At 43.4% G+C, this 52007-nt stretch overlaps 1 protein-coding gene and 1 long non-coding RNA gene across 4 annotated transcripts; one reads left to right on the top strand and one right to left on the bottom strand.

The window, feature by feature from the left end:
* Window positions 1-18916: 18916 nt before the first annotated feature.
* Window positions 18917-37277, top strand: Tp53inp1 (tumor protein p53 inducible nuclear protein 1). 2 transcript variants are annotated; one of them, XM_055603206.1, is made up of 5 exons: window positions 18917-19006; window positions 27016-27274; window positions 27925-28279; window positions 30915-30952; window positions 32693-32772. In XM_055603206.1, the coding sequence occupies exons 2-4, from the start codon at window positions 27163-27165 to the stop codon at window positions 30934-30936; spliced, it is 489 nt and encodes a 162-aa protein (XP_055459181.1). In that variant the 5' UTR covers window positions 18917-19006; window positions 27016-27162; the 3' UTR covers window positions 30937-30952; window positions 32693-32772. The 2 variants fall into 2 exon arrangements, with proteins under 2 accessions (XP_055459181.1, XP_055459180.1); XM_055603205.1 differs by lacking the exon at window positions 30915-30952 and having other exon boundaries at window positions 32693-37277.
* On the bottom strand, window positions 34233-42426 carry LOC129673442 (uncharacterized). 2 transcript variants are annotated; one of them, XR_008719662.1, is made up of 3 exons: window positions 42359-42426; window positions 41343-41401; window positions 34233-34297 (listed from the first exon to the last, which is right to left on the bottom strand). It is a non-coding gene; the product is annotated as an uncharacterized LOC129673442 (long non-coding RNA). The 2 variants fall into 2 exon arrangements; XR_008719663.1 differs by lacking the exon at window positions 34233-34297 and adding an exon at window positions 40890-41178.
* Between the last annotated feature and the right edge of the window lie 9581 nt (window positions 42427-52007).

The raw sequence follows: 52007 nt of genomic DNA on the forward strand, positions 1-52007 counted from the left end.
TAGCCTTGGCTGTCCTGGACTTTGTAGACCAGGCTGGTCTTGAACTCACAGCAACTCTCCTGCCTCTGCTTCCCAGAGTGCTGGGACTAAAGGTATACACCACTACAGGCTTTGTTTTGCTTCTTGAGACAGAGTCTCCCTAGCTGGCCTAGAACTTGCTATGTAGATCAGGCTGGCCTCAAACCACAGAGATTCTCTTGCTTCTCCCTCCTAGGCATGCATGCTAGGCTCAAAAGCATGCACTACCATATATGTTTTGTTGTTTGTTTTTAATTAAGTTCATAAGTGCTTTAAAAGTTATATTCATTTGTTCTGTGTCTGTCTGTCTGTCTGTCTGTATGTATGTATGTGTGCATGTGCCTGGCATGTGCCTCCTCCTGTCAAACTGCTGTTCAGACACTAGATCTGAAAAGGAATAGTTCTGATCATGCTAGGGAGAACACTTTCCTGAAAAGCTGCTTTCTGCATGTGGGGTGAGAGGGCAGCTCACTGAAGTCTGTTCTCCTCCCGCCATGTAGGATTTGGGAGCAGAACATGGGTCTTTACCCACCGAGACATATCACCAGCCCTGTTTTTGTTAAGGCCAGGTGTCACTGTGGAGTTGTCTGGGAACTTAATGTATAGACCTTGCTGGCCTTGAACATGTAGCATTTCTCCTGCCTCCACTTCCTGAGCTCCGGCTGTGTGGACTACCACGCCCAGCTGTGCAAGGTAAACTTTTCTTTTTAGTCAGGCGTGTGCTCTAAGATAATGGTGAAGAGTGTACTATCGTAAATTCATAAACCTACAGCATGGTTGTTCGTTATCAAGCATTATGTACTGTAAAACTGTGTCACTCTTAGGGGTGGGGAGCATCCAGAGAAGTCTAATGGAGGTCCATGGGGAACGGGGCTTCGGCACTGTTGATCCACTAGGGACTCCTGGTGCACTAGTGAAGTCTCAAAATGGGTCCGAGGCTAGGACAGTGAGTGCTTTTCTGTTGACCAATGTCTCCTAAGGTGACCTTGCCCCCGCCACCACCACCGTTTCCTGTTGCACCAGCCTGACTGACTGGTATTGGTTCGGAGGCTAGCATGGGATGGGCCACCTGGCCCTTCAATTGTACAAAGGCTTATGCACGATGAAGTTAGATCTGCGCCTTGAGTCTAGTCTCTAGAGTCTGACTCCCAAGATTCTGTGTGGGCTCCATCGCCACTCACCCCCCTTCCCCACCCGGTTCCTGACCCCCACACTGGGGGATTGGATCCAGGGCCTTGCCCCTGTTAAGTGACTGCCCTACCACTGAGCCACACAGCAGGCTGCTAGACCTCTACATGACAGGCAGCAAAGTGTGTCTGCTTACTTTGGGATCATTGCAAACCTGAGTAATCCCTTACGCTACGAAATTGCATGGCAATAAAATTCTTCACCTTCTTTATATTTGCAGTCCATAGACGACCAAAACATATGTATTGGGCATGTTGTTAGGTCTCAGGAACCTGGGACAAACAGCTAACTGAAGTGCCTGTGACGTGACATCTGGAAATAGGAGGTGGAGCTTCTGTTCATCTCAGAGTGGCCTGCATGCCCATCAGGCCAACCGTAACACAGAAGCAGATACTTCTAAGCTGGTCTTTTTCACAGAGGTGGGCAGGATGACTTCCTCCAGGCTAGTGGACAGCGTGGCTGTGGTGGCTCTGACCGAAGGCTAAGCAGGGGTGTGGTGCCACCAAAATTCTCTTGGGAGGAAGTCAGAGGATAAATATCATGAGGGAATATAGGCCTTGCCTTACGTGTCCATTAGCTTCACTCTCTACTTTCTTTCTCTTCCTCTCTCTCTATCCACCTTACTTTCACCCTCCTCTGTCCTCTCTTCCTTCTTCCTTTCCTTTCTCCCCCATCTCTCGGATACTAGGTATTGACTAGAGCCTTTGCGGTGGTTCCAATGAGAACAACCACCATAGGACTACTTATTTGCAAGCTTAGTTCCCCAGGAACTGTTTGGGAAGGATTAGGGGCTGTACCCTTGTGGAGTAGGTGTGTTGCTGGGGTTAATTTTTCGGGTTTTGAAAGCCCATACCAGGCCCAGTCTTTCTATATCTCTCACTACCTACAGATCAGGATGTAAAGCTCTTAGCTGCTGCTTCCCACCATGATGAAACTGTAAGCAAGCCCCCAATCAAGTGCTTCCTTTTTCGAGAGTTGCCTTGGTCATGGTGTCTGTTAACAGCAAAAGAACATAACTAAGAGCCTTACTCGAACCTGTCCAGGTAAGTACTATCCCATGGACCTACATTCCTAACCTTGACTTTCTCTCTGCCTTTTAGGGCCAGGGTCACCTTCCCTTTAGCACAGGGTTTCTAATGACTCAGCCAGCAGCTACATCCATTCTCCAGGCCCCTGTCAGCTTGCAGACACAGGCCGGGACACGGGAGGCCCAGCTGTGCCGTCAGGTACCACCTTTAACTGGGCTTGTTTTTAGATCCGGTTATAGTTGCATCTTTTAGACGATATTATCTACTCTTGAAGATTAGTTTTTTCAGATGAGATCAGCGTGTTCAGGTTTTGAAGGCTAGACATAAGCAGACCAGTTTTCAAATTTCAGTTAGACACAAACCAGAACTTTCTGCGTTATCTTTGTACTCCCAACACTTAGCACAGAACTCTCCCAAAGGGACCCCTGCTAGAAAGAATGTCTTCTTGCGTGACTATGGATGAACCTGGAGCTGGTTTCCCTTACCACAGTCTTCCCATAAGTGACATACATGATAGTGCGTGCAAACTGTGTACGCATATGCCCATGAGAGTGGAGGTCAGAGGTCCAGAGACAGGTGTCCTCCTCCCCACTGCATTTCTGGGGACAGAGTTTCTCACTGAACCCAGAGATCCTCAGCCCCGCTAGACTGACTAGCCAGCAAGTCCCAGAGATCCTCCTGGCTCTTTTGTTCTGTGCGGGCTCTAGTGAACAAACTAGGGTGGCTCATGTTTACCTGGCAGGTACATACTTTAAGGTATATGAATGTAAGTTATAATGGTATAAGAAAATAATTTAAGGCATATGGAAAATGGGAAATATTTAAGATTTCTTCCCCCAAGCTATGGTTGTGCTTATATTATAAGATTTAAGAAGTTCAGAGTTTTGACATTGATCAGTAGAATTTTGGTAAGTTGATGGAGCACTGACTGCTTATTATCCAATCATAAGCTTGAGCCACCCACCCAGCCCCAAGTCTTTCTTACCAATTAACACAATCTATACATTTTCCTGTTACCATAAATTCTTCCTAGATATTTTATACATATCTGTGATTTAATATTGATAAGTTAGTAATGACTTAAGTCACTCCTCTGTGGAGAGACGTTGTCTTAGTTTGGGTTTCATTGCTATGAGGAGACACCATGACCACAGCAACTCTTATAAAGGAAAACATTTAATTGGAGGTGGCTTACAGTTTCAGAGGTTTAGTCCTGAAAGGACCAAGGTTGACTTCTCCCCCTCCCCCAAGGCCATCAGTCCCAGAGACAAGGCCATAAAACTCCCTACCCAAGGAACAGCCTGAGGATAACCACAAGATGGGAAGGTATCTTATCTCAGAGTTGGGCATCTGTGCTGGGCAGCCCACAGACCTAACATTCCTGAGGTCTATAGCAGCTCCTTCAATGTTAGTTATGTTGGTTAGCCAATCACTCTGTAACAACCTTGCCCTTGCTGAATATCATCCAATCATGTAACTGCTAAGCTGGGAATTCCGGTTCTTGCTCAAACCCCAAATAAAAACCGTGCCATGCAGCTGCTCAGGCTCCTCTCCGATCCACTGTGTTGGTAGAGAAATGGAGCTTAAGCCTGAATAAAGCTCTTTGCTCTTGCATATGTGGTCTGGCTCCTGGTGGCCTTTGGGGACCATAAGGTCTGGACATAACAGTGCATTGTCATCATGGCAGGAAGTATGGCAGCACACAGGCAAACATAGCGCTTGAGACGGAGCCGAGAGTTCTACATCTCGATCCACAGGCAGCAGAAGGAGACTGTGTGCCACACTGGGTGTAGTTTGAGCCTAGGAGACATCAAGGCCCACCCCCACAGTGACATACTTCCTCCAACAAGGCCACACCTCCTGATGGTGCCACTGGCTGTGGCCAAGCATTCAAACACATGAATCTCTGGGGGCCATATCTATTCAAACTGCCACAGACACTATGGCTGAGGCAACTTTCGCAAAAGAAAGCATTTAATTGGGGCTGGCTTACAGTTTCAGTGGCTAAGTCCATTATCATCATGGTGGGCAGCATGGTAGTGTGCATGGCTCTGGAGAAGTAGTTGAGAGGTTACATCTTGATCTGAAGGCAAGCAGGTGGGCACAGAGAGAGAAAAGCTGGGCCTGGTATGGGCTTTTTGAAACCTCAAAGCCTACTCCCAGTGACAAAACCCCAAAGGCACAGCTACTCCAGAAAGGCCACATCTCCCAATCTTTTTAACCCTTCTCAAATAATGCCATTCCCTGGCAAAGCATTCAAATATCTGAGCCTATGAGGGTCATTCTTATTTAAACCACCACAAGTAATAGTATGACCATGTCACTATTTTCTAAGCCAGTCTTTTGGTGTTAAGCGTTTGAATTATTTTCTATTATTGTAAATAAAACTGTGGCCATTTTTTTTCATTCACATGATAGCTTAGTTTCTTAGATTTCCCCAAACTGGAATTACTGGGTAAAATGGCATGAATAGCTTTTTGTTCATTTGATAGTTGAAAACATATCCTCTTGTAGTTTTAATCTGTATTTCTTTCCTTGCCGATGATGTCAAACATTTTTCTTAATCTTTGTTTACTCGTTGTATTTCTGTCTTTGTGAAGTCTCTGTTCATATCCTTTGTTTCCTAGCAGTCTTAGTATTTTTCATATTAATTTGTATGTTTTTTTCCACCACAAAATTCCTAGCTTTTGTCTTATCCTAACCTCTTCCTTGGTCTGAATTTCAATGCTAGAATGTTTGTTTGTTAGTATAAATGTTTTTTATGATTTGAGTTTTCCCCTCCTGCCTTTCCTCCTCTTCTTTCTCCTCTTTTTCTTCTTGAGAACTGACCCTATAAAAGCAGGTGAATTCATCATCTCTCCTTCCTTGTCCAATGTTCCCTACCACAGATTCGCTCCCATCTCACCATTTCCAAAGTTTGTAAGCTCAGTCCAAACACGTCTTCTCAACTCCATTCCCTAGGCAACAGCTTATCTCCCCAAGGGCTTTCTGAGTATTAACTCGACCTCACCCCAGTTCCTATTGCTAACCTGGACCCCTGTTCCTGCCCCTCCAGACTCCAGCTTCAGATGTAGCTTCATCTTGGCTGTCCAACAGGGATCCCAAATGGTTCCTTTTCTCACTGCGGGGGCAAAATATCCCACAAAAGCAACTGACAGAAGAAAGGGTTTGCCCTGGCTCAGAGAGGGGTAAGAGAGGTGTGGTCATAGAGTGGCTCTACTGGGTGGTGGGGAGACTCTAGGAGACCAAGGAGGCAGCTGTTCTTGCTGGGTCTAGAATTAGGGAGGTGAACTCTCACGCTCAGTTCACCTTCTGCCTTTTATTCAAGCTGATCTGAGTCCACAGGATGGACTGGTCACATTCAGAGTGGGTCTTTGCTGCTCAGTTGGACTTTCTGCAAATACCCTCCTGTGTGTCTCCCAGGTGATTCTAAAATTCATCTACGTTGACAATGAAAATTAAGCATCAGTTATGGTCTTCAACCAAAGTTAGTCTTTTTTGTTTGTTTTGAAACAGGGTCTCATGTGGCTCAGCCTAACCTTGAACTCATAATCCTCCTTCCTCTACCTTCCAATTCCTAATTTAAATTTCAGGCATGCATCCCCATGACCAGCTTCAAATTCTTTTAATTATTTTATTTTTTGAGGTGGGGGATTTCTCTGTGGAGCCCTAGGTGTCCTGGTACCTTTGAGGCGGTTCACTCACATGTTTTACCATTGCTCCTAACAGATCTGCTCCACCATTTCTCTTTGAATAAAATTCCCTTCCTACTTTTCTGTGTGAACCTTTGAATAAGAGGCCAAGAATGTGAAAAGACCCAGGCTAGACCAATGTTAATCCTGCCTTTCTTCCCTTCTTGTTTCAGTGTTCAGGATCAGACCCGGGCCCTGGGCATGCTCAACCACTGGGCTACATTTCCCGCACAATCCAGCGCAGGGTTTCCCTGGAAACTTCCAACATCTTATTGACCAGAGCTGGTTAAATAGCCAACCTCAGCTCTGAGGGTAGCTGTGAAGAGGTGGGCAAGGGAGAAGGCAAAAGATGTAAATGAGAACATTTTTAGACCCTACCCTAAAGCTACTGAATCAGAAATGCTGGGGCCTATGGCATGGATACCAGCAATCTATGTGATAACGAACCTTCCAGAAGATTCTGATTTATCTGAAGGTAGTGAATCACAAGCATAATGATGGGAGAGTTGTTTGTTTGTCCCTGTTTTGAGAAAGGGTCTAGTGTACTCCAAGCTGGCTTGGAACTTGCTATGTAGCCAAGAGAAACCTTGATTTTTTTTTTTAATTTTGTTTTTTTCCACCTCTTGAATGCTAGTATCAAAGATGTGAGCTACCACACCCCCTTTACAGACTGCTTAAGATAAAACTCAGGACCTCCTCCATGCTGGGCAAACATTATGTCTACTAAGCTATGCCCCCAGCTGCACTGTAGCAAGTCTCAGGGTATGAAAAAAAAATGCTGGACCAGAACACATATCACCTGTTTTCCTTGTAGCAGTTCTGTTACTTGTTCATGAGAGACATTAGTTTTCTGACCTATAAAACGGGAGTGATAATGGCTAAACTGATTACAATTCAATAAATTGTGACCAAGTGAAATAATGGAGATGAAAACATTGAAACCTGTCAATTATTAGACAGATGTTTTGATTTTTGAATGGATCGAAGGAGAAGTTCTGAATGAATTAGGTCTGAAGTTCAGAGACAAAAAAGAAAATGGAAAGAATATGATGATGACTGTCATCTGTCATCAAAGAGCCAGGAGTGACACAAAGAGGTCCCCACTGGGGTTCAGGGAAAGAAGGGCAGAGATTGTCATTGTGCTCATCTGTACTGCATTAGAGGTCAACATTTCAGAAGAGGGAAACTCTCTTGACGAAGCTTCAAATGTTTGAAGAGAGCTGCAGGTGATCAATGAATACAAGGCTAAACTTCCTATCAGCTCTTAGAGGTGTGGCATTTTATTATACTTTCTCTCTCTTTCTTTTTTGAGACAGGGTTTCACTGTGTAGCCTTGGCTGTCCTGGACTTACTTTGTACACCGGGCTGGTCTCACACTCAGAGATCCTCCTGCCTCTGCCCCCCGCGCTGGGATTACAGGCGTGTGCTGCCAGGCCCGGCTCCTTATCATAATCTTTATTCTGAGTCAGAGCCTCATGTCTTACTATGTAGCTCAGTCTGGCCTGGAACTTGCTATATAAAAACTCAAGCTTGAGATTCTCTTGCTCCAGCTCCCCAAGTGCCAGCATGCCCAGCTTGTGTTTGGGTCTTTCACAGGACATTTTCCTGGGATTCTGATGATGGAGGGATTTTGCCATAGCTTTGTCAACAGTTTACGTAGCTGACATGATGGGCCAAGTACAAATGTCTGGGAAATGCAAAACTACCCATAAAAGGTACGAAGAGACAGAGAAGTTACAACAGTCAGCAACAGAAATAGAAACCGAAACCACAGAAATTAAAAAACTTACCATTACCAAAAAAAAAAAAAAAAAAAAAAACCAAAACAAAACAAAACAAAAAAAACAGCAGTCCCAGGGGTGGCTGCTCCAGGTGGTTTCCAGAAGAGCGGAGAGGCATGGGTGGCTTCAAAACAACACTTTTGAGGGTTGCGCTCACAGGAAGATTGGTGAGGAGATAGGAAACAGAGGAGAGGGATTTAACGTCCTGGTTTTGGAGCAAAAAGACTGAGATGCCACTGTCAGAGCGCTGAGCATGGCACCCATCCCTCATGTGTGGGAACCAGCTTACTCTGCTCCTTGTTTATTTTTTCCACTACCGCAGCCCATGGAGCACAGTGGGAGCTGTTCTCCCTGGGTGAGCATGCATCTGTCACCAGCTTCCAGGAGCCACCAGTCACATCTAGGCTTGCCTTCAGGTAACTTAGACAAGGCCTGAAAATGGCCCTGGCTGAAACAGCAGGGCCCTTCTTGGGCTAGGGGTTTGGCTTGTCTCTTCAGGTGAGCCTGTGTCAGGGAAGAAGTGTTGGAAGCCTGTCACCTGGCAACTTGGAGGTTGTGGGCTAGCCAGGAGACTGTCTGTGTGTCTTTCCAATTGGTCTGTACAAAATGTGAAGCCAAGGTCTATTTGCTGATCGATTCCTTGGACATTTGGGCTGCAGCGCACAAGTGCTGTGATAAGAGAGTTTGTAGAAGAAAGGTTGCAAAGCCACTTATCCCTTGGCGCTGAGAGGAAATGATCTGCATATGGAAACCCCATGATGTAACCCTCTGAAACGCTGAGGGAGACCGGCCAAGTTCACCACCAAGTTGACCAAGCTTGCTTCAGACAAACAGGCCAAGGCTGGGTCACAGTTTCAAAATAGCCAATCTTTGGACCTGGTTTCTAAGTTGTTTTAGTTTGTCAGATAGGCACTAGGCCTAGCTTTTCCTCCCTGATCCCTGCCATGAACCCACTGACCTACTTCACCTCAGGAGCGTTGAGTATCTAATACAGAGGTCGCCAGGGCAGCTGTCACTTGATATGTGAACCGTTTCCTCCTCCTGAGGATCCTGAAGGAGAATTCTCATCACTGCCTCTCAAAGGACCAAGATGGAGTCTGGTGGCTCTCAACAGTTGCAGAATGGTAATTCCTGGGGTCAAATGGAGGCCCCAGCGACTCACAGGTCATGTGACCCAAGGAAGTCATTTAACACCTCTTGCTCCCTCCCTTCTCAGGTAGGCCTTGCTACTGCAATTACCCCCATCTGTTCTCCAGCCAGTTTCACCTTCCCTGTGACACCATTCTCATCAGTAATACCTGGGTGTCATTTCTCCCCTAATAGAAATCTGAGAAGAGACCAAAATTTCCCAGCCTCCCACTCCCCTCTAGTTGCCCTGTGCTCTCCTCTCTAGCATTTTTTTTTCTTCACTTTTGTTTTGTTTTGAGACAGAGTCTCAGATAGCCAAGACAGGCCTCTAACTTACTACGCAGCTGAGACTGGCCTCCAGCCTTAGGTCCTCCTGCCTCTGTTTCCCAAGGGCACAGGTATATATCACCACACTTGGCTCAATTTTCCTTTAAAGGGACTTCTTGGGGCTGGGAAATGGCTCAGTGGTTAAGAGCACTGGCTGCTCTTGCAGAGGTCCTGGGTTCCGTTCCCACCACACACACAATATCTCACAACTGTCTGTAGGTCCAGTTCCGGGAATATGGCGAACTCCTCTGGACATCATGGCACCAGGCACACACATGGTGCTCACACATACATGCAGGCAAACATGAACACACCTAAGCTAAAACTAAATCTTCAAAGGATCGCACAGTTGTGTGAACTGAATTGCTCCCCCACCACCTTGTAATTCGTGTTAGAGGCCTGGCCCCTGGTACTTCAGAGTGTGGCTAGATTTGGAAAGGTGGTGAGTAAGAAACAGACCCTGAGGGTAGGTACTGATCTGGTCACTTGACCCCAGATTTCCACCCTCCAAAGGGCAAGACATTATCAACTGTTCTGTGACCTGCCTGTTTCTGGAAATCTGGTTAAGGCTGCTAAGCAGACAAATAGAGATTTTTAAAATTTTGTCTTTAATATTTATTTATTTTATGTGTGTGAGAGTTTTGCTCATATGTATGCTTGTGTGTGCCTGGTGTCCACAGAGAAGGGCATCAGATTCTGTGGTACTAAGGTTAGGGACAGTTGTGCACTACCTTATGGATGCCGGCAATCAAACCCAGGTCCTCTTCAAGAACAAATGCTCTTAACCACTGAACCATCCCTCCAGCCCTATGGTTAGACTTCCTATTTCCATTGCTCTTTTTAACCTTTCCCAGCCAGATTCCACAAACTGCTGTCAGGGTTACCACTGACCACTATCTAACAGATCCAAAGTCACTGGGCTGTCGCTGTGAAATCTGGTGTCTCCAGCTATCACTGGGGATTCTTTGCAGCTGCTCAGACTTTCTGGAGGAAGCTATTTTTAGGGACTCTAGCATGACATTCTCATTTTTCCACTCTCTGGTAGGTTGTTTCTTTCCAGGCTCCAGTCTTCTTCTAAATTTATAATTTTCCTTAGTGTGTTCCATGGCTCCATACATGACAGGAACACTGGGAAGTCACACCCTTACCTCAGCCTTTCCACCTCTCCTCAGAGCTGCAGACTAAACTGTCCAATGGCCCGGGAAATTTCCAGTTGAAAGACCTACAGAGCATTTCCAGTCCAACAGCCACCCCATCGCTTCCCTATTCCCCCCCACTTCTCTTTCATGGTGTTACCATTCACCAGCGAAGCTAGAACCTTGCCATACATACCTCAGCCTGCTCCTACAGCCTCACCTCAACTTTAAAATAAACCATGATTTCAACAGTTCCACCTGCTTCTGCGGCTGCCATCTTGCTCTGAACTAACAGCACCACCCAGAATGCCACGTCCCTGCTCACCTCTGGGCTCTTCTTCTGACTGAAGGCCTGAAGATCATTGAGCTTACTCATCTCATCAGCTTTTTTTCCTTCTTTTTCAGTACTGGGTATTGAATCAAGAGCCCTGGGCAGAGCAGACAAGCGGTCGGCCACCGACTCTATCTCTTAGCCTTAATCTTTAAAACCCCTTTATTTTGAAGCTAGGCCTTGGTAAGCTGCCCAGGCACAGCTTGCCATCTTCCTGCCTACCCTTGTGAGAGCCTGGGATGACAGAGACCCATACCCCAGAGTCTGGCGTTTTGTCGCATCTTGAATACAATGCAGATGTGCTCTAGTTTGCAAGTTCTCTTCTGACAGTGGCCCTGTCTGGCTAAATGACTACACTGCCTTCCCTCACAACCCTCTGGCTCCATAGCCAGTCTTCTGTAGTGACCCGGGGTGGTGGAAGGGCCTAAGGACCCACCGTTCCTTCTACTTTTATTTATTAGTCACTTTTTAGAGCCTCAGGGAGCCTGCTTGCTTCTTGGGTCATTTCAGGTTTGGCTCAAAGCCCACCTCCTGAGGGGCCTTTCTTAAACCTCCCCTCTCACTTAGCAATTGCCAGAAGGTCAGAGAAGCCAGCGTGCTCAGGTAACAACCAAACCATGTGTGCCAAACATTGTATCGGATACTTCATATTTATTACTCCGGCTAGCCCTCAGATCAACCTTTAGAAGGGCCTTATTTTAGGAATCAAACAATTAAGGTGAAGAGAGCTTAAATGCAAGGTCCAAAACTAGTCCTCTAAACCATTGATTACTTCCGAGACTCACTTTCAACTCTGTCCTGGGTTACGGGTAATACAGCTCTGAGGAGCTGGCTCCCCAGGACTGATGGTTTCCATCACACTTGTGTTTGGGCAAATAAAGTCAATCAGGTGCCTCAGTGTGTGCTAGAGCAGGACAATCGGACAATACGAGGTGTGGGTCCAAGCCCAGCATGCCTTTATGCCCACACTTGGAGTCTAAAGCAGGAGAATTACCAAAAGTTCAGGTTAGCCTAAGCTATGTAAGGAGACTCTGTTTCAAACAAATAAACAACACAAAACAGAAACCCAACCAAACAAAAAACAATGACAAAGATTTGATATTGGCAAACATAAATTCACTCATGGGTCTAGACACCTTAATGGGTTCTTATTTTAATAGACTAAGAAAAAAAATTTAAGCCTGGCAGGGTGGTACACACCTCTAATCCCAGCACTCAGGGAGGCAGAGACAGGAGAATCACTGTTAAGTTCAAGGCAGCCTGGTTTACATAGTGAGTCCAGGATAGCCAAGGCTACACAGAGAAACCCTGTCTAGAAAACAAAAGAAGCAGGGGCTGGAGAGATGGTTAAGAGCACTGTCGGTTCTTCCAAATGGACTCCGGTTCAACTCCCAGAACCTACATGGCAGCTCACAACTGTCTGTACCTCCAGTTCCAGGTGGTGTGACACTCTCACACCAATGCACATAAAATAAAGTTAAATAAATTACATATTAAAACAAATGAACAAACAAGATGATCTTTGTTTCCTCACTCTGGTGGGTTTGGGACTGAAGTCCCCAGAAGCCATTAAAACTTTTAAGCTTTCTTTCACACCACCCTGGACATACATGGTCACTCACTTGCTGTTCTGCCTCCACTGGATGGAAGGTTCCTGAGAATCAAGGCTGTTTTGTTTGATGCTGTCTCTGGTAGGTGGCACAGTGTAAGTGCTCATTTAAAAATGTTGAATGTATGAATGAATGAATGCAGAGGCACTTTTTGACCTGACTAGATGAATGGCCTTTATAGGATTGTACTACTGATCTAAGCTATAGAGGGAAAGACATACTGTTCCTGTCAAGTGGGAGTAAAGAAGAGAATCCTTACAGGAATAAGACAAGGATCCCGTTGGAACAAAAACAAGACAAAACAAACAAACCCAGCTCTGTGTGGAGCTCTTACGCACTGTGTAGGGATGGCCTTGCTTTCCCCACTTCCTTCAGCTGCAAGAGTGTATTTTAGTATACTTGTATGAAAGTAGACTCTTTCTGTGCAGCTGTCCAGAAACCAAGCAGCTTAAAGGTAAAGTCAGGGCCTGACTGAAGCTGCAGAGCTGTCACAGGTGTGAGAGTCCATCGGGCTCCCTAAGTTTTTCTGAGACGAGTCAAAACTCCCACCAGTCTGGAATTTAATGTACAGCTCAGGATGGGTTTGTTTTATTGTTTTTGTTTGAGACAGGGCTTCTCTGTGTAGTCTTGGCTGTCCTGGACTCACTTTAGGACCAGGCTGGCCTGGAACTCACAAAAATCCACCTGCCTTTGCCTCCTGGAGTGCTGGGATTAAAGGTGTGTGCCATCATACCTGACTCTAGGGCTGTTCTTAAGCTCATGGTAACTCTCCTGCTTCAGCCTCCTGAGTGCTGGGACTATGAGCTTATGTCAACATACCCAGCATGAGGTTCCTGAGGGTGCTTCTCCCCAGCACCATATCTCTTAAATTTCTAGTGCTTCTTCCAGCACATAATATATATATATATATATATATTTTTTTTTTTTTTTTTTTATTTTAGAATTTTATTTTGTTTGAGACATAGTCTTAACATATAGTCCAGGCTGGCTTCAAATTCAGTATTCTCCTGCCTCAACCTCCAACTGTGACTCTTTTATTTACTATGTTTATTTCACTTTTTTATTACAGTGTGTGTGTGTGTGTGTGTGTGTGTGTGTGTGTGTGTGTATGTGTGTGAAGTTTCCATGCACACACATGAAGAGTTTAGGGTCAGAGGACAACTTGTGAGAGTCAGGTCTCTCACTATGAGGGTCTCCAGGGTCATCATGCTCAGTGCCTTTACCCACTGAGCCATCATGCCAGCCCAAAGAGTTTATTCATAACCATCATATGGAAACTGGGTTTAAAAAGAAATAGGTGTAACTCAATGGTAGAGCCCATGCTTAGAAGGTGTAAAATCCTCGGTTCTATCCCCAGCACCAAAACACAAAACAAAACAAAAACTGAGACGACTGTAGAAGTTACAAAAGCTGCAGAGCCCCCACACTGGGCTGTCTTTTCTGGGCGCAAAGGCTGAAACCTAAAGCCGTGGGCATGTTAGGCACAAACTCTACCAGTGAGCTACACCCCTGCCCAGAAGCCACAGGGTCTTGAGAAGCTGTGTTTATAACCCTGGAGTAGTCCCTCACTATGTTTTCCTAAGGAGGTAGCTGGCAGCCCTGCTCTGTTCTGTTTTCAGTCTTTCATTCGGACAGTCGGGTTCCACCTGTGATCCCAGCACTTGGGAGGCAGGAGTAAGTCTGCCACAGGTGTAGACCACAGTGGTCTACACAGCAGGGACAGCCTGCCAGGGCTTCATAGTGAGACCCTGTCTTAAAAACAACAGGGCCTGGAGACGTCTCTGAGGTTAAGAGCACTAGCCGCTCTTCCAGAGGACTTGGGTTCAGCTCCCAGGGCAACTGTCTAGACTTCTAGTCTTAGGGTCTGACAGCCTTTTCCGGCTGTTGTGAGCACTAGGCCCGGATGTGGGGCACAGATACCTATGCAGGCAAAACATCCACACAGATAAAGTAAATTAAAACTTTAAAAAACTTTGTTTTTTAATATAAAAAACAAAGAAGTTAAGTCCAGGGGATTTCTTCCTTTCTTTGTCCCTATTCTGTTGATGTGATGAGACACCATGACCCCAGCAACTCTTACAAAAGAAAGCATTTAACTGAAGCTTGCTTACAGTTTCAGAGTTTAGTCCATTGTGATCAAGGCAGGGAGCATGGAGGCAGGCAGACACGACACTAGAGGGTAGCTGGGAGTCCTACATCAGAGCAGCAGGCAGCAGGAAGAAGGAAAGACACTGAGCCTGGCAGGAGCTTTTGAAAGCCCACTTCCAGTGACACACTTCCTCCAACAAGGCCACACCTCCTAATCCCTCTCAAGCGTGCCACTCCGAGTGACCAAATATTCAAATCTATGAGCCTATGGGGGCCGTTCTTATTCAAACCACCACCCTTCTGTTTCTGGCTTTCTGGTTCAGTTTGACTCATTCTCTTCTGCATTTGAAATGATGGATTTCATTGGAGTTTTAAGTGCTTGATCACTTTAAATGAAATCTAGAACAACTTTGCATTTTTCCTAGATGGTTGGCATCAGTCTGGTCCATAGTCAAAGCCCAGCTGACCCCCTCTGTTGGTACACAGATTGAAGGTGAAGGGGAAGACTCCACTTTGGGATTATCTACAGCTCTACAGTAGAGCTGAACAGCTTGGTGCTTTAGGTTGGGAGAAGGCAGGGTCCTCCATTGCAGCTGGCAGGGTGACAGCCACAACCTAATTTTGTGAGCAGGAGGCAGGAGCATTACTTGTATCTGGATGCTGGCATAAATGTGGTCCAGGCCTGTGGGCCTTCAAACAAAACTGGAGGTTGAATACCTTTTGTTCCGGTAGATCAGGGAGTGTATTGAGCACCAGGGGAAACAGACAAGGATAGTCTGACAGACGGGGAGAGCCAGTCACTCTGCAGCAGGGGGGGGCAGCCTGAGACTGAGTACTATAGCAACACTCTGGGAATTAGCCTATGAATTAAAGGACAGTTGCATTCATGGGGGCTGCCCAGGCAGGGAATGGCCGGGTCTTTTGTCATCCAACAGAGAAAAGATTGTGTTGGCTGTTGTGTGATTTGAGTTCAGTTACATGCAGACAGCTCCGTGCTTTGGAAGTGACCTTACTCAAGAGTCTTACGTTATGCAATTCCCCAAACCAGAGCACGTCAAGCAGGAACAAGCCACTCCGGGTGTCCAGCTGTGGGCAGTAGGCAGTGAAGGGGTTTGGTGATTTCTGTTAGTAGGAACTTCAAAACAAGTGATAAAATACTACTTCCTTATAGGGACAGACATATAAACTTTCCACAAACAACCACCAGCTCCTTGCTTCTTGTACATCACAGGAAAAAGCAAGATTATAAATGAGCAAGCGTAAACAAAAAGCAAGTAATGCTGAGATAAGATAAGGTTTTCCTTTTCCTTTGCAGTGCAGTGGTGGGTGCTGAACCCAAGGCCTTGGCAGGTACACTGAGCTCACATGCTTGGCCTGATGAAAAACAAAATAAAAACTTTTAAATTAGAAATGGGTGCGTCTGTGATAGGCTTTTGGGGGATTTGCTGCTCTTGGTGGTGATGGGTTTTCTGTTGTTGCTGCTTGGGTTTGGTTGGTTTGTTTTTTGTGACAAGGTTTCTGGTAGACCAGATAGGCCCTGGAAGATGACTTTGAACTCCTAGTCTCCCTGCCTTCACCTCCTAGGCACTAAGATTAAGGACCTGTGCTACCACTCTCTACTAGCTTTCTGTTTTTTTCAGCACCAAGGGCTGGGGATATAGAGGTATATTTCTTGCCTATCTTAAGAAAAAAGCTCTAGGTTCAGTGAAAAAAAAAATGCGAAACAGCAAAGTACCTGCATTTATGCATTAAAACAATTATTTGTAGGTGTAGTAAATAGCACACAGCTGTGACCCCAGCCCTTGGGAGACAGAGGTAGGGAGATCAGGCATTTAAGGTCAGTCTGTGCTACATAGTGATTCTCTTGGGGCTACAAGAGACTGTGTAAGTAAGTAAGTAAATAAATAAATAGATAGATAAATAAATATTAAACACACACACACACACACACACACACACACAATCATTTGTTTGCTCAGGATTCTGCCATTTTGGCAGGACACAGAGGAGACAGCTCATCTCATGCTCTGCTGAAGCTGGAACTGCCTGGAGGGCCTTTTTCTCTCCTTACTGGTATCTCAGCTTGGATGGACTCTACCTCAGGGCCTGGCCAGGCATCTCTTACCTTGTGATCTCTTTACACAGCTGGTTTGAGCGTCCTCACAGCATGACTGACAGTTTTGTCATGTCATTGTCTTCTCCCAGACTATGAGGCAGAAACTGCCCAGGTTTTCTTAATGCTCGGAAGCGTAAGTCCTAGACTATCATCACTGCTACTGTACTGTGTGGGTCAGAGCGCTGACAGGGCTAGCCCAGTCGGTGGAGGGTAGGTTAGGATTCGTGGTGGAGACTCTTGCTGGAAGCGTCTCTGGAATCGTCATTTGTCTCAGGTTCTCTCTGTCATTACACGGTACCACGTCCACACATTGCCTTTGGGAATGACAAATTTGTCAAACTGGACAAGGTAAGTCTTCTGATTAAAAAAAAAAAAAAAAACTAGACTTTTATAACTGTTAATAAATGTTGGTTCTGAACAGGAAGATGAGTACCAGATGGATTCTCCCTCCTGCCTCTCCCCCAGGGGTACAGGGGCTCCTAGATGGATTAAACAAGACAGGATGAGGCTCCTAACACAGCAATAATGTTTGAGAGAAAATACCTGATTTGACAAAATCTAAAATCCACACTGTGCAGAGACTACACCCTTGAAGCATGTAAGGTCAACTGACCAACACATATGGCTCAGACAATAGTCAGACAATTCCCTGACTCCCTTCAGAGCCAAGAGGGCTCTTGGAGATCAAAAGTCACCTTTTCCCCTGGAAGGCTGGCTGTCTTAAGTGTTTTTGGTGGCCCGGAATGGGTCCTTCTCCCCTAATTTTGGGTTGGCAAATTAAACAAAGGGGAGCTGATGGGCCCACAGCTTCAGGTAACATGTTCAGGGCCAGCCTTGAATATGCCTGACGAGCCTGGACCAATCACAGCGAAGAAAAGTTCTTAGGGCAGGAGAAAAAAAACATTTTTTCTCAGGTGAAGCGAATGAGGAAGAAGCAGACATTTGCCATCCTTATTTAGTCTTTGTCTCCCCACCAGGGTTCTTGTTTGTTTGCTTGTTTTTTCAAGACTGGGTCTGTGTAGCCTTGGCTGTCCTGGACTCACTTTATAGACCAGGCTGGCCTCAAACTCACAGAGAATCCACCTACCTCTGCCTCCCGAGTGCTGGGATTACAGGTGTGTGCCAGCAAACCAGGCTGCTCAGTGGCTTTTAACCTTCCTAATGCTGCAGGCTGTTTATACAGTTCCTCATATTGTGGTGACCCCCCCACCACAAAATTATTTTTTTTCTGATAAGAAGAGATTTACTTGGGGGGAGGAAAAGGGAGAGAAGTTAGGGCCTGAGTGGGCCATGAGAGTAGAGAGAGAAGAGAGATAGAGAAACCATAGTTATTTTGTTTCTAGTTCATAAGTATAATTTTGCTACTGCTGTGAATTGTAAATGTATTTCCCGATGGTCTTACGCGACCCACAGGTTGAGAAGTGCCTGTCTACAGCGCCCTCACAGAGAACACTTGAGCAATACATCTCACCAAGAGCAGAGGTTTCATCTTAGTCCAACAGAATGCGTAGAACTGACAGGCATCAACATGATTTGCCGATGCCAGTTTATCCACCTATCTATGTGCAGCAGAGCTTTGGTTTGTAAGCCCTTTACAAGTGCAGTGTCTCATTTTCTTCTCTCTATAAATAGCTGGTGAGTAGGTAGGTCTCATGTGAATGTGTACATTTTGCAGGCATATAAACAAAACAGTTCATAACCTCCCTGGATCATATGAGCACTTAGATGCAGAGCCCCGGGAAGAAGCAGAGCTAAGTCTTCTTCACTCAGGGTTCCTCTTTTCGCGAGCTAAGGGCCTTTAGGCCTCCACTGGGGCCCTCCTCTGCCTGGCATTTGCCTTCCTAGGGCAGACTCTTAGCGGCTAGACCCTGGAGCTCCCAGGTGAAGTTCCTGAAGCAGACAGGGCCCTGGCTTATTGTCTTACTAAAGAGAGGGGAGCGAGTGGGCCGCAGGCATCCTCGTTATTTAGGGCCCAGGAGTGCCCAGAGGTGGTTTGCCTTCAGCATCACTGACCATTGCCCTACACTGGCCAGACAAGCAACTGGTGCCCCGTCCCCAACAGCTAACTCCCTCAGCACAAGGGGTTCTCGAGCCTCGTGCCCACGCTCTGGGCCCCTCACTCAGCCACAGCGGCTGCGGGGATCGGGCTCTTCCCTGGCTTTCTTTCCCCTTCCTTCCCTCGCGGCCGCTGGCCCCCACCCGGCCAGCCCCGGGCCCGCGCTCTCCCCTCCTCCCGCTCGCCCCGGGAGCGCTCGGGCTCCGCTTTGTTGCCCGGGCTTGTTTCTGCCCGGGGCGCGCCGCGGGCCGGGCGCCAGGTCACGTGCGTTAGTGACAACCTCTCGCAGGGCGGCCCCGGGGGCCCGCGCGCAGCCGATTGGTCGGCCCGGGGCTGGCGCGGCTCGGGGCGGAGCCGGGAAGCCGATCAGCTGTTCCGAGAGCTGCACAACAACAAAAGGACCCGGACGGTCCGGCGGCCGCCAGGGCAGCGACCGCAACGCCGGAGCCGGAGCCGGAGCCGGGGCCGCCGCAGCTACCTCAGCGTCCGCCGCTCCGCTCGGCTCACGTAAGTGCGGGCGGGGCGGGCGGGAGGGCGGCGGTTGGGTGGCCGCCTGCCCTGCCGGGCCCTCGCCCACCGTGAGGAGCGCGGCGACGCCGAGGACCCGCGGGTGACGGGAAACCCGCTCCGTTACCCCGAGACCCGCCCCGGCCCCCCCTGACCCCGAGCACTTCCGAGCCTGCACCTGTGGGGAGAGCACTTCCCGCCACCGTCGGGGCCGATCGGTTTGATCACTGGCACTCGGGGTGTGCCAGAGACTGCGGTGGGTTCCAGACACTTCACCTCAGCCCGGCGCGACCGCCCTGTGAGGCCCCAAATTTGCTCATTTAAACGGAGGAAACTTGTGGATACAGAGAGATTGAGTAATTTAAAGGCCACCCAGCTAATTAAAAGGAAGCAGTGTGTACTGTTTGCAGAGGGATTTCACGTGCAGTTCCTTCTATGGTTCCGTGTAATTCAGAGTCGATTAAGGGGGAGCCTCTTTCCACCTGTAACCCCTAAAGACTGCGCGTTCCTGGCTGAAAGAGCCCTTTCAGAATGCTGAGTAGTTTTGCGAGGGGAGTGCGACTCTTTAGTCTTTGGACTAACATTACAAATGCCTCAAGATCTTGAAATCACATGCTTGGTGATTGTAATACTTTTCATTGGCAGGTGAAAACACCAGGCGGCTTTTTCACCCTCAGCCACTAAAATTCAAAACTGCAATTTTTAAAGGCCTTCCTGGAAACTATAGCCTACTATTTTTTTTTTTTTTTTTTACCAATGTCTCTCTTGTTTTCTCATCTTTGTCTTGTTCTTTTCTGCTCCCTGGTGTATTTCTCTTGGGAATGGCTCTGCTTTCAAAAGTCAGGGCTAAACAAGCAATGAGTTACCAACCTAACTGCTCTCTGTTCACTATCTCCAGACTTCAGAACAGGAGGTGGCGCGTCCACAGGGGAATAATCTTGTAAATTAGCTAAATAGAGTAGAGGTGGAATGAGCCAAGACAACTTTCTTGCCTTGTTTCTTCCCTTCCTTCCTTCCTTCCTTTTTCTTTCTTCTTTCCTTCTTCCCTTCCTTCCTTTTCCTTCCTTCTTTCCTTCCTTCCTTTTCCATCCTTCTTTTCTTCTTTCCTTCTTCCCTTTCTTCCTTTCTTTTCCTTCCTTCCTTCCTTTTCCATCCTTCTTTCCTTCTTCCCTTCCTCCCTTCCTTTCCTTTTCTCAGTTCAAAATTTATTTCTGAGTTTCTTGAATCAAAGCCAAGGCTTGACAGCTCCCGCCTGTAATTCCAGTAAGGGAAGGTGGACACATAAGGAGTTCAAAGACAGCCCTTGTTTCTGACCAAAAGAACAAACACTTGTATTAGCATCTTTGTTTTTCTGAAGTAGGAGGTTCTCTCCTTCCATCATGTAGATTTTGGGGCTCAAACTCAGGTCATCAGGCTTGCAGCACACACTCTGACTTGTTGAGCTATCCTCTGGCCCCTGAGAAATATTTTAAAGTTGCTTTTCAATGACATGTTTAGCCAGCTGGTATTTCAAAACTGCTGAGAAGCCACAGCTACATTCATCAAAGTTGTGGGTGTTTTGTTGTTGTTTTTAATTTTAAAATGTTTTTGGAGCCGCCTGCTGGCAGTCAAAACCATTGAAAAGTGCTAGTCTGAAGTTTTTAGAGCCAGGACAGAAGGAGTTCATGTGCAGGGAAAAGCAAGGCACCAGGTTGGCAGGATTCCTGCCCTACTGCTCCTTCCAGATACAGCTCTCTTGCTTTTGAGCAAGTTGTTTTCATTTCTGGGGCTCACTTTCCTCTTCACAGAAAACAGAAATATCTCAACTGCCTGTCACATACCATAAGCATTCTGCAAATTGTAATCTAGTCATCTAGTTACTTAGTAAGTATATCTATGTGTGTGTGTGTCTATGTATGTATATATATATGACCTTTATAGAAAAAAAAAAACCTAATTCCCACATGTGGTAGCAGAAGGCCCAAGTATCCAAAGCCAGCAATTAGGTCCACACCACACCTTCTTTTTCTGGGTATGTATCTCAAAAATGAGAAATGTGTCAGGTGGTGGTGGCACAAGCCTTTAGTCCCAGCACTCAGGAGGCAGAGGCAGAGGCAGGCAGCTCTCTAGGAGTTTGAGGCCAGCTTGGTCTACAGAGTGAGGCATAGGACAGCAAAGGTTATCCTATAACTCAAACAGGGTTTAAGAGAAACCCTGTCTCAAAAATCAAAAACAAACAAAAAAACAAAGGCATGCCAGCAATATCTTACAAACTTAAAAACTCCACTATAGGTTCTCAAAGCAGAATATTCTTAGCCACAAGTAAACTCAGCACAAAACAGTTTTTACTCTTATGATGTGAAAGACAGGATAAAAATAAATGAAAATGGGCCAGATGCTAACAATCATTGAACAAGATGGTGGAACAGAATCCACCCCCATTTTCTCAAAATCTATGATGTGGTCTTTTTCATTTTATTTAAAAAACAAAACAAAAACAAAAACCCCAAACAAAGCCATGTACTTTTTGTAATGGAGCGTGGTGGTATTTTAAAGCAAGCAATCGGTAATGGGTAAATCTGCCTTGATTAATACTTGAGCCTACATAGTTTGTTTTCCTTTCCTACGAAGACCCCTCCAAGTACCTCAGAGTAGCAGGCTGCCTCATTTAGCTTCTCTTGGCCCTTTGCTAAATTCCAAAACTATATTTGTCAGCCTGTTCTCTCGGGGATTCATGTTTTCTCAGGAACTTCCCTTATAGTTTCACTATACCCTAGAGTTGTGACTATAAGTCAGTGACCGTACAGGGAAACTCTGAAGCCCTGCTTTTGCTATTTGTCCTCACACAGAACCTGTTCCTCTCTGGACCTACCATCTCTTGGTAGGTGTCAAAAGGAATAGTGATTTATGAAGGGACATTTTCTGGGTCATCTGTGGGAGTTAAAGTTTAGGAAGATTTCAAGAAGGTGTTTTATTTTTATCACACACACATGCACATAAGTACTTGCAGAGGCCAGAAGAGGGCATGGGATCCTCTGGAGCTGGAGTTAGAGGCACTGTGAGCCATCAGTGGGTGACTGGACTCAAACTCTACTCCTTACTCCTTGGGTAGGGCAGCCAACACTCTGCCTACCTATCTCTTCAGTCCCTAGGATATTTTTCTTTTTTAAACAACAGCATTGTCCTATGTGGATGGTAAACTTCTCATACCTTTGTTAACTATCAAAAACATCATTATATTAACATGTAATTGATGTAAAATAATTAATGATATACTTAATGTTTTCAGTACCAAATCTTTCCAATACATCCCAGTATATACCCTATACAAGTGGCATAATCGGATGTAAAGTCCTCACTGGAAATACGTAAACCATATTTAGGTTTTTTTTTCCCCCCTTTACTTTTAGAATGGTTTGTGGAGTATGCAAGGGAGCAGTTGGCAAGGCAAAAGCTAGAATATTCCCTACCTGGCTCTGTATTTGGTTGATAAAAGTTTATAGTTGAAAAAGGGAGGCTCACATTCCGATGTAAGTGAAAGTTTCCTGAAGTCTGCCTCAAATATCACTTTATTTAAGTGGGTTAAATTTAAAATTCAGGGGCAGGTATAATACGTATACCTTTAATCTCAGGACTGGGGAGGTGGAGATAGTTGGGTCTTCTGTGAGTTTGAGGCCAGTCTAGTCTACATCCAAAGTTCCAGGCTAGCCAGGGCTACAAAGTAAGACCTACTCTTTGTTTTTTGTTTTTGCGTTTTTTTTTTCCAAGACGGTGTTTCACTGTATGGAGTTGGCTGTCCTGGACTCACTTCATAGACCAGGCTGCCAGGCTAGCCTTGAACTCTCGGGATCTACCTGCTTCTGCCTCTCAGAGTGCTGTGATTACAAGTGTGCACCACTGCCTGGTATAAGCTCCACTTTTTATTATTATTATTATTATTCCATTATTTATTTATTTATTATGTATACACTGTTCTGCCTGCATGTCAGAAGAGGGCACCAGATATCATTATAGATGGTTGTGAGCCACCGTGTGGTTGCCGGGAATTGAACTCAGGACCTCTGGAAAAGCAACCAGTGTTCTTAACATCTGAGCCATCTCTCCAGCCCACAACCCCACTCTTTATAATAAAAATAAATAAATAAATTGAAGGACTGGCAAGACAGTTCAGTAAGTGTACACATACACACACTTAAAAATTAAAAACAAAAGGCAAGCAAACAAAATGGGTGAGGTGGTGCATGCCATCCCAGTGCTAGGGAAGCAGAGGCAGGTGGATCTAAGTTCGAGGCCAGCCTGGTCTACAAAATAAGTCCAGGACAGCCAAGACTACAGAGAAACCCTGTCTTGAAAAAATAGTAACAACAAAAATCTTAGCCAGGGGGTGATGGTATACACCTTTAAACCTAGCATTTGGGGAGGCAGAGGTAGGTAGATCTCTTGAGTTCTAGGTCAGCCTGGTCTATAGAGTAAGCTAGTTCCAGGACAGCCAGGGCAACAAAGAGAAACCGTGTCTCAAAAGCAAAATAAACAAACAAATAAATAAATAATAAATAAATAAATAAAAATTAAAGTTTTTTTAACCCAACAGAACAATTTTAAAAGTTAGAAACCCTGTCTCAACCTCCTCCCACCCCCCAAAAAAGTTAAAATTTAGTCTCTTGGTCACAGTAGTAAAAATACATGGGGTAGAGACAGGAGGAGTGGCACAAGCCTGAAATCCCAGCATTTGGAGAGGCAGAGGCAAGTGGATCTCTGTGAGTTCAAAGCCAGCCTGGTCTACAAAACGAGTACAGGACAGCCAAGGCTACACAGAAAAATAAATAAAAATATATACATACACACACATATATTTTCTGTGTGTTCACGCAGGAGCGCGCGCGCATTCTCTCTCTCTCTCTCTCTCACACACACACACACACACACACACACACACACACACACACACACACAGCTTCCGCTGCTAGTTCCTAGGCAGACATTCCCTCTCCTCTTTCCAGGACTCCATTCTGAGCCCAAAGCCCTCAGATATGTCATGTAAATACCAACAGTGACTGTGAGTTGAAGATGAGTTCTTTCCTTCCCATTGCTGGTCCTTGCCGAAACATGGCACCTGGAAATGGCCTCCTGACTTCAAGAAATGAAGAGTATGACTTTTGCTGTGTCTCATGGCTATCTTAAGGAGCAGCCTGTCTGTGGCAGAGTCCAGATATTACAGGCATAGCCACCATCCTGGGTTTGGCTGTAGCCAAAGGGGCAGTTTGCAGCTGCTATATTAACCCTTGACCCAGCCACCTTTCGGGGCTTGTAGTCAACTGATAAGGCCTGAGTCCCAGTAATTTATCCCAGGCAGGATCACAGGTAAAGGACAAGGCTCTCAACGCAGGATGACTGAAGAATTCCCTGTGACATTCTCTCCACTCCACAGCAGCTCTAGTTGATTAGGGCACACAGTAAGACCCTTAGAATCAGGACAATGATGATGGTGGCTCTCTTAGCTCATTCAGCACAGTTTGTACTGGGGCTGATATCTGCCCTCATAATCTAAGATAAATACACTTCCCATTTCTTACATGTTCCAAAGCCTTCATGTACACACAACCTCATAATGACTCATCCTTTGGGTCAGGTAAACTGCACAGTCCACTTTTTCTATCATTTCTCTTGAATTCTATTAGGCTGCAGCCCTCATCATCTGACCATGATATTTCCCAGGTTTCAGGAAAACTGGTTATGCAAGTGATATTTCCTATTTACCCAATTTTAGTAATTAATGGCTGAGGATGATCCATTACAACCCCAGAGTGTCTAAATGTCATTTGTTTGAGATGTGTTACCCTTGTATATAAATAGTTATGGCAGTCTATTCTATACACTGAGAATGGCACCAGGTATTTTAGCAGCACAGCTCAACTATTCTCTTCAAAGTTTTGAAAGTGAGCTGGGCATTGTATCTCATGTATGTAATCTTACCTGATGCAGAAAGATCATTGAGTTCCAAATCCACCAGGGCTACAAAGTGAGACCCTGTCCAAAAAAAGGGGGGGGGGCAAGAGCCCATTTGTCATTCCTCTTGTTTTGCTAGCTCCTAAATTTATACTCCTGACTGAAACCACACTCCCAAACTTGTATTCTTCTGCTTAACATCTCTAGCTCGCATCATGTACTCCCTAAGTCAGCACAGCAGTAACATCCATCCTGTATTTGTGTGGTATCCCTGTTCTCTAGGTGTGTGCCACCACCGATAGGTTTATTTTTTAAAAAACAGAACTTCACTATGTACCCCAAGCTGGCCAAGAAATCTTGATCCTGTTGTCATATTCTGTCAAGTGCTGAGGTTACAGATATATAGCTCCATGCCTAGGTTTCTCTCCTTAATTTCTTCCCTATAAGGTCCTGCAGGAACCGGTCCTGCTTGGCCCCCAGCTTGTTCTTGTGGCCTGCTGAGCAACCTGGACACTGCCATGCTCTCTTATGCAGGCTTTCATAGTGTTCTGCCTGCCCCTTCTCCCCTGCAGATCTTTTCACTTATCCAAGGTCACTTACTGGAAAGCTGCACCAAGGACACCGGAGGACCTTCTAGCATTCTTTCTACTACATTCATAATTGTACTCTTTCACTTCCTGTGTGGTTCTTGTCCACTGCTAGCTCTCCTGTGCTCAGCACTATGCCTTATACATAGTAGATACTAAGTATTTGTAGAATAACAGTTGACCTGTCCAGAGAACTGTCTGACCCTTGCTAAACATACTGCCTGCATAATCTCACTTAACAAAAGAGTAGATCAGCGAGAATGTTGTTGGCCTAGAATGACAGCAGTTAAGAACAGCAGGTAGAAGCCAGGTGTGGTGATGAACACCTGTAGTCCTAGCACTCTAGAGGCAGAGGCAGGTGGACCTCTGAGTTTGAGGCCAGCCTGGTCTACAAAATGAATCCAGGACAGCCAAAGCTACACAGAGAAACCCTGTCTCATAAAAACAAAAAACACAGCAGGTAGATTTAGGCTATTGGTATAGCCAAGAGTCCACAGAACTTGTTGGTAGTTTGGATAAGGGACTGAGTAGCATCAGAATTGGTAGGAGGCTGCAAAAAGAGATAATTTTTAGGAAACAATTAAAAATTCTTTGTGTTCAATTTTTTTATACTATGAGGCAGCCAGGTAGAAATAGTCTGTACCTCTGTGCTTAGCTAAAACAAGCTGGATTTCCTCATTTAGAACTTGACTAGAACTACCTGTGGTAGGAGCCATTATCAACTGAAGTTGTGTAGCTTCCTACATCTTTTTTTATTTTTTATTTATTTTATTTTTCTAAATCTTTTTTTTAAAAACATGGGTCGTATATGTATGGAGGTCTGAGGATAACTTGTATAAGTTGGTTCTTTCCTTCTACTGTATTGGTTCTAGGGATCAAACTTAGGTCATTATGCTTAGAAGTGTCTTTACCCAATGAGCTATCTCACTGGCTCTTTGGTTTTTTTTTTTTTTTAAATGTATAAGGGCTTGCAAGTATGTATATGTACTGTATATATGCCTGGTGCCCTCTGAGGTCAGAAGAGGGTGTCAGATCCCTTGGAACTGGAGTCAACAGATGATAGTGAGCCAACATGTAGATGCTGGGAACTGAGCTGGTCACCTGTAAGAGCAATACATGATCTTAACCATATTATCTTTGTAGCCCCATCTTCCTATGTTTTAAAGTGAGAAAGGGGAAAGCCAGGATTTGAGTGCCAGGTACACACTGACTCCTGAACTACTCCAGAGAATAGTGTTGCCAGCCTCAGTTAAGTTGCTATAGTGTAAATTTCCTCATGCCAATAATAGGACTTGTTTCAAAAGCCAGACTATGCTGTTCTTACATATTTCAAATTAAAGTCATACATGATGAACACAAAACAAGAGGACAATGGGGTAGGTAGGATGAGGGCTTGACATCATGGTGGAAGCAAGAGAGATTGGAAGTAAAGGCCGGTCTTATCTCAAAAACCTCACAACAAATAAAAATAAGTAACCATCTTTTGTTTTCTTTTAGGGATGATGAATCTTCTTGCTCTTCACTGAAGTTGAAGAAACACTGTGCACTTTAATCTTCTGTCTGTGCCATCAGGCCAACTGAAGACCGGGTTTCAGAATCTCAGCTATAAAGATAACCAGCCAAAGTCTCAATCTTGCCTTAACAATGTTTCAGAGACTGAATAAAATGTTTGTAGGTGAGGTCACTACTTCTTCCAACCCAGAACCAGAATTTAGTGAGAAAGAAGATGATGAGTGGATTCTTGTTGACTTCATAGGTAAGGCATACCTAACAACTAATCATTAAAACACAAGTGGCATCCAGCAAAGTTAAGGATAACCTTAAACTCTTGATCCTCCTGCCTTCATTTCCCAAGACTATGATTATAGTGGGAACTCCTGGGGTAAGGGGGATAGCGCAGTCAATAAAGTGCATCTACACACTCACACACCCCCCCCTCATGTACCCTCAAACATGAATGTATACATATATACATAGAAAATGTGAACTCCTAAGTATAACTTTTAAGGCTTAAAAGTAAGTGAGGATATATTTAAAAAAACATTCAGGAACATTTTATGCCAGACAATCCAGTCAGTAAAATGAATTGATGTCAGATTATCCAGTTTTGCAATTCCCAAAGCCTGGTCCAAACAGTAGTGCTTTAACAGAAAACCCTTGTATGAGCAGCAGGAATCTACAGGGCTCATAATATGTTTATTTGCTACAATAGAAAGTCCTATAGCCATTCTTCAATGCCAGTGTGACTGCACACAGAGGGTGGAAATAGTTATAAGCAAATATAAATGCCTTTGTGAGCATCCGTTAATATAGCACTGTCCTTCTTTTTTCTGTTTTATGAACTTGATGGGTGACTACCACACTTGATTGCTCGTCCTCCCATGTGCAATGTGGATCACAATCTAGATACTTGCACTGGTTTCTCAGCAGAGGAAGAAGAGGAAGATGACATCAGCAAAGAGTCCCCAGCAGAACACACTTCAGTCTTCTCCTGTTTACCTGCATCTTTGGAGTGCTTGGCTGACACCAGTGATTCCTGCTTCCTACAGTTTGAGTCCTGTCCAATAGAAGAGAGTTGGTTCATCACCCCTCCCCCCTGTTTTACAGCAGGTGGAGTAACCACTATCAAGGTGGAAACAAGTCCTATGGAAAACCTTCTCATTGAACATCCCAGCATGTCTGTCTATGCTGTGCACAACTCCTGTCCTGGTCTCAGTGAGGCCAGCTGTGGGAATGATGAATATAACTCAAGTGGTCCCAGGTATGTTGTAAGCACTTCACTCTCTGCACAAGCAATCTGCTAAACAAAAATTTTATTTCTACACAGTACAAAGTTAAGGCTTTAGAAGATACAAGAGTAATTGTGTTAGAGATTTACTTAAATAACTTGGTCAGAGCTATAACTGGAGCATGAAGGTCAGGATGGAGTTTTACAAGGTATTAATTGGCTCAGCTGCAGAATAGAGAGCCATCTCACTTATAAACTTATGCTACTGAACGGAAATTTAAAACAGAATATTTCTGATAAGTATATTAGAATGTATTTCTGGTATATCTTATACACTAGATTATTTAAGTTTATCAAATTCCCCTATGTCTCAAAAAATAATTTTTCCTACATATTCTTAGCTAAATCACCTTAAATGGTACTTAATCTTGAAAATCCAACTATGTTCCAAGGGCTGTCCTCAGATTTCACACTGAAGTGATGTTCTCTTATATGGCAGTCCAAAATGGCAGATAGGTGAAGGCCCAGTAAGCTCAAGGAAGGGAAGTCGGTGAAGATTAGTGTGTTCCAAATGAACTTTTCCAAATATTCTGCGGCCTTCATCAACAGAACATTCTCAGGAATACATCTGAGACGATTCTCACCTACAAAAACCATGTCTTCTCCATCTCTGCTTAGAGTCTGGCTAATCCATCATGCGTGTCAGAGGAACATGCCTGGTAACATTCTGAATGTTGCCACTGACTTATTCTATCTTGTAGGTAGAGCATTTGGGTGACTGGACCCTTTGTAGGACTGCTCTGTCATCCAAAGGGCTCCTTTTGGATGGTTCAGACTGTGACTCCATTGGACCACTGTATACAGCTGTTTTCCATCTATGGAGTAGAAACAAAACCCTGGCAATGCTAACCTTTCTAGAGTCGCTACCCTCTTAAGTCTCAATATTACAGATGCACTTTAGCAAGGCTAAATACATTTCCTCTTTCTCACACCAAAAGTCATGTTTTTATATAGTCACATAAGGCCAGGCCTAAACTGGGACTTTTTAAGTGGCAGTTTATTGAAAACCATAATTTTGCCAAGTTAGGTGTTCTTGGCATCCCAACGAAAATTTAAAATATAACTCGTTTGGAGGTGCTGATTTAATTGCTTTATAGTTGCCTTAAGTGTATTTCAAGTTTTTTGTTTTGAGACAGGGTTTTTCTGTGTAACAGCCCTGGCTGTCCTGAACTCACTTTGTAGGCCAGGCTGGCCTTGAACTCACAGAGATTTACCAGCCTCTGCCTCCCGAGTACTGGGATCTAAAGGCATACACCACTTCTTCAGTTTTTAAAAGTTCTTTCCTACTGATTCTGATTGCACCTCTGAAGAATCCTATGCAAGAATTTAACATGATTAGGGGCCAGAAAGATGGCTCAGTTGTTAAGAGCAGTGGCTGCTTTTTCAGATGACCCAAATTCAATTCCCACCATCCATATGGCAGAGGATGACTGTAACTTCAGTCTCTGGGGATGACTCCATCTTTTGGCCTCTGTGGGTACTGTAGGTATGTGGTACACAGATTTACATGCAGGCAAAACATTCATACACACGATACAGAAATAAGTAAAATCTTTAAAAAAAAATGGTCATGTTAAATTTATTTACTGGCATTTGATACTTTTCAGTACTACAGTACATTTGTATGTATGTGTATAATTGACAGCTTTGCAAAATAATGTATTATAACAGACATGTATTGCCAAACATTTAAATATGCAGAAATCTTAAATTTTGAAGTGACATCCCTCGCAATCCACAGATGAATACTATTAACACCCCAGGCTTGTCCTGAGTTGTTTTTACTATACGGGCTCATACCAGTACCCATTCACCCACACTCTGAACCCATTTGGGGGCATGCTTTTTAAACTATTTTATTAGACACGATATCCATCATTGTGTTTCAGCAAATTTTCACTTTATCTGCTTCCCAAGTCATAAGAGCATACCTTAGAGTGTTTCATCAGCTTTATCCAAACCAGTGTCTGTGCACTGTATCAAGGGCTTAAGTGTTTGCAACTTAATGCCCCAAGTTGGTTTTGCATTCCTATGTTTTAAGTATTAACATGTAGGACCAACAAACATAATTTTTCATAATTGAATTATCAAAGGCAAGGCATGGTGGTACATGCTTGTAATCCCAGCATTTAGGAGGGTGAGGCAGGGGGATCACAAGCATAAGGACAGCTTGGCATGCATAGTGAGCTACTGTCTCAAAGGGGATTTGTGTTTATGTGTATTTTTAAATCAAGGTAGAACCGTGTGTTACCAAAATGGCAAGACTATTTATATAATAAACAGTCTGTGCTTTCTGAACAAGCAATAAACTATGTCTTTCAAATATGCTACTTCCATTCTGTCTGTCCTCGGGGATATTTGTATAAGCCATATGAGAATGAAGCTAAGTACTTATAATGGCTCTGAGTGTATGTTTTATTGCATTGCAACCTTTATAAATATTGTTTGTGAAGGTTTATGAGCAACCATCATTTTAAGTAATATGTATCTTCTATTGCCCATAATAAATCAGTCTTAATAAAGAAAAATGACCATGTCCTAGTAGTAAAATTTAAATGGCATTTTAAATCTTACTATGATTTAATAGTTCACCATTTAACATTTGTAGGGCCAGGAAAAGCTGCTTATAAGACTCACGGGCACAGAGTAAGTATGTTCACTTTGAGACTGTATGATCTATGTTATCAGGCTGAGCAGGGAGACTAGGAGTGCAAATGCCCGCCTTCTAAAACTTACTGAGTTTATATTAACGTTTTTCTATTTGTTGCTTCTTTCTTTTTTCTTTTGTTTCCCCTACTGATCAAGCCCAGGGCCTGCCTGTACATACTAGACAAGCACTCTACCACTGAGCTGCATCCCAACCCTCGTTCATTTCTTAATGGAATCTGTTTCAGTTCTACTCTGCATGTGTGTACATGCATATAAACATAGTTTCCTCAGATCAGTTTAGACAAAATATGTAACAGCCCTTCCTGAATAAAATAACTGGTAAAAATCTTAAAACTCAGACTGGGATATTGCTCAGTTTATGGAGTGCTTGCCTGGTGCAAAAAACCTAGATTTGGTTCCAGTGAATAAACTGGATGTGGTGGTGCACAAGTGGTGGAACCCAGTCCTTGAGGGGGAGAGGTGGTAGGATCAGAAGTTCAAGGGAGCCTGAAGCCAGTCGGGGCTGTCATCATCATCCTCATTATCACAGTTATGCTGGGAATATAGCTCACTGGCTAACTGTGCAAGAGGCCTGAGATGAATACACAGCACTGCAGAAAACTGTTATGTGTTAATATAGTTTAGACTAATTTGATTTGTTAGGCTTTTAGTATAGAAAACACAACAGTCTTACTATATTCAACCATGTTCTAAGATAATGTGGGGGTTTTTTGGTTTGGTTTGATTTTTGGTTTTTGAGACAGGCTTTCTTTGTGTAGCCTTCGCTGTCCTGGAACTAGCTTTGTAGACCACACTGGCCTCAAACTTACAGAGATCCACCTGCCTCTGCCTCCTGAATGCTAGAATTAAAGGTGTGCCACCACAACCTGGCTTAAGATACAGGTCTTGAAATACTGCCATACACATGTCATTCCAAAATACATCTTTCTGTGGTATAAGGAAAAACAAACAAAACAACCTGACGTGTGTAATAGGCATTGATTTCTTACCTAGGAAATGTAAAGCTGGTGGAATATCCTATGTACAATTCTGTGATATGCAGACTCACATGCTACTTAGGACATTTATTTGTAGAAATCAGCTGTGAAGGTGCTGTTGGTATAAATGCTTTTTAGTCAATCAAATTTTAAATACTATAAGAATGAAATAGATAATATCTTCAAAACAGCCAAAAGCAGGGTGTGGTGGCTCACACCTGTAATTCCAGCACTTGGGAAGCTGAGGCAGTACTATCAGTAATTCAAGGCCAGTGCTGCCTACTTGATAAACTGGAGGCCATCCTGAGCTACGTGAGATTCTGTCTCAGAAAACTAAACAGAACTGTAGATGTTCAATAGACGTCAGTTCTCCTCATGGAGAACCGTATTAAATTTACTCAGCATGAAGCACATTTTTTAATATACAGCCCATTTAGCCATCTCTGGACAATAACAGCCTAGGTTTCTATTAAAAGTTAACCTTTCAGCTAGGAGTTATGACACACATTTGTAATCCTAAAACTTGAGAGGCTAAAGCAGGAGGATGGTGGACTTGAGGGTAGCCTGTCTCACTTCTACCACTAAAAGCAAATGCAGTCACAAAACATAAATCTGTCCATCAGCCATGAGACACCTGCACTTACCCAACCAGACAAATGAATATAGAAAATCAAATTACTAAGTAACCTTTTTAGTAATGTAGTCTGTTATTGATAAACTCCACTTTGATCTGTTTCAGAATAGAAGCCCAAAGTGAAATGGAAAAACACATTCACTGCTGTGTTGCAGCACTTGCTGCTCAGGCAACATTTTTGGAACAACCCAAGAGCTTCCGCCCTTCCCAGTGGATAAAAGGACACAGTGAAAGACAGTCTCTAAACAGAAATGGCCTTCGTCGCCAGAACCTTACCAGGGATTGCCACACTCGACAAATCAAGCACAGTGGCTGGGTGGTTCAGCAGCCCTGTCCACGCCAGTACAATTACTGAGAAGGTTGAGTTCTGCTGGTTGGTTTCCTTGGGTTTGCGCATATGTGTGCATACAATGAAAATGCTGTCTTCTTCCAGCCACCTGAAGACCAATTGCCTAGTGTATCACTGTGTTTAGGCACTATCACAACCAGATTTTTGTGCTGTATACCACAAAATGCCTTGCTCCTGACAATTACTTTTTAAAAAACCTTTTCAGAATACTTTTGGAAACATATCAGTACAGTTACAGTGTTTGGGGTTGTCTTTAAGTGCAGTAAGGTGTATATATATATATGAGTTAGTCAGCATCTTTTCAATTTCATTTATTTTGTATTATTTAATCTTTTGTGTAAGCAAAAATTTATTCTCAGGGTCAGTCATATACTTTATTGACCAGTACTTGACAGTCTTTTTCTGTATACAATGAGTACATTTTTACACACTAACATGAGCATTAACAGGTGATTATTGCCATGGATATAATGGAATTAATGGCTGAGCTTAACTTTTGAAAGAAAACTTGACATATTTCTGTATGTATGGTTCTTTCCTCCCCCCCCCCCCCCCCCAGATTAGTCATTGCAGTTCATTGTGGAATTCAGGTACATTAACTCTGGTGAACAATACATTAAGTAATTCTGATATGACTCCACGAAAGGTACAGGTACTTATTACAGCTGTCATGGACAAAAGCACTTGTCTACTATGCAAAGGGAAAAATTAAAGCTGTGAGAGGATGTCTGGAATCTGTAGGTAGCCCACAGAGCAGTCAGTATTTGGAGCAGTCAGTGTCTACAGTCTTAACTGCCAGCTTAGCTGGCAATGCACACGTGCTCACCCAGGCACACTCAGTGACTTCATGCTCATGTCTGCCCTAAGAAAGTGAGAGATAAGAGTGGTGACTCCTTAGATATGGATTTGTCCTCCCAAGTGAAAGAATTGGAGACATGGGACTTCTGGAGGCATCTGTTTATAAAATGAAGCTGATGGGTTAATTCCACAAGCTTTCATTTTTTAACTTCACAGTATCTTTAACCACTTTGGCCTGTTTCCTCCACAGCAGGGTAGTAATAACACTTACCTCCCTCACAGAGTTGTGGGATTATATACTGATTGGAAGTGGGGCTGTCCAAACTGAACTTTGGGTGAACTTCCAGGGCCTTTCTATTGAACCTCATGGTGGGAGACTATGGCACTTTTTTTGCCATGATGATTCTTTAGGGTTGGTGCTAATGAGGCCAGGGTACAGGGTTCCACTCATGGGCCAGTTAACGTGATGCAGAGGAAAGTTCATTTTCTTACCTCGAACTGGCTACTTTTGCAAACCAGTTTTGATGGATTTTGATGAGCCATCCATAATTGCAACCAACTTTCTGGAAAATTAAAAACTATTTACAGCTTATAGCACATTCTACTGAAAATAATACCATTGCCTGTGTAATCAAACAGCTCATTTTCCTATCCCCTCTGCAACCCTCGTTAAACACTTGTTCGTGAAATAGTATCAAGGGAAAAAGCAGCATACTGTTATGTGAAGTATTACCCTGTAGCAGCTGCAGGGAACCCTGGGAGACTTTCAGGGAGGAGCAGGGCTCTTGGATGAGGCTGAGCATTTAGAGCTGAGTCAGATGGTGAGGGGTGTCTCTTTAAAACAGGAATCTAGAGTTCTCTTTTTCCTTACGCATTTTCCATATCAGCTTCCCCTTTTATTTATTTGTTTTCTAGTTAAGGGGCCAAGTCTGTAAAGTCTGTCAAACTGGGAAGTTATTTGTTACTTTATGTGTTCATGGAGGTGTGCATGTTTTACATGTTTGTTATAGGGTCATATATTGGTAACTTGAAACTAGACCAGCTATGTGTCTTTTGGACCCAAGTTCTGAATACATGTAGCCTTCCTCCTGCTCCCTTACATCACAAGTAAACTGTGTCTCATAAGCTGGAAGTTCAGCCATCAGAATTTATTTGGTCGGCATGAACTGGTTTGTATATTAAACTGCAGCGCTTTGTTTTTGTTTTTTTTTTTAAACAAAATTTTGACCCAAATTTGTTCATCCCTTAAGTACATCTACATCTCTTTCAGTTACTGACTTTTCATTTGCCTTGTGCCTACTGTTTTTGTCTGGTCCCTGAAAACCAGCAAACATTATTACTAAGATTTTTTTTTTTTAGGGTTAAGATTACCATAACACCTACAGTAGGTGGCACATGGTGAATTCTGTGTAAGAATCTAAAGTTTATGTCTAAAATTGGCACATGTAACAATTGAAAAAGGTTACACAACTCAAGTTTTTGGTCATTAAGTGTTTTGTTAGGCAATTACTGTGTGTCTAATAATACAAAACAATTTTAACCTGTTAAATATTTTTTTGAAACATGGCCAAAATGCATTTTATGAGTTGAGTACTCTATCATCATTTTGCTATTGTAAACTACTAGTAGTTTACAGTGTACTTCAGAGCATTAAAAGTATAAGCAGTAAGAAGACCCCAAGAGTTGGGCAAGTAGCTTAGTGGTAGAGGACTTGCATTTGCAAAGTCCTGTGTTCCATCCCCAGCACTGTAAAAAAACAAAAACAAAGAAGCAAAACTCTAGAATTTAGTAGCACCAACCATTTCTCAACTGATAGCCTAGAATGTTGCTTACAAAGTCTAGGATACACGGCGTGCATCAGCCATACATTTGGAGTATGTGTTTCCTGAGTTATATTCTGCACTGTATATAGATGCTCGTTCACCATATTTATCTTTTGTGGCAATTTGTATTTGTATGGTTGTGTAGGTGGGAAACTTTTTGCAGAGATACAAAAAGGTTGACTTTTTACTTCCCACTGCAGGAAGTTTAAAAACAAAGCATTAACTTTCTGTACTTTTTTTTTTTTTCTAATTTCCACGCAGATTGCTTTTGCTTTATTAGTTCTTTGGTTCTAGCAATAAGAGTATGCTTGCTTAAAAGTTGCAAGGACTCATGTGCCTGCCTGTTGTTTTCGCTTCTCAAATCTGTATGGATTTGCAGCCTTCATTTTTGTTAAAATCTGAATTGATTTGCTGTTTTACTCCATCCTCACAGAGGCATACAGTCTTTGTATACTCTTTAAAAAGAACAAAAAGTAAGGGAGGTTATCTCCTTTATCTTCATTTTGAGTTTGAAACAAAAGTTATGAAGGACTACAACCAGAAGATAAGACATTTAAATAGACTAGTGGGAAAAGTGTCTACCTTTTTTTTTTTCTTTTTCTGTTTTAGAAACACTTAAGAGACTGCTCCTTGTACTGGGAGATACTAGTATATATGCGCCTTGGAATTATTCTTTTGTAAGGCCTGTAGAAACTATTAGTTTTAAAGAAGTCTTTTAAAGTTAGGTGGTTTCATGCCATCAGCCTCTGATGTATTATAAATGGCAACCCTACCTACCTAATTCTAATGCTGAAACTTTTTACATGAATGCTTGCCTATTTAACAAATCCACACACGACAGTGTTGTCTACTTTGTCGTAGTCCAGTTTCTCTTGAAATGTGACACAACTCAAGTGGCTTAGGTGCAGAGAGACACCAGAAATTAGATGCAGAAAGGCATAGGTTGCAGAGGCACCAGGAAAAGTGTCTTTTCTTACTGGCAACAGTATCCTGGATGTGGAAGAGAAGGTACTATTCAGAGGAAGGCAGCTTAAATGGATGATGTTCTGTGTATAAGTTTCCTTGTGCTATTGAAAATGTTTCTAATTGTTAAACGCCTAATTTGGCTCTATACTTGCCTGACATTTTACTATTGTTTTCTAGGTGGACTTGTAAAAACCAAATGAGGTTAGATGTGTGTATTTGGGGTCTCAGGTGTGTGTGTGATTTTGTTTTCCTACAGCAGTTTTAAACTTTAGTCAATAATTATGTGTGTTATTTTTAAGAAGTGGCTTTATTTTTCCTCTAGTAAAATTGTGAACACATTTGCCTTCTGGGGGCGGGGTATGAGCTATGGATACTGAAAAGTACTGTAGGTTATACTATGTGCCTTCATAATGTGTTTATGGCACAATTTTTTTCTCTCTCAACAACTTGAAACTTAAAAGGGACATTTTGGTTAGGTTATATATACTGTACATCAATCTATGCATAAACGGCAGCTTGTTTTCTTGAGCCACTAATTGTTTTTCTGTTTTTATAAATTTTTTTATACTGATTGGGTCAGAGATGGTCAGTTTTATACATAATAAACAGCACAGCATTTTGCCAAAAACACGTAGCATTGCTTAAACATTGTGTATTAACACCAATTCTTTGTAATGGGTTCAGTAGTGCATTTTGCACTGCCCTGAGTTACATTTTTTTAATCTGTCAGTAAATAAAATGTCCTTTAACTTAACATGTGTTGGATTCTTTTATTTTGGTCATTACTCTTGAAAGTAACACAACTTAGCTAAAACACTTGCTGTCTAGTATTCCTTGGGCAAAAAGTTGTTTAATATGCGCTGTATAGACTTTTTAGAGGCATGGTGGTGAACACCTGTAAGCTCAATATTCAAGAACTGCTGAGTCAGGAGCACTGCTGCTTCAAGTACAAGGCGAGCTTGGGCTACAAAGCAAAACCCTATCTTTTTTTTAAAGCCTTTGTTTATACATTTACATCATACAAAGTTTTCCATCTAAAGTGAAAAGTTATTTAAATAGAGAGGAATGTAAGGGTGATTTCCAACTAGTACTTTTTCCTTTAACCAATCTATTCTTTCTTTTGAGGAGAAAGGTGAACGGGTGTTTAACTTACACATATGTCTGTGTATCATTTGCATGCAGTACCCACTGAGGCCAGAAGATGATGATGGACCTCATGGGACTAGAGTTACAGACAGTTGTAAGCTGCCATGTAATCAAACCAGGTCCTCTGGAAGATTAACCAGTGTTCTTAACCACTGAGCCATCTCTTCAGCCCCAAAGTTAATTTTCTACGACAGTGAGATAGCTTATACTGGTTGTCTTAGAGTTTTATTGCTGTGAAGAGACATCATAACCAAGGCAACTCTTATAAAGAAAAACATTTAAGGCGCTGGAGAGATGGCTCAGTGGTTAAGAGTACTGTCTGCTCTTCTAAAGGATCCAGGTTCAATTCCCAGTACCCACATGGCAGCTCACAACTGTCTGTAACACCAATTCCAAGGGATTTGACACCTTCACACTAATGCACATGAACAAAATTAAATTTTTTAAAAAAGAAAAAAAAAACATTTAATTGGGGCTGGCTTACAGTTTCAGAGGTTTAGGCCATTATCACCACGGTAGGAAGCATGGCAATGTCCAAACCTGAACGGTGCTGGAGAAGGACCTCCAAGTTCTACATCTTGATCTGTAGGCAGGAGACTGTCTACACTGAGCAGAATGGACCTTGAGCACAGGAGACCTCAAAACCCGCCCCCAAAGTGACACACTTCTAACAAGCCAACACCCACTCCAACAAGGCCACATCCTAATAGTGCCACTCCCCATGGGCCAAGCATTTAAACTCATAAGTCTACAGGAGCCAAATCCATCCAACCACCCATACTGGTCTGTTATTTTTCAAATTAAGGTAGAGATAAACTTGTACTTGAAGGACCAGTCCTTTAAAAGGGAAGAATTTACTTCTAATATGAAAAAAAAAATTCAAATTTTCATTAGTTTTTTTTTTTTTTTCTGTGTATGCATGTTATGTGTTTGTTAGGGGAGGGCAGAAGCTTGAACACCAAAAGTTAATGCTGGGTGTCTTCCTCAGTGGCTCTCTGCTTTATTTTGCTGAGGCAGGATCTCACATGAACTCAGAGCTCTCCAGCGATTCTTGACCCTGTCACAACTACCTAATATTTATGTGGGTGCTGGGGTTCTTAGCGCCAGTCTTCATGCTTGCAAATCAAGCACTTTACTGAGCCATCTTCACAGCTCTCAGTCTTGCTTTGTTGTTGAATAGTTTATCAAAAAGGACGTGTTCAAAAATTACCTCAATAAACTTTGGTCTAAAAGCTTTAAGTAAATGTAACATTTAACTAAATTAAAGTCTGTCATATTTAAATTAAAAAAAAAAAAAAGGAGAAACCCATTTTATCAGTTCAGCATTTACTACCTCCCAAAAATAAGACACTGGCGATAGGAGTAGACTACAGACTGTGGGAACAGAAAGGTGTGTGTGAGCTGGAGTGGAGGTGAAGGCATGAGGAGGGAAAAAGGATGCTGGCGATTACTACAGGCTTCTGGAGATAACAAGCAGAGCACACTGGTTTAGAGTACCTCTGTATGCCAGCCCTTTAAAGCCAAATTACAGAATCAAAATTACCCATCAAATTTTTGGCAACTATACTCAAGAGTTCATTGTCCTAACAATAGAGAAATAAAAATATTTTATTCAGTGATCTCATATTCTAAAACCATCCCCTGGAAAAGTTTACATGGGGGAAACGATTAGGGGTTAAAGAGTTGACCAGGCCTTTTCTGAGCTAAACCAAGCTTCTGAAATCACAACAGAGCCTGACCTGGTGGCACAGGGCCCCAGACCCCACCCTGCACCAGCATGTCTGGAAATACTGAGGGGTCAAGGTAGCTCACAACCAAGCACAAATCCCAGGGGACTCAAACAGCATTCAAATGATCAGAAAGTATCATCACTTGAGGGCATCTTTTTCTGAGGAGCCTGGACTGTGTCACTGCAGGGAGCCACTGCAGGGTTATGTTGAATACCTTGTTAAACTGTTTCTCAGTTTTCGTGGAGCTTGGTCATACATACTTCCAATCCCAGAACTTGGGAGATGGAGGAAGGCAGGAGGATCAGGGTCTCAAGGTCATCCTTGATCCATAGCAGACTGAGGCTTGAGGCCAAAACTACATTTTTAAGTGTTTAAGAGTCAATATTTCATTCTGATTCATTCAATCATATTTCATTAATTCAGAAAAAATCAGATGTTCACTTATAGCAAGTCTGAAATATTGAAATTAAGAAATAACTTTTTAAAGATTTATTTATGTATATGAGTGTTCTACCTGCATGCACACCTGTATGACAGAAGAGGACATCAGATCACATTATAGATGGTTGTGAGCCACCATGTGGTTGCTGGGAATTGAACTCTGGAAGAACAAATAGTACTCTTAACCACTGAGCCATCTCTCCAGACCCAAGAAATCACTTTCAAAAGGAAAACTGTTGTTGTTTTAGGGAGAGGGACAGTTGGACAGGGTCTCAATATATAATCCAGCCCAGCCTCAAACTTGTGGCCCTCTTCCTTCCTCTGTCTCCAAGTGCTGGAATTTAGAGGTATACACCAAATCTAGCTCAGAAGAAAGCCTTACTGACCTGAAAATATTGGATAAACGTGCTAGAGAATGTCAGTTTGCAGCCCGAGAGTTATACAGAAATGCCTAAGGGACTACTTGCCTAAACTTTTATTAACTTGCATTTAACAAACAAACCTAATAGAGTAGAGATGTTAACTCATTTGGCAGAGTGCTTGCCTAATATGCACAAAGCCTGGACATACTGAATAAAGTTGGATATGGAGGTACATGCCTATAATCCCAGGACTGGGGAGGTGTAGGTATGATCACCAATTCAGATTCTGATTCTTAGAACAATGTGGATTGCTCTTGTTCACCTTGCCATAGAATCAGAGTGATAAAACATTAATTCTTTTTCTTTTTTGAGACAGGGTTTCTCTCTGTAGCCCTGGCTGTCCTGGACTCACTTTGTAGACCAGGTTGGCCTTGAACTCATAGCGATCCATTTGCCTCTGTCTCCCAGAGTGCTGGGATTACAGGCATGCGCCACCATGCTTGGCAAAACATTAATTTTTATGGCATAGCATGTACTACCAAACAAAGATGTTTCATGCTTTTAACTAAACTGACTTGTGAACTAGAGGTACAGCTTACTGGTGGGTCAGAGTCCTTTTCTACTATGCAGGAGGCCCTGAGTTTGGACTGCAGCACTGCCAAAAAACAGCAACAAGAATGACCCATTTCTTACAGATTTAATGTTTCTTTTTGTTGTTATTACAGTATGTGTGTATATTTATGTAAAAGTGCTTGCCATGAAAGCTCGACAATTTGAATTCAATCTCTGGATCCCACAGTGAACAAGTGAACAGACTCCTATGACTGCCACAAGTGTGATGTGGCACAGGCCTTTAATCCCATCACTTCAAAAATCCCATCACTTCAAAGGCAGAGGCAGGTGGATCTCTGAGTTTAAGGCCAGCGTGGTCTACAAAGCGAGTTACAGGACAGCCAGAGCTATACAGAGAAACCGTCTCAAGAGGAAAAAAAAAAAAAAAAAAAAAAAAAAAAAATCAGTCCATAATTCTTTATTTGCAATACTCAAGTGTGAAAAGCCCTTAAAATTAAGATCCCCTCCCCCACTAGGTTTGGCAACAAACTTAATGCTCTCCCCCCAAAAAATTCCATCTTAACTCACCTAAAACTCAGTTGTCACATTTTCTTTGTCTCTTCTGTGTTGACATTCTATTGTTGTTTCTGTAACCATGAAAGTATTAAATAGAGTCAATGACAGGGGTTGGGAGGACTGAAGTGATGGCTCAACAATTAAGCGCACTGGCCAGTTTTCCAGAGAACCCATCCATACAGAGCCACACAGCAGCTCCAGCTGTAACTCCAATTCCAAAGGGTCTGACGCCCTCTGCTGGCCTCAGAGGGCACTGCATGTATGTAGTGCACAGTGCAGGCAAAACACTACCATTAAAAAAAAAAGAAAAACAAACAAGCGAAACCGAAAAGAGGGTCTAGAGAAATGGTTCAGTTGGTAAAGCACTTAGCATGTGAGCATGAGGAACCCCAGCATCTACAAAGGCGTGCAAAGGTGGTGTAAACTGTGGATAGCAGGTCCTACTGGCTTACCTGGCCAGCCAATGTAGCCAAATTGGCAAGCAGTATGTTTAATGAAAGACTGTTTCAAATACTAAGGTGGAAAGCAAATGAGGAAGACATCCACCTCTGCACATGCACATCCCTACTATACATACATACATACATATACATGTATGTGTGTGTGTGTGAATATATATGCACTTTTTTTTAACTAAAGAAAATCACTCCTGTAATTCCAGCACTTACGGAGGCAGAGGCAGGTGGATCTCTGTGAGTTTGAGGCTATCCTGATCTACAAAGTGAGTCCAGGATAGCCAAGGCTACAGAAAAACCTTTTTAAAATTTTTTTTTAAAGAAATGTTGTATTTGGCTATGGAACATTACTTCAGGCTCTGCTGGGCTATCAAGAAACATACGGCATGTATACATTCATTTATGCTCTTTCAGGCATCTTACAAACTCGTAATTCTAAAACTTATCCAGCTTCCAAATTTTCAGATTACACTTTGTAAACTTTTCCTCAGAGAGCAGCCAGGCCTGGTGGCACAGGCCTGAAATTCCAGCTACTTTAGACGCTCCTGGAGGTGAGGTCCTAGCCTCTCTTACCTCTGCCACTATTCTAGTTCTTTCTTGGCTTCTTGGAGAGCAGTTCTAGTATTGTTGACACCCAATCTAGGATGAAAAAAAAAAAAAAACAGAATTATAGATACCTCCAGGGAAGTGATATGAAATGAAATTCTCTGGCCCATCAGTGATGTTCTATAACTGAGAGTACAAGTATACATGCATGAAAAGTCATAATGAAACCCATTATTTTGTACAAGTAATAAATGTTAATAAAGTGGAGGAAAAAGGTGAAAAGCAATTGAGAAAGACAACCAATGTTGACTGCCTCTATACACATGTACACATACACACGTAAAAATAACTTTTGTTCACCTGATTTAATTGTCTCTGAGGCTTACTGCCTGCCTCCATCTGCTAATAGAGGTCTGCCTAGTCCTAGAGGCTTTGAGCCTCCATACAATCTAACCTAGGCCTAGGATGTTTTCAGCCTCTGAGACTTGCTGCTGATTAAGATCACCCTTTCTAGCTCTTTCTGAACTCTGGCTGGCTGGTTCAACTCAGCTGTTCTGGCTCAAACTCCTCTCTACGTCTAATCTGGCTTCTCTCTGTTTCTCACTGATTTGTTGATTGGCCTCAAACTAACTCTAGCAATCTGTTCTAATCATCTGGCTCCTTCTCATTCTCTGGCTTGTTCTGTCTTCACCTGTGTCTAGCTTGTTCTCTCTTTAACCTCCCTTTGTAAAACTCTCCTCTGAATTCCACTAACTGAACGGCCATCAACTCAACTCTACCGCACCACCTATTCAACTTATTGCCTCAACTCCTGAACAGAACTGACTAGAATTTAGATAATCTGCCTGCCTCTATCTCCTGAGAGCTGGGATTAAAAATGTGTACCATCTCACCTGGATCTAAGCTTTTCTTTACCTGAAACTTGCTCTATACCAGGCTGGCCTTGAACATTTAAGTTGTCCAAAACAAATTCTTTTTTAGAAAAGACTTATTTATTATGTATACAGTATTTTCCTACATGCAGGCATGTAGGCCTGCATGTCATTATAGATGGTTGTGTGCCACCATGTGGCTGCTGGGAATTGAACTCAGGACCTCTGGAAGAGCAGCCAGTGCTCTTAATCTCTGAGCCATCTCTCCAACCCCCAAAACAAATTCTTGATTTCATCATGTTGATAGCAAGACACAAACGCTCACCTCTGACTAGCCTTTGACTCCATTTTGTCTGTGGTTGACACCTATTGATTACAGGCATTCAGCTCTACCTCTGACATATATACTGGATTGGGCACTTCATCATTTCCCAGTAACCCTCACTCTCACTAGACTAGTCTTCCAACTAGACCCCACTTGTGTTTTCTGCTTGGGACTATTCTTCAAACAATGCAGATCCTTATCGATCTCTCCTATTAGCATCTCCCCTGCCCACTTCACCAATCATACTGCTCTCCTTGTTGTCCAAGTATGGTGGGGTCTTTGGGGCTGGTCATTTCTCTACCTAGAACAGTCCTCCTTATCTGTACAACATGGTCCAACTTCAGAGTTCTCTGCTCAAACGTTATACCAGAGGCCTTCACTGAAATCCAACACAGCACATGCCACACCCAGCTTACTTTCCTTCTTAGTCACCACTACTGTACATATGTTTGTCCTTAACCTTTCCTGACTAGAACTGTGTTCCAAATGGTCAAAAAAATGGATACTAGCATCTGTTGTAGTAATGAATTCAAGAGCAAAATGTTTCTGCTTCCTTCCCAGGTCACTGCCCTCTAAGATAGCATCTTTATTTTTTCCTCAGTGCTTAGCAAGATATCCACTTATTATGTGCCCTTCCCCATGGAATGTAAACTCTATGGGCAAAAATCATTTTGTCTTTAAAAAAATGTTGTGTGTGTGTGTATTTATACGCGTGTGCATACACTGACCTCTGTGTCAGAGAACAACCTGTGTAAGTTGGTTCCTGAGGCTGAACTCAGGTCAGACTTCCAGCAGTGTCTTTACCAGCTGACATCTCACTGGCCTGGGATAACTAAATGGTAAGTTCTATGTCTCTTAGACAAGCTGGCATCCTTTCCCCTACCCACATGGGCTTCAACCCACATCTTTTGGATTCACAATATCCCACTTTCCCCAACTTGCTCTTCTCACCATGGAGCATTCAAGAAGCTAATGAAGCACACCCATCGTTCCTACACTGTGTTCTAGCTCTTGCCTCACTAGGCCTGCCTTCTTGTTTTCCCTTTTCTTTGTTTCCTTTTTGCGTTTAGGCAGGAACTTATAGCTAAAGATGACCTTAAACTACTGATCCTCTTTCCTCCATCTCCTAAGCACTGGGGTTACTCTCTGCCTTAACTCCTAGGCCAAGTCCACAGAGTCAAAAGCATATCTAAAAGGTCAGGCTTTTGTCATCCCAGATGTCAGGAACAGCTCTTCCTGCAGAGAGCAAGATATTGCTGAGCCTGTTGAGGAACCAGCTACAAAGTTTTCCATGGCCTTTGGTTCATAGGATGGTGCACACATTTCGGCTGTCAGTATTACCTTATGAGCTGTGGTTGGCAGACTCCAGACCAGACTTAAAGTCAGTCCTGCTCTGAGCAGGCTAGTAAGGGCATTGGTGGGGGTAAGCACATAACAAGAAGGCACAGCTTCTAAGTCCCAAACACCTCAGCGCAGGTAGGACAGTGTTCTGGGGGAGGGGGTTGAGTGTGAATGATAAATTCCACCGCACTCAGAGGGTGAAGTAGAAGGATGAAAGGTGAAGCACCTTAGGGTGGGTAAGCATGTGGACAAACAGCACATGGCTGGTCTGCTTGCAAAGGTTGGTGCTACAGGCCTTGTCTGTGAACAGTTTCCTTGAATTTTTAATCCTCCTGATTGCCTGGATTATAAGTATTCAAGATCATGAGTAGCTCAGCAGGCTTTATTAGATGGGAAAAGTGTTCCTTTCAATGCCTGCCAGGCAGTGCAATCAGGTAAGTCTAATTGAAGCACACCTAAAGTTTCTCTCTCTTAAACTTAAATCAATCCCACTGAAATCAGGGACAAGACAAGGCTGCCCACTCTCTCCATACCTCTTCAACATAGTACTTGAAGTCCTAGCCAGAGCAATAAGACAACTAAAGGAGATCAAGGGGATACAAATCGGAAAGGAAGAGGTCAAAGTGTCACTATTCACAGATGATATGACAGTATATATGAGCGACCCCAAAAATTCAACCAGAGAACTCCTCCAGCTGATAAACACCTTCAGCAAAGTGGCAGGATACAAAATCAACTAAAAAAAATCAGAAGTCCTCCTGTATACCAAAGACAAAAGGGCCGAGAAAGAAATTAGGGAAACAACACCCTTCACAATAGCCACTAATAACATAAAGTATCTTGGGGTGACACTAACCAAGCAAGTGAAAGACCTGTTTGAGAAAAACTTCAAGTCTCTGAAGAAAGAAATTGAAGAAGATCTCAGAAGATGGAAAGATCTCCCGTGCTCATGGATTGGTAGGATTAACATTGTGAAAATGGCCATCCTGCCAAAAGCAATCTACAGATTCAATGCAATTCCCATCAAAATACCAACTCAATTCTTTACAACCTTGAAAAAAAGATTCTCAGCTTCATATGGAGAAACAAAAAACCCAGAATCTCCAAAACAATCCTGTACAACAACAGATCATCTGGAGGTATCTCTATCCCCGATCTCAAGTTGTACTACAGAGCAATAGTAATAAAAACTGCATGGTATTGGCATAAAAACAGAAAGGAGGATCAATGGAACCGCATAGAAGACCCAGAAATAAACCCACACACCTATGAATACTCGATATTTGACAAAGAAGCCAAAACCATTCAATGGAAAAAAGACAGCATCTTCAACAAATGGTGCTGGTCCAACTGGATGTCCACATGCAGAAAAATGAAAATAGATCTCTATTTATCACCCTGCACAAAACTAAAGTCCAAGTGGATCAAAGACCTCAACATAAAACCAGATACTCTAAATCTGTTAGAAGAAAAAGTGAGGAACAGCCTAGAACTCATTGGCACAGGAGACAACTTCCTGAACAGAACACCAACAGCACAGGCTCTAAGAGCAACAATCAATAAATGGGACCTCATGAAACTGAAAAGCTTCTGTAAAGCAAAGGACACTGTCATCAAAACAAAACGCCTGCCTACAGATTGGGAAAGAATCTTCACTAACCCTTTATCTGACAGAGGACTAATATCGAGTCTATACAAAGAACTAAAGAAGCTGAAAAGCAGCAAACCAAGTAATCCAATTAAAAAATGGGGAACAGAGCTAAACAGAGAATTGTCACAGAGGAATATCAAATGGCAGAGAAACACTTAAAGAAATGCTCATCCTCATTAGCCATCAGGGAAATGCAAATCAAAACGACCCTGAGATATCACCTTACACCCATCAGAATGGCCAAGATGAAAAACTCAAGGGACAACACATGCTGGAGAGGTTGTGGAGAAAGGGAAACCCTCCTCCACTGCTGGTGGGAATGTAAACTGGTATAACCACTCTGGAAATCTATCTGGCGCTTTCTAAGACAATTAGGGATAGTGCTTCCTCAAGACCCAGCTATACCACCGCTAGGTATATACCCAAAGTTTGCTCAAGTACACAAAAGGGATATTTGCTCAACCATGTTTATAGCAGCTTTATTTGTAATAGCCAGAACCTGGAAACAACCCAGATGTCCATCAACGGAGGAATGGGTACAGAAATTGTGGTATTTTTACACAATGGAATACTACTCAGCAATCAAAAAGGAGGAAATCATGAAATTTGCAGGCAAATGGTGGGATCTAGAAAAGATCATCCTGAGTGAAATATCCCAGAAGGAGAAAGACAAACACGGTATATACTCACTTATATAGACCTATAAGATATGATAAACATAATGAAATCTACACACCTAAAAAAGATAATCAAGAGAGCGGACATGGGGTAAGATTATCAATCTTCGTTTAGAAAGACAGATGGGATGCGCATTGAACATATGACAGGAGTCTACTGAGCGCATTTGAAAGACTCTAACTAGCAGTGTTTTCAAAGCAAAGACTCATGACCAAACCTTTGGCAGAGTACAGGGAATCATAAGAAAGAAGGGGAGTTAGTCTGATGAGGAAAGGATAGGAGCTCCACAAGGACCAAATATATCTGGGCACAGGGTCTTTTCTGAGACTGACATGCAACCTAGGACCATGTATGAATGTAACCTAGAACCTCTACTCAGATGTAGCCTGTGGTAGCTCAGTAACCAATAGGTTTCCCATAGTGAGGGGAACAAGGACTATTTCTAACAGGAACTCAATGACTGGCTCTTTGGCCTTCCCACCCCCCAAGGGAGGAGCAGTCCTGTTAGGCCACAGAGGAGAGCTTTGCAGCCAGTCCTGAAGATACCTGATAAAACAGGATCAGATGAATGGGGAGGAGGTCCCCCCTATTAGTGGACTTGGCAAGGGGCACGGTGGAGATGAGGGAGGGAGGGAGGGACTGGGAGGGAATGAGGGATCAGGACACGGCTGGGATACAGAGTTAATAAAATGTAACTGATAAGAAAAAAATAAAATTCAAAAAAAAAAAAAGAAAGACAGAAAAAAAAAGTTTCTCTCTCTTTCTTTTTCTCTATCAATTTTTTTTTATGTATATAAGTGCTCTATCTGCATGCAACCTGATGCCAGAAGACAGCATCAGTCTCCATTGTAGATGGTTGTAAACTACCATGTAGTTGCTGAGAATTGAACACAGGACCTCTGGAAGAACAGACAGTGCTCTTAACCACTGAGCCAACTCTCCAGCCCTCATGTTTTCTTATTTTGTGAGACATACTAATTATCATTATGCATAATTCATTTTGCTTAGCTTCAAATCAGCTCCATGATTTAAAAGGTATTAAAAATACAAAGATATATCCAAGGTACAGTTGTGGAGGGGTAAAAATATAGGTAAAGTCCTGTCAATGATGCATGCCTGAAATCCCATCAATTTGGGAGGTGGAGGCAAGAGGATCAGAAGTTCAAAGTAATTTTGGCTGGCAGGCTCAAGACAAGTCTGAGCTGGCTATAGACATGTCATCAAGAGACCCTGTCTAAATGGATTAGAGCTCACCCAGAACCACATAAACTGGTTATGATAGTAAACACCTATGATCCCAGCACTGAAATAATTAAGTTCAAAGTCATCCTCAACTACAAATAGAATTTAAGGTCATCCTGAGATTCATGGGATCCTCTCTCAAAAACAGGCATTCGGCAAAAACTAAGGAAATCTGAATAAAGTATCTGCTTTAGTTAGTAACACATCAACATTGACTTATTAGTGACAAAAAGGTGTGACACTAGAATATGATATACAGGGAATGTATGTGATGCGGACAAGGATGCATGAGACATCTATTCTACCTGCTTTTTGTTGTTGTTTTTTTTTTTTAACGCCCCTTCCTTTAAGCTTAAGACTATTCTAGGAAAATAACTGCATTAAGGGAGCAGAGGCAGGCAGACTTCTACAAGTTTAAAGTCATTTTGATCCAGATAACAAGTTCAGACCACCCAGGGATACACAGGGAAATCTTTTCTCAAAACCTTGGGGGGGGGCAAGCCCCGTTATTTACTGGGGTAATTCTCCTACCTAACATCCATCCAGTTAGCATTTACCAAGGTCCTACTACATATGTCTCTGCACCACTGGCTTAGCTAACTATAAAAAGATGAACAAAGCTGGGAGGTGGTGCAGACCTATAATATCCTAGCTACACCAGAAGCTTGGAGGCAGGAGAGTTGCAAACTCAAGGTAAGCTTAGGAAACATATTGAGATGCCATCTCAACAAAAACAAAAAGTAAAAATGTTGCCAGGCAGAGCACTAATGCAGGAGGTTCTGGGTTCAGTCCTTAAACAGGCAACTATTATCTTGTTTAGAAGACAGAACAAAACTTGGCTTGGTACATGCACAACTGTAATCCCAGCAGTCTGTGAGGCAGAGACAGGCAGATGGCTATGAGTTCAAGGCCAGGCTGGTCTACAAAGTGAGTAAAGCACAGTCAAGGCTACACAGAGAAACCTTGTCTTGAAAAACCAGGTTGGGGTTGGGGAGGAGACAGAACAGTAGAGTACAAAAATAAAGGCTCTGAGAGGTCTACAAAGAGAGCACATGGTAAAGACCCCGGAGAAGGAAGTATGTCAGATAGGTCTGGCTTTATTTTAAAGAAAAAAGGTTTTATATCCTGCCCAGATTAGCCTTGGAGCCGGGGCTCAAGCAATAACCTTGCTCGGCTCATCAGTAACCAGAACAACAGGTGAAAACTCCTGGCTTTATGGAAACAAAGACCCGTGCCTCCAAGAACCTTTATAGGTTTTTTTTTTCTTCTTCCTGAAAATGAGTATGAGAACAACCAAAATAATTACGTCAAGAAATGCTGTAGAGGTTATTTAGCCACAAGAGTTTAGGGCATGCACAATAGGTTCTTCAGAAAAAAAAAAAAAGGGTATAAAGAAATTTTATGCTTCTGTGTGTGTGTGAGAGAGAGAGAGAGAGAGAGAGACAGGGTCTTTCTACATTGTCCTGGAACCCACTATGTACATCAGGCTGGCCTTGAACTCACAGATCCCCCTGCTCTGCCTCCTGAGTGCTGGGATTAAAGGTGTGGGTTACCAAGCCTGTCAAAATTTTATATATTTTAAAAGCAGGTAGATGTAAAACTGGGGAGAAAAGGGACACTAAAAATGAACTTTAAAATATGAATGGTTACATGCTTAAGATGATGCTTAAGGAAACACCCAACAAGTTCTGGAACTTGCTATGTGGACCAGACTGACCTTACACTCTCACATCACTGCCTCCACCTAGGATTAAAGGCCTGTGTGTACCACCACAGAGGGCTAAAGCTGTTTCTTAACTTCTAGTAAGGAGGAGGGGTAAATAAGAGCCAGAATAGCTTGTTTTTACTGATCATTAATTCTGCGGTTGGTTGATATAGAGTCTCTGTACATTATCAAATTTAACCTTTATCAGTACATATCAGCTATAGAGAAAGGTTTCACTATGACATCTGCATAAAACTTTGACCACGAAGGGTGGTGGCGCACACCTTTAGTTCCAGCACCTGGGAGGCAGGTGGATCTCTGAGTTTGAGGCCAGCCTGGTCTTCATAGTGAGTTCCAGGACAGCCAGAGCTACACAGAGAAACGCTGTCTCGGAAAACCAAAATAGGATAAATCCTATATATCCTCTATTATCTATTCTTGCTGTTTCTCTTTACAAGCAGTCCCCTTTCTATTTCATGGCTCTCCCATCCTGTGCTTGAAGATGAAACTCATGACAGGCAAGTGCTCTACTACTAAGCTGTTCCTTCACCTATAATTTTAATACAGGTTTTTTTCATGGGAAAACATGCCATACTTGTTTTTCTGGATCTGTCTTATTGCCCTTACTGTTACATCCCATCAATTTTCATGCAAATATAACTTTGTTTTTCATGACTGAATATTTGATTGTGTATATCCAGGACATTTTCCATTCACATAGAGGGTCACCTAAGATGATTTTGTAACTTAGGTATTGTGACTATCAGTGCCACAATAAATGCTTGTAGGTACCTCTGTTTTTATTTATTTTGGTTTTTCTTTTATTAAATTTGTTTTTGTTTTTCAAGACAGGTTTTGGTTGTCTTAAAACTCGATCTACAACTGTGGCCTTGAACTCAAGAGATCCACCTGCCTCTGCCTCCTGAGTGCTGGGCCTAAAGGTGTGTGCCACACTGCTGGGCTTGGTGCCTTTGTTTTATGTTGATTCAATTCCTTTAGGTATGTACCCCCAGGAGAACCATTCTAATTTTGCTTTCCCTTCAGCTAGCCTGCTCACATAGTAGTTAAAGATATGCCCGCAGTACATTTCCACTAACATGCTTAGCATGATACTCTAAGACTAATCCTATGCTAACGCCATCCCCCGTTTTCCGGGTATCTTGATCAAGTTCACCCCCAGAGATCACCAGTCGAGATTTTTAGGACATTGTCTCACATAACCTAGGTTGGTCTCGAACTCTATCGAGCCGAGGCTGCGGACCATCAGTTTTGCTTATGTTCATTTAGCACACAATGACTGCTTTCTTGCCAAAACCGGTTAGATCTCTAAGAGGTCGTCTCTAGGATGACAGCTGCCGCGAAGGGAGGCCCGCCCGCAGGAATCGTGGCAGGCACGGTGGCTGGAACTTTCTCAGGCCTAGGCAACGTACCGGGCCCCCTCCCCTGCTGCAGTCTCCCGCGTCTGAGCGTGGGGAAGCGGGCCCCTGCCGGTGTACGCGACCACCCTAAGGAGCAGCGCGGCCAGGAAGGTCCCCCGCGGCCGGCCGCCCCCAGGTGCATCTCGGGAAGGGCCGGCCGCGCGCTGCCGCCCACGGCGCCCTCCGGCCGAGGACGGAGACTCGCCGGTCCGCCTGCCTCCGGGGGCCGTGCCGCGCCCCGGGGGCCGCACACCGGGCCTGAAGAGGACGCGCAGGGCGCCGGAGCCCCGAGCTTCGCTGCCCGGACCCTGGCGCGGCCCGCCACGTCCCAGCAGCGCCCGCAGGCGGGAGGCTCTCCCGCGCAGGCGGTTCGCGCGGGCTCCGCAGGGCGCGCTGGCGGCGGGGCAGGGCGGGCCGGGGCGGGGCGCGCGGCCGGGGGCGCAC

Source organism: Psammomys obesus, unplaced genomic scaffold (assembly GCF_907164565.1).
Source record: "Psammomys obesus unplaced genomic scaffold, mPsaObe1.curated_primary_1811, whole genome shotgun sequence".
In the NCBI taxonomy this organism is placed as follows: Eukaryota; Metazoa; Chordata; class Mammalia; order Rodentia; family Muridae; genus Psammomys; species Psammomys obesus.

What these genes read in the sequence shown, in the direction of transcription:
- Tp53inp1 (XM_055603205.1), top strand. Translation starts at nt 27,163, where the DNA reads ATGTTTCAGAGACTGAATAAAATGTTTGTAGGTGAGGTCACTACTTCT. An exon ending in GATTCTTGTTGACTTCATAG is followed by an intron (nt 27,275 to 27,924) that starts GTAAGGCATACC and finishes ATCACAATCTAG; the next exon opens with ATACTTGCACTGGTTTCTCA. An exon ending in TATAACTCAAGTGGTCCCAG is followed by an intron (nt 28,280 to 32,692) that starts GTATGTTGTAAG and finishes GATCTGTTTCAG; the next exon opens with AATAGAAGCCCAAAGTGAAA.